The following is a 72,089-nucleotide window of genomic DNA, read 5'->3' on the forward strand; positions in this document are numbered from 1 at the left end:
CACGTAGGTTTGAAATTAATTTCTAATGTCTTATATGTTCTTGAAATTAATCAAAACCTTTTGAGTGTTGGTAAGGTGCTGGAAAAAAGATATAAGGTGATGTTTGAGGATAATCATTGCTTGATTACTGATGCACAAGGCAGATAGGTGTTTAAAGTTCAAATGGACGGTAAAAACTTTGTCTTGAATTTGATGGAAGAAGAGCAGGCTGCAGTACACAAAAAAGATAGCAATACAATGTTTTAGCATAGGAGATTGGGGCACTTTCATCATACAACCATACTTTTATGAAGAAGAACAATCTTGGGGAAGGCTTGCCTGAATTAGAAGAGGAGCATCCTACTTGTGCAACCTATCAGTTCGGGAAGCAAACAAAGCTTCCTTTTCCACAGAGCAAGGCCTGGTGGGCAACACAAAAACTACAGTTAGTACACACAGATGTGGGAGGACGTCAGAAAACATCATCATTGAATGGCAGTAAGTTTTACATTGCTTTCATTGATGATCACACAAGAATGTGCTGGATTTATTTCATGAAATTTAAATCTGAGGTTCCTGACATCTTCTGAAAGTTTAAAGCTTCGGTGGAAAATCAAAGTAGATGCAAAATGCAGGTGAATAGGTCTGATAATCTGAAAGTGCCCTCGATCCGCGGGGTGTGCGGATCCACTTTTGACCCTTGAGGTTTGGGAGTCGCCACCTAGTTATTACGGTCTAGGAACCGAACATTGACTCTAAAAGGTAAAAGAAACTAATCTACGAAAAATAAGAAATTAAGTCTGGGGATCACGTTACGGAGTTGGAAGGTGTTAGGCACCAACCCCGTCCGGCAAACACTGATTTCTACTAATTCTCAAGTAGAACTACATTGCTAAAAAGACCTAATCAATAAAAAAAATAAAAATACTTACCTTTTCCGAACGCAACGATTTTTTTTCCCTTAGATCTGATAGAATAACTTCTTGTACAGTATTTCTCGCTTCGTTCTCTCACCGGATCTAATTTCTGATCTCCAAGTTAAGGTATCTCTTTCTTAGATCTGAATTCTTCCGATTTGTTTATGGGTTTTTAGGTGTTTTTGAAGGACTTCTAGGTATTTTTAAAGCTAAAATCAAATAAGGGATGTTAGGTAAGGAGTTAGGACTTCAAAATTAGGGTTTATGGGAGGCTAGGGAGGTTTTTTGACCTACTTCTCTTAGGGTTTATCATTTGATACGAAAATAGGGTGTGAGGACCCCTATTTATAGATTTTTTTAAAGGTTGATTTAGATAGAATTAGTATTTAATAGAATTCTTTTAGTTAGGTTGTTTTTAGTTAGAATTGTTTTAGGTAGAATTGTATTTTAATTAGAATTGTTTTAGGTAGAGTTATATTTTAGTTAGAACTCTATTAAATAGAGTTATTATTTAATTGAAACTCTATTAGGATTTTGACTTTTTGTCTTATTTGATTGACTTTAAGATTTTGACTTTAGTCTTAATTGATTGACTTTAATATCTTGACTTTAGTATTACTTAATTGACTTTAATTTTGACTTTAGTCTTACTAAATTGAGTTAAAGATTTTGACTTTAGTCTTGCTTCATTGACTTTAATTTTTTGGAGAACCCCCCTTTATTATGTCTTTAATTCTTTGGACCCCCAAATGGAGGGGTCCTTAAAGAAATATCTTGCGAACCCTCAACAATTTTTCCTGAGAGCCTGATTGATCGATTTTTTTAGTTCAAAATTTTAAATTAATTTCATTAATGTTTCACTTTAATTATTTAATATTTTATTTATTAATTTTAAAATTTTTAATTATGAAAATTGTGAAATTATCGTTTTACCCCTAGAGAGGACTTTTCGTGTTTTAAGTCGATTTTTTATGTTCTAGGATGTTTTAGAATAGATTTTTCGTAAGGAATTCGATGGAAATATTGGTTTGTGTCATTTATGAAATTTTTATGTGAAATGGTCATGAATTTTATGAGGGGCATTTTCGTAATTTGTCAAATTTTATGAAAATTGGTAAAATGATTTATTTGATTTCGATTTGTTATTTTATGTGTTTGAGAGAGTTTTTCTAAGCGTAACGTAGGCTCTAGGATCTTTTTGATGTTAGGGGTATTTTGGTAATTTGATCATTTTTAGTGATTTTTATCGTAAAGTTTTTTTTTGTTTGAAAAATGATGATTTCTAAGCTTCTAGGGTAATATTTTCCTAGCGTAGCGTGGTTTCTACAGTTTTGTCAATTCGAGATACCTCATCTAGATTTCTGAAACATTTCTGGTAACAAAATAAAGCAATGGAATAAACATCCATCATTGGGAACTGTTACGATCGAGTTGACGAGTTGATTAATCAGGCGAGTACAACAATGAGGTGTCTACAGATGCCCCTCTTTGGCAGAGGGTTGAAGCAAACTAGATAGCAAATCTATTTTGGTAGATAGTGCGATATCCGAATGCCAAAGCTAGTGACAGTTCATTTTGCAGCTTGATTTAGCAATTCGTCAGGATGTTCAGATCATTGAGCGTAAAACTCTCACCGAACTAAAAAGTTATCAGGTCCTTGAGCGTGAGCTCTCACTGACAGTGTCAGATCCTTGAATTTTAGAGAATTCTCCCTGACTAAAAAGTGCAAGTGTGAGTGTATGTATTGTGTGAAACTGAGCAAAGATTGAGAAAAAAACCTAAGCATAATCTAAGCATAAACTGAGCATAATCTGAGCAAAGTGAGCATAATCTGAGCAAAATTTGAATGTCTTCCTCTACTTACCCTAGGTGAACGAGTAATAAACTAATTTTTTGAAAGTCCTACTCTACCTGCCTAGGGTGAAAGAGTAATGAACTAATTTTTTTTTAGAAGTTCTACTCTACCTACTCGGAGTAAAAGAGTAATGAACTAATTTTTTTGGGAGTCCTACTCTACCTGCCCAGGGTGAAAGAGTAATGAACTAATTTTTTTTTTTGGGAAAGTTCTACTCTACCTACTCTGAGTGAAAAAGTAATGAACTAAGCTTTTTGAGAGTCCTACTCTACCTGCCCAGGGTGAAAGAGTAATGAACTAATTTTTTTGGGAAGTTCTACTCTACCTACTCAGAGTGAAAGAGTAATGAACTAATTTTTTAGGAGTCCTACTCTACCTTCCCAGGGTGAAAGAGTAATGAACTAATTATTTTGGGAAGTTCTACTTTACCTACTCGGAGTGAAAGAGTAATGAACTAATTTTTTTAGGAGTCCTATTCTAGCTGCCCAGGGTGAAAGAGTAGTGAACTAATTTTTATTTTTGGAAGTTCTACTCTACCTACTCGGAGTGAAAGAGTAATGAACTAATTTTTTTGGGAGTCCTACTCTACCTGCCCAAGGTGAAAGAGTAATGAACTATTTTTTTTTTGGAAGTTATACTCTACCTACTCGGAGTGAAAGAGTACTGAACTAATTTTTTTCTTTTTTAGGAAGTTCTATTCTACCTGTCCAGGATGTAAGAATAATGAACTAAGCTTTGAGGGAACAAACGGGGGATTAACCTCGCATTTGATTTTTTATTTATTAAAAAGTTGGATTTTATGAAGGTCTGGTAAACATTTTAATTCTCTTTGAATCTGAGGAGTTTTCAAAATTACTATCAAGAGGGTAACCTTTAATTCAAAGTTAACCTTATCCTCTGGGGTTGAAATTGACCAGGCATCAGAACAAAAATGCCCCTAGTTTGACAAGGAACATTGCACTGGGGATAATTGAATATAATTTGAAAATAAATGCCCCTAGTGTAAAGGGGGAAACTATACTCTTTAGAATAAGGAAGTGCCCTTGTTATGAAAATTTGAAATCCTTGATTACCGTAAGCGCAATAAAGGTTTAACTTTTTATATTGAAGATTTTGAATCAGGCTCAAAGAAATTGGAACAAAATATTTCTTTCTGAAATTCATCATAGAATTTGTTCTTTCTCCCCGTCGGTTCGCTTAGGGACATGAAACTCTTCAGATCAATCATAGATGAGGTACTTGTATCCACTAAGTCTATATTTAGTTCAAACTGGATATTGAAACTTGATCATTCGGACTTCTGATATTTCGGCTCGGGCTACCTTTTCACCTTCTCAACTCAACGGAGATTTTCTTTTATTTTTTGATAGCTCTAAGTTTTGCCTAGATTGCCTATTCAGGTTTTCAATCTAGCGAGCATGCTCTACCTTTTGCCTAGATCGTCTTTTTAGGTTTTCGATCTAGCGAGCTTACAATTTTTTCTTTTTTCCTTACTTTAATTGTTGCCAAGGTCATCCTTTCAGATTTTTAACCTCGCGAGCTTGCCTTAATTTTTGCCTAACTGCCCTTTTGGGTTTTCAACCTAGTAGGCTCTTTTTTTTTTCTTCCTGTCTGAACTTCTGGAGTTGCTATCTGATCATGCTTTGCTATCTTCCTTGACTTTTCACATGGTACTTAGGAGGACTTTCATGGGTAAGCTTAGGACTGGGTATAAAAAGAAAGGAATTTTGAGGCTCAAAAACCCAAATGTCCCTTGTGTGGCATTTCCTTTTAAATTATTTTCTTTTTCCTTGAATTTTCTTCTCCAGTTTGACAATTTTTTTTGTTTTGAATTTTTTTCTTTTTAGATTTTTTCTTTGTCGGGGAATCTATTTTTTTTATTTTTATTTTGATGTGGTCGGGCCTAAAGTAATTTCTCAGGTTGCCTACGTACCCCAGAATTTTAGGATCAGACCAAAACGTAGTTCGAATTTTCCCTCCCCTAGGTATGGTGATCGGGCTGAGAAAGAAAAATGCATCATTTTTTTTTGAAAAGGCTGCAAAGGGCTGAGAAAGGAGATAATGAACTGGGTAGCAGGAAAATTGATTCGACCAAAGATGGCCACCTTAAATGTAGTACCATTTGATCCGGTCAAGGTTGGTTGACTCTGGTAATTCGATTCCATCATGATCTTGAAATCTAATAGTTTTTCCAGATAATATTTTCTTAATGATTGAATCTCTCCAATTGAGTTCAAACTTTCTATGTTCGAGGAAGAGTACTCAAATTTTTTTTTTGGTAGTCTGATGCTTAGATCCTTGACTTATAAGTGATGAACTTTGACTTTCTTGTCAAACATGCGAGTGAGTCCTCTCCATTGACAGACCTAATCTATTTCTAACAATTAACTTCCATCAAGACCTTGAGATACAGGATTTTCCCTTTTAACCAGTAAGATTGCTTCCATATCATACTAGAGTGACTCTAGTAGAAGACTGTATTGAAGTGTAATATGTCCATAATGCGAATGGTAACTTCTCTGGCCAATCCTGGTGTGATGTGTGATTGACACATTTTCACGATGATTGTCTTGAGATTTTTACTGGCTGCTTCAACTATTCCATCGATTTTAAAATTTTAGCACTGATACATTTTATAATCCCTCCTCTGACTATGTCAGTCAATTCAGGTTTGTATATGTGGTGTTCTCAGAGGATGGGTATATATTTCATGTTGAACAACACTCCAAATTTAACCGACACATCCTCATAGGACCATGTAAGCAAGTCTTTTGAATTTTCTGAATAAATTCATCATCTCTTTGTGCTCCTCTGGGGATAAGTTAGTTCCAATTTGAATTTCTTGGTAATTATTTTTGTTCCGAGGTCAATGACCTTTAGTTCCTCGAGCAAGACATTTACCTTCTCATTCAAGAAGGGGGTTCCTTATTAGAGGAATTTCTCTTTGAAGCCAGTTATTAGTTAACTCGTTAATGCGCTCAAGGTATTCAAAAATTTTCTTTATTCAATTAAATTTAGATAGGGCGACTGACACCATTGCAGACTCGACAAACTAACTTGACTATAACAAAATAAGAAATAAAAAGACAGACTTGATTATTGAATTGATAGAAAGAACTAGACTCAAGACTCATAAACAACTAAGAAAAAATTACCCACAATGGGCTTGATTACAGACTGAGAACTCGAGAAACTATTTCCAAGCGGTTGGACTGAGTCTTCTTCTTTAGATTCTTTGCATTTTTCAGACTTACTTCTTCTCTCTTGGCCAAGACTGTGTTTGGTGGTGAAAACCACATTAGGAACCGTCACTCTAGTAAGAGGGGGCTAGGAGGTTTATGATTAACTAATCGGATGAGAAGGATTGGGTCAAACGAGAGTTGAGTATTGGATACCATGTTCAAAGTCTGAGGAGATTGGTAAATGGGTAGAGGGTTGGTAGTAACATTTGGCTGTTCAGGGGCAAGGACAATAACTTTTTTGGCGTCAATGAGGTATTGAACTGTAAGATGACCAGAATTTTAGTAAAACTCACAAAATAGGTTGGGATTGTGAGAAGTGGGGAGTGGATTTGGTAAAGGTCGAGGTTGGAGAGGTGCAATGAGCTCTTTACTTAATAGTTTCTGAAAGACAATGCTCAAAGGCATACCAAGATTGGTGAATTTCCTACGTGGTCGAGGTTGACTAGGGTTAACTTGGTTACTAGGCAAGATAGTAGATTGGATGGGTGTAGTAGACGTATTGGCTACATAGGCGTGATCAACGCTAGACTTGGAATTGGTGAAATGCTTTTTGAACTTGTTGTTCGAAGGATTGGAAAGGATTCCGGAAGCGAAAGCATCTTCCAATTGGCTATCAGCTTGCAATAGAGACTCGAATGTAGGAAGGTATTGGGAGACTAGATGTCGGGCATACCCTTGTGAGAGGTTTTTTAAGATAATAGTTACTTGTTCTTTCTCTGAAAGTCTATCCCACATTTGTGCAGCCTTGGCCCTCCAACGATCGATGAAATCAGTAAATGTTTCCCCATTCTTCTGTTTAGTTGACTCCAAGTCCCTTCTTGAAGTTTCAATTTCGGTACTGTATTTGTACTGATGCCAGAAAGCCTTTGACATATTCTTCCATGTACCTACTGTAGTTCGGTCTTGAGACATCAGCCATCGTAGAGCTGATCCTGACAGAGTTCGTTGAAACAGTAATGTCATATGTTCGTCGCTAAGCCCCACAGTGCGCATGTTAGTGACATACACTTTAAGATGCGTTTTTACACAACCTACCCCACTGAACTTGTCCAATTTAGGCATCACAAATTCTAGGGATACGGTTCAGGGCTTCAATGCCTGCTGCAATTTCATCGATACCTTTTATACTCTTCATAGCTGACTCCAGTTGAGACATTCTGTTGGCTAACACTGGATTCTCATCAACATATTCTTCATCTCCATCGAGTTTAAAGACTTCATGGGCACGTCTTGCTGTATTTTCTTCTACCCATTTTCCTTTAAGATCATCAATGGGATTGCCAGTTGATTCTGAAATCTGTTCTAAGACTTCCACTTAGTCTTTTATACTGTTGATATCATTGGCAAAGACTGCCAAAATCTTACGGATTTCTGTGAGCTCGAATTCTGAAGTCATTTCTGCCTGTTGACTTGGTACCAACCTTCGTTCTAACTGACTGGACTTACGACTCCAACTAGGAGGTGGACGCTTGAGTTTGGGTGCAATGATAATCCTGAAAATCCCATCAAAGGTGGATTACTAGTTATGGATCCTAGAGTAGACTTTTAATAAATAGAGGTTTCTCTTGATAGCATGGATTAAGTTAACCCCTAGATTCAAAATCTCTAACCAATGAAATATTTCGATCAAGAAATATTACATGAATATGATTTATTGATCTTGTTAAGTATGAAATATTTAATCCATTGAATTAAACTGGCTGATGCAAGGTGATTGGGACTATGTACCCATTTGAGTTTGGGCCGGTTCGACCCAATGGATCTGAATATTCCACTTGCATCACTTCATCCAATTAGTTCAGCTGATCCATATGTTGATCCATAAGATCCATTTATCAATTGGCCTAATTGGTTTTACTTGATATTGACCAGTATGTCTCATCAATTAAGTTTATTGGGTTGGACCGATATTGCGGGTTTGATTGGAGTGGTGTGGACAAGTTCACCCACTTACCTTTTGGGTTGGATTAAATAGAGCAACCCGGGAACATGCACGATAAGTTTGAGTCGTGGCCTACAGGAGAGGTTTTTAGACTCTAACCTTACTATATGCAATGCATTTTTATCTGGCTACCCTTGCCCAAATACACCTATATACCTCTCGATACGTGGTGACTTGGTTTGATATACCATATAAGTGATAATCTAAAACCTCAACTCACTTCTCTGAAGCCAAAAACAACTAGTTTGATCTCTAGTTGAGAGGTGGCACACGATGCTGAGCAAGGGCCCACTTAAATACTTCTCGTCTAGAATAAACGTAGTCTATCCTCCTCGTACAGTAGGGTACACCGGGGCAAGATCTCGCTTAGGCACCGATTTTGATCAAGAAGTGCAATTGATATAATTAGATTATCTTTTACATACCTATAGGTACGAGTCAAGAGTTGTAGCTTTTATAAATGGTTTGGCATCCCACGAGGGGACCGACCACGTACTAGTACTACGTTGGCAATCGGGACATGTGACTATGTGGTTCACAATAGGTAAAAGGCTCAGGTCGCTCCAGCCTGGGTGCATCAATATACCTCTCAGAATCACCTGATCAAATAGTATTGATGCCCCAATTTGATATACCCTAAGGTACGTGACTGGAGTTGTAGTTTTCATGAATGACGTCGCATCTCCGAAGAGACCGAGCCACGCACTAGTGCCACGTTGGCTATATGGGACGTGCAAAACAGTAAACATGCATGTGGTGTGTGCAAAATAAGGTGAGGTGTGCCCGGGGCTTTTTCAAATAAATGGGTCCATAGGCCTAATCAAACCATTACAACATGAATATCATATGAATATTACCCACATAATTCATCACATCAAGATTAAGATCAAAGCATGCACATCAAAATATATCTATCAAGATCATGGCATATAATAATTGATCAAACAAACATTGCAATAAGCATAATTTTTGTAATGTTTAAGGTCTAATCAATGATCACTTTTGAGTAATTCAAAATAAATTGAGATTCCAATAGATGTTACATTGATGATAGAATGACAATTGTTGAGATGAGCTCACTTTCAGGAACATTAATTGTGCTAACATTAGATAAATTCGGATTTTCTGTGAATTAGGAAAATACAATCTGAACTTGCATCGATGATATCTAAGGCTCTTAATAACGAAATCGAGTGAATTCAGATTTTAAATTAATCTAATCGATGGGATCTACATTTTATTAATAAGTACCCAGACCTAATTCTGACTAGAATGTTTTGCAAAAATGTTTTAACATTGCTGTCTCAATCTTCATTCAGCAATAATTTCATATTTACATATTGAACTTGCATCGATGATATCCAAGGCTCCCGATAACGAAATTGAGTGAATTCAAATTCTAAATTAATCTACTCGATAAGATCTACGTTTTATTAAAGGTTCTCAGACTTAATTCTGACTAGAATATTCTGTAAAAACGTTTTAATATTACTATCCCAACCTTCATTCAGCAACAATTTTAGATTTACAAATTGAACTTGCATCGATGATATCTAATGCTCCTGATAATGAAATTGAGTGAATTCAAGTTCTAAATTATTCTTCTTGATGAGATATACATTTTATTAAGAGGTGCCCAGACCTAGTTCTGATTAGAATGTTCTGTAAAAACGTTTTAACATTGCTATCCCAATCTTCATTCAGCAACAATTCCAGATTTAGATATTGAACTTGCATCGATGATATCTAAGGCTACCGATAATGCAATTGAGTGAATTAAAGTTCTAAATTAATCTACTCGATAAGATCTACGTTTTATTAATAGGTGCCTAGACCTAATTCTAATTAAAATGTTCTATAAAAACATTTTAACATTGTTGTCCCAACCTTTATTCAGCAATAATTCTAGATTTACATATTGAACTTGCATCGATGATATCTTAGGCTCCCGATAACGAAATTGAGTGAATTCAAGTTCTAAATTAATCTACTCGATGGGATCTACGTTTTATTAACAGGTGCCCAGACTTAATTAGTACTAGAATATTCTGTAAAAATATTTTAACATTACTGCCCCAACCTTCATCATTCCATCATTTTCATATGTCAATTTGAATCTTTCATTATTTAGGGATCATAAAAAAGTGAGCCTTAATGGGATAAAAATACAATACCCAAAATCATCCACAATCAAGTCACAAAAATAAATAAATAAATAAAATAAATCGAACTAAATAAAATAAAACTAGGTCATCTTGTCAATGCTCCCATACTTGGGGTTTTTCAAGTCTGATCCTCAATAGTCCCCAGCAGAGTCGCCACTGAAAGCGCCCTCGATCCGTGTGGTGCGCGGATCTGCTTTTGACCCTTGAGGTTTGGGAGTCGCCACCTAGTTATTACGGTCTAGGAACCGAACATTGACTCTAAAAAGTAAAAGAAATTAATCTATGAAAAATAAGAAATTAAGTCCGGGGATCACGTTACGGAGTTGGAAGGTGTTAGGCACTAACCCCGCCCAACAAACACCGATCTCTACTAATTCTCAAGTAGAATTACATTGCTAAAAGGACCTAATCAATAAAAAAATAAAAGTACTTACCTTTTCTGAACGCAACGATTTTCTTTTCCCTCAGATCTGATAAAATAACTTCTTGTACAATATTCCTCGCTTCGTTTTCTCACAGGATCTGATTTCTGATCTCCAAGTTGAGGTATCTCTTTCTTAGATCTGAATTCTTCCGATTTGTTTATGGGTTTCTAGGTATTTTTGAAGGACTTCTAGGTGTTTTTAAGCTAAAATCGAAGAAGGGATGTTAGGTAAGGAGTTAGAGCTTCAAAATTAGGGTTTATGGGAGGCTAGGGAGACTTTTTAACCTACTTCTCTTAGGGTTTATCATTTGATACGAAAATAGGGTGTGAGGACCCCTATTTATATATTTTTTTAAAGGTTGATTTAGATAGAATTAGTGTTTAATTAGAATTCTTTTAGTTAGAGTTGTATTTAGTTAGAATTATATTTTAATTAGAATTGTTTTAGGTAGAGTTATATTTTAATTAGAACTCTATTAAATAGTGTTATTATTTAATTGAAACTCTATTAGGATTTTGACTTTTGGTCTTATTTGATTGACTTTAAGATTTTGACTTTAGTCTTAATTGATTAACTTTAATATCTTGACTTTAGTATTACTTAATTGACTTTAATTTTGACTTTAGTCTTACTAGATTGAGTTTAAGATTTTGACTTTAGTCTTGTTTCATTGACTTTAATTTTTTAGAGAATCCCCCTCTATTATATCTTTAATTCTTTGGACCCCCAAATGGAGGGGTCCTTAAAGAAATATCTTGCGAATCTTCAACAATTTTGCCTGAGAGCCTGATTGATCGATTTTTTTAGTTCAAAATTTTAAATTAATTTCATTAATGTTTCACTTTAATTATTTAATATTTTATTTATTAATTTTAAAATTTTTAATTATGAAAATTGTGAAATTACCGTTTTACCCCTAGAGAGGACTTTTTGCGTTTTAAATCGATTTTTTATGTTCTAGGATGTTTTAGAATCGATTTTTCATAAGGAATTCGATGGAAATATTGGTTTGTGTCATTAATGAAAATTTTCATGTGAAATGGTCGTGAACTTTATGAGGGGCATTTTCGTAATTTTGTCAAAATTTGTGAAAATTGGCGAAATGATTTATTTGGTTTCGATTTGTTATTTTATGTGTTTGAGAGAGTTTTCCTAAGCGTAACGTAGGCTCTAGGGTCTTTTTGATGTTTGGGGTATTTTGATAATTTGGTCATTTTTAGTGATTTTTATCGTAAAGCTTCTTTTTGTTTGAAAAATTATGATTTCTAAGCTTCTAGGGTTATATTTTCCTAGCGTAGCGTGGTTTCTACAGTTTTATCAGTTCGAGATACTTCATCTGGATTTCTGAAACATTTCTGGTAACAAAATAAAGCAATGGAATAAACATCCATCATTGGGAACCGTTGCGATCGGGTTGACGAGTTGATTAATTAGGCGAGTGCAAAAATGAGGTGTCTGCATAATCGAACTAAACACACCTCAGAAAAATTTAACAAGTTCTGTGAGAATGAAGGCATTGATCACCAACTGACAACACCTTATACCCCTCAACAGAATGGGGTAGTTGAAAGGAAAAATAGAACACTTATGGAGATGACAAGGTGTTTGCTGCATGGCAAAGGGCTACCAAAGAAACTCTGGGCTGAGGCTGTAAACACAATAATTTTTCTGTTGAACAGATTGCCAACAAAAGCTTTGCAACAAAAGACTCTATTTGAAGCACGGTATGGCTATAAACCAAGGCTGCAAAATTTAAAAACATTTGGTTCTTATATTCCTCAGGTTAAGAGAGACAAATTGGATAAGAAGGCAGAACCTGGGATCTTTGTAGGCTACAGTTCAGTTTCAAAAGCAAAGTAATTATTAGCAGGGATGTCCAATTCTTTGAGTCAGATAGCTAGAGCTGGGAGAATGATAAGAAGCTTGAGTTCCATGAGGAAAATGATGATATTGATAACTTACCTGTTAGGGGAACCAGATCACTCTCTGACATCTATCAGAGGTGCAATGTTGCTATAATAGAGCCTACAAGATATGAAGAAGCTACAACAAATAAAAAATAGATGGCTGCAATAAAGGAGGAGCTTAAGATGATTAAGAAAAACCAGACTTAGATGCTATGGACAGACCTGCACACAAAAAGGCCATAGGAGTCAAGTGGGTTTACAGGACCAAACTCAATCCTGATGATTTTGTAAACAAACACAAGGCAAGATTGGTCGTTAAAGGATATGCTAAAATGTTTGGGGTGGATTTCTCTAAGACTTTTGCCCCAATTGCTAGATTGAATACCATAAGAATGTTGGTTGCCCTTGCTACTCAGAAGAGTTGGAATATATGTTAAATGGATGTCAAATCTGCCTTCTTAAATGGATACTTGGAGAAAGAAAATTTTGTGGAGCAGCCTGAAGGTTTTGTTGTCCAAGGAGAAGAGGAAAAAGTGTATCTGTTGAAAAAGGCCCTGTATGGTTTAAAGCAGGCACCAAGGGCTTGGTACAATAGGATTGATGCACATTTGTTAGACTTAGGCTTCACAAAAAGCCTAGGAGAATTTACTCTCTATCTCAGGAAGGTTAGTGATGAAGTACTTGTGGTATCCCTATATGTTGATGATTTGCTTGTGACAGGAAGCAGTATGAAGCATATTGACACTTTCAAAATGGAAATGAAGGATGTTTTTAAGATGAATGATCTTGGGAAGATGACATTTTTCCTTGGCATGGAAGTTAAACAAAGGAAAAATGAGATCTTCATATGTCAGTATAAATATGCCAAGGAAATTCTGAAAAAATTGAACATAGAGGAATGCAAGCCAACAACAACCCCAATGAATCAAAATGAGAAGTTTTTCAAAAAAGATGGAGCTGCAAAGGTTGATGAAAGGCTTTACAGGACCTTAATAAGCTACTTGATGTACCTGACTGTAACAAGATCAGATATTATGAATGTTATAAGTCTACTCTCAAGGTACATGCACTGTATTAGTGAAATTCATTTTCAAGCAGCAAAAAGAATTGTTAGTTATATCAAGGGTACGATTGACTATGGTCTGAGGTTATGTCAAGTTAAAAATTTCACACTCTATGGTTACTTTGATAGTGATTGGGCTAGTTGTGTTGATGACATGAGAAGTACTTTAGGTTATTATTTTAGCTTTGGTTATGTTATTTTTTCATGGTGTTCTAAAAAGCAAGAGGTCATACCTTAATCCACAGTAGAAGCAAAATATGTTGTTGCTGTTGCTACTGTGAATCAGGCTCTCTGGATTAGGAAATTAATGGCAAACCTGCATATAGAGCAAAAGGAAAGCACACAGATACTTGTGGACAACCAAGATGCAATTTCAGTTGCAAATAATCCAGTGTTTCATGGAAAAATAAAACACTTCAAGCTGAAACTCTATTTCTTAAGAGAGGTACAAAGAGAAGGAGAAATACAACTAATCTATTATAAAATAGAAAATCAAAATGCTGACAACCTGACCAATGTACTTCCCAAAGCTAGATATGAGTTCTTGATGCAAAGGCTTGGAGTCTGCAGCTCTAGAGCCAAGGAGGAGTGTTGAATGATGCCCCAAGAGCTGCTAAAGTGGAGTTGAGTGGGCTGCTGATGTTTGAGTTGTTGAGGTTTAATAAAACACATGCTGAATTGAAGTTGTCAAAGTCTATTAGGCTTGACCTACTCTTCTGCTATTTTGTTGGAAGTTTATGTTATGTAACGTGCAACAGATTTAGTTGCATTTTTTTTTATGTTTTTTCTATTTTGATAAGTTGTAAAATAAGTGTTTTGATGATCAATAAAAATGTAGCTCAAGAAGTCTCAAAATTAAATTTGTTTTTGCAAGCTTTTACACTTTATTTCTGTTAAAAACCTACAAAAATGAAAAAAACGTGCATGTGACTCTTTACGCTATGAAGGTTCCCTCTTTGGGCAGGCAGGTGTATCACATTGTCGTTAATCCAAGTTTTCAAAACTTCTTTGACATCTTCCATACCACATGAGAAGTCAGACAATTCTTCATGGCTATCATATTGCCTGTTGAAGTCCAGTCCTCTAGGTCTTTCAAATTCTTTGCGTTTGTTACTTGTCATCATGGAAAAGATGTGTTGCATTCCCTTTTCTAGCAGCCTCTAGTTTCTCCAACTTAGCACTCCTATCAATTTTTTTGGAAGCTAGAGGTACTGTGACAATACTCTTGTTGTAGTTCGGTAAAAGTGGATATCTGCAAAGTTTCCAAGTTTGCCTTGTACATTAGAATCATCTCACTAATGGAGATATCAATGTTGAGGTCGATTTTGTGATAAATCGACCTCGATCACGATTTCATCATTCAATCCATAAAATAGTAAAAAGAACATGAAAAAAATAAACAAGACAGCTTTTTTACATGGTTTGACAAATATGCCTACGTCCATAGGTTCGGGGAGCTGTTTTACTATAAATTTCACGGTTACATGGCCCCATCAACTCCCCTCCGTCTTTCTCTACCTTCTTCTCCCCGTGTGAGAGTGCCCTCGATCCGCGGGGTATGCGGATCCACTTTTGATTTTCGAGGTTTGGGAGTCGCCACCTAGTTATTTCGATCTAGGAACCGAGCATTGACTCAAGATGGATAAAAACAACTAATCTACAAAAAGAAACTAAGTCCGGGGATCACGTTATGGGGTTGGAAGGTGTTAGGCACCAACCCCCTCCCCCCCCCCCCCCCGCAAAAGCCGATCCCTACTATTTTTCAAGAAGATTACATTGCTAAAAAAACCTAAAATAAATAAATAAAACAAATAAAAAAGAATAAAAATAAAATACCTATATGATCACAACAAGTCATTCCCTCAGAACTGGTAGAGTAGTTCTACGTAAGATATTCCTCGTTTCGTTTCTATCACTGGATCCACTTCATATCTCCAAGATGAAATGCCTCCTTCTTAGATTTGAGTGTTTTCTAAATTTTTTGATGGATTTCTAGGTATTTTGTGAAGAGTTCTGGGTGTTTGTAAATAAAAACTAGGGTTTGGATGATAGGTAAGGGGTTAGGACTTCAAAATCAGGATTTTGGGAATGTCAGGGAGGCTTTTTGACCTACTTTTTTAAGGTTTTCTTTGACCCGCGAAATCGGATTGTGGAGACTATATGTATAGAGTTTTTTTTTTGAAGAATTAGGGTTTGACTAAGTCTCCTTTTAGATAAGATAAATTAGGGTCTTGACTTTAGTCTTATGAGATTGACTTGGTCTTTTTAGATTAGGGATTTAATTAGGGTTTTGACTTTAGTCTTATGAGATTGACTTGATCTTTTTAGATTAGGATTTTAATTAGGGTTTGTCTTATGAGATTGAATTGATTTTTTTAGATTAAGGTTTTGACTTAAGTCTTATGAAATTGAATTGGTTTCTTTGGATTAGGGTTTTGACTTTAATCTTATGAGATTGACTTGGTTTAGATTTTTAAATTAATTTTATTAAGGTTTTACTTTACGTTAATTAATGTTTTATTTATTAATTTCAAAATTTAAAATTTTTAAAATTAAAAAATTATCGTTTTGCCCCTAGAGAGAACTATTGCGTTTCAAGTCGATTTTTGATGTTCCGAGATGTTTTGGAATCGATTTTTCATAAGGAATTCAATGGGATTATTGGTTTGTGTCATTTACGAATTTTTTGGCATGAAGTGATTGTTAATCCTTATGAGGGGCATTTTCATAATTTTGTCAAATTTGGTAAAAATTGACGAAATGGTTTATTTGATTTCATTTTGTTGTTTTATGTATTGAAATGAGTTTTCTGAAGCGTAAGGGGGCTCTAAGGATGTTTTGATGTTAGGGCTATTTTGATAATTTGATCATTTTTTAGTGATTTTTATCGTAAAACTTCTTTTTGTCTGTAAGATGATGATTTATATATTTTTTGGGTTATATTTTCCTAGCGTAGTATGATTTCTACAATTTTGTTAGTTTGAGATACCTCATCTGAATTTCTAAGACATATCTAGTAACAAATACATCATTGAAATAATCATCCATCATTGGGAATCATCGCGATCGGGTTGACGAGTTGATTAATCAGGCAAGTGAAAAAATGGGGTGTCTACACCGTGGCATCATTTGAAAAAGATTTTATTTTATTAAGAGAGAATCCCAATTTAAGAGAATTCTTCCCCTTTCTTATGTAATTATTAATTTGGATAATGAGTAATATGGTCAATTGTAACCTAATTAATGTTATAACTCTTTTTAGGGTTTTTCAATTTAAAGGCCTTGGGGCCATTGTAAAAAGTGGTGAAGGGGGGGGGGGGAGATAGTAGAGAAAGAAGGAAGAGAGGTGAGGAGGCATTGTAATCGTAAGATTTATAGTAAAACGACTACCTGAACCCGTATACGTAGGCACGTTTGCCGAATCATGTAAAAAATATGTCTTATTTATTTTCTTATGATCTTTTTACTATTTTATGGATTAAATGATGAAATCGTGATCGAGGTCGATTTATCACAAAATTGACCTCTACAATCAACAAAACGAATTTCCTTCATAGCTTCATGACAATCCATGACGGCATGCCGAAACCTTCTGACAAAAACATACAAGTCTTCACGCTCTTCTTGTCGCATCCTACTTAACCTGTTATAGTAACTTGTTCTTCTACAAAAAAGAATTTTTCGTTAAATAGTCTCACCATATACTGCCACAAGGGTACTGATCCAGTTGACAAACTGTTGTACCATGTGTAAGCGCGCCCAGTGAGTGACTTAGAAAACTCTTGAAGACACAATTTATGGTTAGTCTCATGCTAGCCCATCACTTCTAGAAATTGAGCCACATTTTCTCTAGCATTGCCTTGCTCGTTGTAAGCTACAAAGGTGGGCGTTGTGTAACCTTTGGGATAGGGTTTTTGTTCAATCTCACCAGAGTAAGGTGGGTGTAGTTCATAGAAATACTCGGTATTCTCTTTTGTTAGCCATTTAGAGAGTTATCCCACAATTACAAGCTGTTTTGGGGTGTTGGAAGTCATTACTCTCCCCAAGAGGATTTATTGTTTGAGCGTTATTTCCTTGTGGTGTGGCTTTGGGAGCCAGTAGTTCTTATTTTTTATCTAACCTTGCACAGCTTCATATCATTCCCATACTGTTGAAATTAGTAATCGTCTGGTTCGTTCCTCAGTAGAGTCGCCAAAATGTTGTAACCCAAAATAGATAGTGTAGACACCCCATTTTTGGCACTCGCCTGATTAATCAACTCGTCCACCCGATCGCAACGGTTCCCAATGATGGATGTTTATTCCAGTACTTTATTTTGTTACCAGATGTGTTTCAGAAATCTGGATGAGGTATCTCGAACTGACAAAACCTTAGAAATCACGCTACGCTAGGAAAATACGATCCCAGAAACGTAGAAATCATCATATTGCAGACCAAAAAGAAGCTTCACGATAAAAATCACTAAAAATGATCAAATTACCAAAATACCCCTAACATCAAAACAACCCTAGAACCTACGTTATGCTTAGGAAGACCCATTCAAACACAAATAAAAATCAAATAAATCACTTCGCCAATTTTCACTAAAAATGACAAAATACAAAAATACCCCTCATAAAATTCATAACCATTTTACACAAAAATTTCATAAATGACAAAAACTAACATTCTCATTGAATTCCCTACGAAAAACTGATTCCAAAACATCCTAGAACATTGAAAAACGATTTAAAACGTAAAAAATCATCTCCGAGGGTAAAACGGTAATTTTACAAATTTAATAATTAAAAATTTTGAAATTAATAAATAAATCATTAAAAAATGTAAAGTGAAACATTAAAGTCAATCAAGTAAGACCAAAGTCAAGTAAGGCTAAAGTCAAAACATTAAAGTCAACCAAGAAAGACTAAAGTCAAAGTGTTAAAGTCAATCTCATAAGACTAAAGTCAAAACCCTAAATCAAAACACTAATCAAGTCAATCTCATAAGACTAAAAGTCAAAATCCTAAATCAAAACCCTAATGTAAACTAATCAAGTCAATCTCAAAAGACTAAAAGTCAAAACCCTAAATTAAAACCTTAAAGACTAAGTCCATCTCATGAGACTAAAGTCTAAACCCTAATTGAAACCCTAAAAGAAACCCTAAACAAACCCTAATTCTCTTAAAAAACTTTATAAATAGGAGCCTCCACACCCTATTTTCGTATCAAAGAAAAAATCCTAGGAAAAGTAGGTGAAGAAGCCTCCACAACCTCTCCAAAACCCTAATTTTGGAGTCCCAACTCCTTACCTAACACCCTTACTTCCATTTCAGCCTGAAAAACACCTAGGAACCTCTAAAAAACACTCCAAAAATCCACAACAAATTCGAAGCACCCAGATCCAAGAAGGAGATACCTTACCTCGGAGATCAGAAATCAGATCCGGAGATAGAACGAAGTAAGGAGTACGGTACAAGGAGCCGTTTTCACCAGATCTGAGGGAATAGCACTTTTGTAGATTGAAGGTAAGATTCTTCGTTATTTTTTTTTTAATCTAGGTTTGTCATTAGCGATGTAGTTTTATTTGGGATAAGTAGAGACCGGGATCGGCTGGGCGGGGTTAGTGCCTAACACCTTCCAACCCCGTAACATGATCCTCGGATTTAGATTTTCTGTACTAGATTAGTTTATTATCCGTTTTAGAGTCAGTTTGGTTCCTAGACCATAATAACTAGGTGACGACTCCCAAACCTCAAGGGTCAAAAGCGGATCCGGCACCCCGTGGATCGAGGGCGCTTTCAGATAGATAAGGATCCCCTTTAATTTTTATTCAATCCCTATTTATAAGGGATTGTTGCCAATTATCTAGTGCCAGGTAGCGGCGTATTACAAAAAAAAAAAGGAGTTTAGGTCGACGCCACCTGATTGTTGACATAGTTGGCATCATCTTATTGGTTTCGTCGATTTTCTTATTAATTGCAACGACTAGTGTATACGTGTCAAATCTTCATTGAATGCTTCTTAACCACTTTCCATTACTTTCATAAGCACTAACTGATCATGTCTCAAAGCACTAATTTATCTATATTTTTCTTTGGTATTTATCTCGATTTTTGATTACACATGTTCATTGTGCAAATCAAATATCAGACCATCAAATTAGACTTCAAAATCAGAAACTAGACATTGCATTTCAATTTGGAGGATCAATCAAGTATCCGAACCAAATTTCGTGACCAAAAATTTCAATCCAACTGCGATGTGGTGGACCTCGGTTGGAGCACCCTAAAATTAAACGAATGTACTTCACACGTGATCTTATTTACAATAGCTAAAGTGACTAAGAATAGATCCTTTCAGAATCTAGGATTTCATTTTTATAAATAAAGCATTTCTCAATGTAGAATGGTCCCTTCTTTGGCCCCCTCCTTAGTCACTCTTGACTTCTTGCCTCTCTTCTTTTTTTATTTTTAGTTTAGATTTTTAGTTTAAATTTATGTAATTCTTATAAATGAGAGGGAGAAGAAATTGTAATTATCTTTGTCTAATGAAGCAAGGCTTGTTCTTCTCCATCTATCTTTCTCTATCACTTACAATGACTTTAGGTTAATCTCCACTCCATTGGAGAGTGAAAAAATCTAGATCAAGATTACTTTGTTATATTTGATTTCTTTACCTCTTAATTTCATTTAATGTTCATGAGTTAACTTCCAGGCTTATCTACTCCTATGGATTAAAACTAGTCCACTCCTATGGATTAAGGCTAAAGATGAACTCTTACACCTTTTTTGTTTAACCTAGATGTTTTATACTTCGATAAAATTAAGATGTAGCATACTTAATCTAGATATTTACTAGTAAAAGATTCATATATTTGAGAGTGAAGGAATTCTACTTTTATTTTATTTAAATATGATTTTATCTTGTTAAATCTTCCAATCTAAGGAATTAACACCAAACCCTTATGATTGAGTTATAAAAAGGTTAGGAGGTAGATTTTGATTTAGTAATTTGCTTTAAGTGGATCCCTTTCCAATGATATTTTCTTCCATAATTTTAACTTTATTTTACCTTCTATTAGATTAATTTCCATCAAGTTTAATTTTCTTTTGGTTACTTCAAAAACACAAAAATAGATTTACTTGTTGACTTAGATTAATTTTGTAATCTTAACTTGATTCTATTCCTTTTTCCTTTATCTTGACCCCGATCTCTTAGGGCCTGGTCATTTGGGCTTCGAAGCCAGTTTTTTTAGCTTTTTTGGCTTTGAAGCCTAAAAAGCCAGTTCATACATGTTTTTTTTGGCTTTTTTTAACTTCAATAGATTTTTAAAAAAGCCAAAAAATGGCTCTTTTTAAGAATGTCTCCGTGCCGACTTCTTCGTTGGGCTCTTGCGCAAAGCTCATTACTGAAAAATGGTTGAAGTACAATGATCAAAATTCCCCTCACCTTTAATTAAATTTCCAAGCAAGTTATAACCTAAAATCGAAAGAGAATCGAAACCATTCTCTCTCAGTTTCGTCTCCTTCAACTCGATCGACTGTCACCTTTCTCACCTCTCTCAGCTTCGTCTCCTTCAACCCGATCGACTGTCAACCCTTCTCCCCTATCTCATCTGTCCCTCATGTTACAAGAATCAAGAAATATTTTACGTTTCTCATCTTCTCCAGCAAGTTCACCCAAACAATCGACTCTCTCATCTTTCCTTGTCGTTGAGATCCCTTCCCTCTCTCTATCTTATCTTTTCCTCACAACTAACCAAATGAAATGCCCTAATGGTAGACGAAAAATCTCGTCTCATTATAGACTGCCATTAACGACCTCTTCTGTAACGACAAATCTCGTCCTTTGCTTTTCGCCATTAACGACCAAGTAAGGTATCGATTTTTAATTTGTTTATTTTTATTACTGATTTTGCTGTAAATCAACTTGATGAGTTCTTTTCATTTCGGATTGTTAAATTACCAATTCTTCCTAATTCAATGCTCAAGTAAGTTTAATAATGTGATTAGCATCCCTTTTGCAAACATCAGTGCTCGAAATCCATTATCATTGTCAAAGTCTTGTGTTCATTGAACCATTTCGTTCTTTGTTATATTAGATATTCTACACTTCCTTCGTCAATCAAAAATTGAATCTTTATTTAAACTTTACAAATCCAAAAATAAATAACAAACAATACCCATACTAAAAGAGATAGGAAGTCTTATAGTTTAGGTGGTGTATGCCAAATCCTCATAATCCCTTCTTTACTTATCCACTTTAATTTGAAGTTTATCCACCCCAACCTCCAACTTCTCTAGACTTGGTTCTTTCTTTTCCACAATTGGGGTGGGATTTCCAATATTGAGTCACGGATGTTGCAAGCATTTTTCTGCCGTTGACCGCTTTTCTAGAGCAAAATCGAGAAGGGGGCACATAAATTCGGCAAACTCATGAGAGTTTTCAAATTTGTATTTTTTGACCAGAAGCCGATCTAGTGACTAGAATTTCAGCATTCAGATCCTCTTTAGGTCACCATGTCTATCAAAGAGATCTTTTGATCGAGATCCCCCAATGGCCATTTGTTATCAAAAGCACGGAGAACAGTGTTCAATAAGATTGTAACTTGTAAGATAGTTGGGGGGAAGAGAGTTTTCTCACCTTTCATGGTATCTTTCCCAAAAGTTCCATCATTAGAGCAAGGTGATCCTGAAATCCAACATATCATCTGACTCATGAGAAAGTGGAAAAATTACAAATATTTGGATAGTTTGTGTCAGGAAATTATTTCCAAATAACCTATGCCAAATTTTAAAATTTGTGATTGAGTTTATTTTGTAAGTTGGATTTTGATGACATTGGTTGATATTTTATTTGATTGTTAAATTATGAGTTGATTTTGATTTAGGATTGATTGAATGATTAGATGAATAGTATGTTAGGTGTTTATAAAATTACCAAACTTAAGTAAATTATTGTTGATGGTGTTTAAAGTGTTTTAAAAATTGTAGAATTTAGTAGAATTTTATATTGGATTCTTTTGAAGATTGTTAATGGTACTCTAAAGATTTGGGTGTTATTGAATTTTATATTGGATTTTTTTGAAGAATTTTATATTGGATACTATTGGCACCCTAACTTTTACTTTTCTCTTCTCTTAATCCAAAAAGACTGTTAGTAAATCTCTCATGTATTTTGTTTCATTAAAGTGTTCCTTTTAACCACAAATAAGATTTTATGTAGTATGTGTCTGCACACGCAACTGTTGTTAGGTATTATTTTGGGGAACGATGTGCTTAACATGTTATTTGATATTTTTAACATTTACTTACAGTGATATTTGTTTACGATAATTGTTTGTTTGCTTATGATTCTTATTGTTATTACTCATATTTTATTACATTTTTCATTATTTGTTCTTATCCATTACTTTTCATTTTTTTTAAATGAATAATCAAATTGTCAGATGCCGAGACAAAAAGTAACAGAACCAAAGAAACAGAGTCAAACATTGATTCCGCAAGATGGAGACTTTATCTTCATAAGATTTTGGTTGATATCTGTGTCGAATTAGTTAAGAAGGGAAAATGACCCAGTACTTCATTGAATGTATCAGGGTATTCATCTATAATGAAGCAATTTCAAACAACGACAAGGCTTAGTTACACTAAGAAGCAACATAAGAATCATTGGGATAAAACAAAAGGTATTTGGGCTAGATGGATTAAATTAAAAGCATGTACTGGAGTGGATTACGATGTTGTTAACAATAAGGTATTGGTGAACGATGAATGGTGGAACTCTTGGTTGGAGGTAATTTTCGATTAGATTACCAAATAGGAATATCACGTTTACCAATTCAAATTTATAAAATAAATTTATTTATTTTGTAGAAAAATAAAACTGATGCACAATGTCATTATGACAGATTAGAACATATTGAAGTGTTGGATATACTATTTGGAGGGACTTATGTTATTGGAAAATATGTTGCAAGCTCTTATAATCCTGGTGTGCGTCCATCCACTGAGTTATCTAGAGTAGTTGAGCACGAGCTTTAGGATGATGATGATGGTGATACATTGTTTCAAGAAACGCAACCACCAGAGTCCCAACCACCTGTTGATATTAGTCATGATGTTGATGGTGATGGTATCCCTCCATTTATTACACCATCGCGTATGAAATCTAAAAGTAACCTAGATTTCCAACATTCCAAACGACAGAAAATGACGAATGCAATTATGTTGGGACAATAAATTGAGCGTTTGATTGAAGTAGTTTCATTGATGACAAATGTGAGTAGTGTAACACCCCCACTACCACCTATACAACCTGGTAGCATTAGGGAGTGTATTGATTTGTTAGATGCAACAACAGAAATCATTCCTAATAGTGATCGTTATCGATTACTAAAATTATTCAGTATGAAGAAAGAGTACAGGCAAATTTGGTGCATGCTAAAAATAAATGAACTCCATGTTGGGTGGTTGGATGGCAAAATGAAGGATGCTCGAGTTCATCATTCTAAATAGTGTGTGATTTTAATTTATTTTTGTGTGTGGTTTAATATGTTTTTTGTATTGTCATCTTTCATTGATGGTTATGATTATATGCCACCCCTATGGTGGTATGACAATGCATGTCTATTTCTTTAATGTTTTCCTTGGATTGTGTAATATGTTCATTATATGGTGGATGCTATTGACAATGTTCATTATGTAATAAATGTTAAACATGTCTATTTTATTATCTATATTATTTGAATATTATAGTTTTAAATAAATAATTTGTACTTATGTACGTAGACGAACTTATGGATTCTAATGATGATATTTTCACCCATGATGGTATGTCAACCGACGATGATATGTTCAATAATGATGAAGTTTATAACGTGAATGCCGTAGATGATGATTTGTCGTTAGATATTTTGGTAATAGGTGCCATTGTTGCAATACATCAATACATTGACACCTTTATTTAAATCACATAAGAATTCTTGTTATACTGGAGTAGATTATGTGCGTGACATCATTAATAGACTTGGTAACACATGTTATGATTTATTTAGAATGGAATGACATGTTTTCCTAAATTTGTGTGACATATTAGAAGGGAGGGTCTGATAAAAGACAAAAAGATGATCTCAATCCAAGAACAAGTTATAATGTTTATCTATACCGTGGGTCACAATGAAAGGCATAGGATACTGATGGCTACTTTTAAGCATTCATTAGATACTATTAACAAATATTTTTATGTAGTTCATAAAGACTTAATTGAAATTTCAAAATTTTTTATCGTTCCTCCTAATCTCTACAAAGTCTCTATGCATATACGAACCAATGAAAGATATTTACCATATTTCAAGGTATTTTCTCAATGATTTCTTTCATTTATCATTATTTATAATAACGTCAAATATAATTATTTATATTTGAATTATGTAAATATAAGGACTGTGTTGGGGCAATCAATGAAACTCACATCAATGCACATATCTCGTTCATGCATCAAAATAGATTTCGAAAACAAAAAGACATAACACAACATGTTATGGCCACTGGTACTTTTGATATGACATTTACATATGTCGTAGCTGGATAGGAAGGATCAGCTAATGATTCTCGCGTGTTTTTCGATACTATTATGAAGTCATCATTACAATTTTCACATCCTCCTCCAGGCTAATTTTTTTAAAGTAAAGATAAAATACAACATTGAAAATGTCATTATTAATAGGTTGTCTTTTTTTTTCAAGGAAAATATTATTTGGTCGACTCTGGATATCCGTTGATGGAAGACTACCTCACACCTTACCGGGGTACAACATATCATTTACAAGATTTTAAAAGAAAGTCAAGGCTAAGAACAAATAAAGAATTATGTAACTATATGCATTCTTCACTTAGGAATGTCATTGAGCGATGCTTTAGAGTTTTAAAAGTCAAATGGATAATTTTGAAGCAAATGTCACGTTATAAATTTCAAACACAACGAGATATTACATTGGCTTGTATGATACTCCATAACTTCATAAGGAAACATGCAATTGCAAATGAAGAATTCTTACGTTTCGATGAAGAACAAATTGTAAAAGATGAAGGGGGTGCATCTGAACATAGCAATAATAATGAGCCTGTAGATCGTCGATCTCGTGTTACCATGGAGAGGACAATGAGTGGAATAAGTAATGCATTATATGATGCTTATGATAGAGCTTAAGAACTTTAATCTATTTTGGATTTGTTATTAATGAAAATTATAATTCTCTTTTTGTATGACATTGCAACACTTTTGATTTTTGTATAATATGTATTTGTTTGAATATTAATGTGTATGGGATGTTATGTGGATATCGGATTGTATATAAGATATTATGTGAATGTCGGATTATATATGGGATGTTATGTGGATATAAAATTGTGTATTATGCAGGTATTTTTTTTATTAATAAAATTTCATATGTCCATTTTTAAGAGGAGATGCTGTCGAAATTTCGATAAAATCATAAAATTTATACATTTATTTAAATTGAAAATAATTATTTTAATAATTTTTTAATTTAAATTTATTATATATTTATTGTATTCTGATCATTTTTTGTGTATTCTAAGTGCATTATCAACATTAAAGATATTCTGATCATTTTACCAGAATCCAGCAATAAAAAGTTGTAAAACAAATAGACTTTTCTGACTTCTGTGCTTCTGTAACGAGCAAGCTTCTGCCGAATATGATTTTTTAGGCTCTGGGCTTCTACTTCTTCCAGAAGCCAACTTCTGAAGTTTGAGCTGGCTTCTATAAATAACAGACCCTTATTTGCCCCACAAGTTAAGGAAATTTATTTTTATATTAATTTTTATGGGAAGAACAACGATAGTCCCATCACTCTTTGTTTTATCTTTAACAACTAAAATCCCATTTCTAACAAGCATAAGCCTTATCGCTAAGCCCATTGTGATGATATTAAGATCGTACACGTATCTGCCATCTCATGATATAACGCTCTCCTTCATTCTTCGAAGATCAATCATCTATATGATGTCCTATTCTCTAAAAGTCAACTTTTTGACTTTCTTCTCTAACAAGACACCATGTGATGTTTCCAATAGTCGACTAATTGACTCTTCACGGCATCTAATCACCATTGACTTAGTCCACCGTTATATTTTGCTATTCAACACATCAAGAGAAACTTCGAGTATTTGAAAAAGAAAATGTTGGAATGAGAATGGCACAAACGGAAACACAACGGTGACAAAAATGATGTGGTGGTGCACACATAACCATAGATGCTTTTTACTCATATCTCGCGGAAAAGCATCTACGATAATGTGTACGACACCAAGAGTTTTTGTCACTCTTGTGTCTCCCTTTTATCACCCCAGCACTACTCATTTGAAAATGCTAGCAAAATGGTACAGGTCATGGCACTATGATAGTGAATGAGACTTTGTACAACGGCGAAGTTTTGAAAAACTCTTTTTACTAATTATTTTGTACTCATTAAGGCGCCTTTCATTACTTATACTGTTTTTATACGAAGATCCGTGAACCGTTATTTGGAGGCGTTATTTTTGTTTATGGAAGCATTGTGGGTAATACAAATAGCTTTATGTTATTGAAAATGCTGGACTGACTAGGTTGGACACTGCATGCGACACTATGCTGATGTTGCAATGCATAGAGAACTGTTGGTTTTCTCACTTGTATCTCGAGGAAAGAAAGAAATCTATGATTATCTGTTCACTGCCACATCAGTATAATGTTAACGCAGAACAAGGTCAGTACTCTTATGTTGTATATATGGGTCAGGTTATTTTGACAAAATCCTAGACTACATTCTACTTAAAATTATCTTATATGGCTAAAAAGTTTCAGGTTGATTTCTTTCCGAGGATGATCTCTATAATCATAGATCAACCTCACCAAAAAATCAGCAAATTTTAAAACGTCAAACCCTCTGAAAAGTGATTACAAATTAACGGTAAAAAATTGACGGTTCACGATTCTTCAATTTATAAACTAGGGTTAGAAATTTCAAAATTGACTAATTTTTTGAGGATGATTTTCTCATCATAGAAATCGTCCTCCTAAAAAATCAGCCCATTCCGAAACTTTTAACCCATATTAAGACAAAATACTTTGTCTATAATGTTTTCTCTACTATTTGTCTCTGTTTTGGCTTTTTTTTTTTTTTTTTTTTTTTAATTTTCAACTCCATGTAACATCGTCTCTGCTATTCGTCGTCGTCAGTGTTTTATCATCATCACTTTGTTTGTGAACAGTGCCTCCCACCAGCCTGTAAACCACTTAACCTTGTCTCTGTGTTTCATTTGCCAGTATCAGTTTGTTCTTTCAGCAAAAAAATTCAGCAATTACAGTCGGTAAAAATATATTTAAAAAAAAAAAAAAAAAAAAAGGCAATTGTCACACCAGCAAAGTCTGTTATAGCAGGTTAAACATCAGTGTAGTAAGGGTATTTTGGATATTTAATTAAAATATCTGCTGATGTGGCAACCTGTGAGGGAAAAATGCCTCTTCCGAAGAGTTGGTTGGGGCCTGAAATCAACAAGTCAAAGGGCCCAAACACTAAAAAATCCCACCCTCTTTCTCTATGTGGCCTACTTCAGCTCGAGCAGTACCTTAAGAACTCAGTGTAGCTTACTCTTAACATGACAAAGGGATATATTGTAGAACATTACAATGAAATAGATAATGGCCTATGGAAAGGTCTACCTGTAGATCAGTTTTCATGAAAATAAGAGTTGATTTGATACCTTAGCCACCAGTGGAAAATTTGAGTCACACCTCGCCTCAAACGAAGCTTTTTCTTGGATACGGAAGCAAGAGATTAGCCGGTCAAAAGAGATGACGAAGTTGGGTTCAACGGGATTTGAACCTAGATCGTAGGATCAACACTCAACATAGAACTTCCCTATTTCAATTGAACAGTTTGTCTGTCAAAAAAAGAACCAACGTCAGTCATCTTTGTTAATATTAGAATTCTAAAAGTAATACTAAACTATATAAAATACTATAATTGTGTTATCATACACTATTTATACACGCAAGTTGCCCAACTATGCTAAATGATCGGATCATGCAAATCAACAATTTATCATCTGGAATAAAAGAATAACGTAGATTAATAAGAAACCATTTTTTTTTTTCCAATAGCTAATTTAGATCTGAAACTCAGATTGACAGGATAGCAGGAAAAACAAATGGAGAAGGGGAATCCTTCATCAAGCGATCTATCTTGATTGTAAGAGCCCCGTGACATAGGCGGAGAATTTGAGAACCATATTGATGTTAAATGATATATTCAGTCTACAACAAGAGAAACCCTCTGCCAGAAGAATAGTCCGGATTGAGGTGTACAGTGTAGGCTACAAGGCACCATCCATCAATATTTGGTAATTTTTAGTACATACACACAAAAGTCAGTGAATTTTTTCAAAACCCCTTTTCAACATCAAGATTCATCTTCTGCAACCTCCAAATCTTAAGAACAAGATTGGGCTTTTTTTTAGTAAGAAACCCAACAAAAATTAAAAAATTGTTTGTGTATTATCCAATAGTTTTGCAGATTTATTCAAACCACATGAACATGTACTTAGAAAACAAATAATATTAATGGAATTAAATTACTTTCACTATTGGCAATGTTGCCATAAATGTGACCAAACACTCAATAACCTATACCGACCAAACTATCAGGAATCCCTTTGATTGTCCAGAATTCCATATTCCTCCAATTGGATGATCCTTATAGTATAAAACATGTGCAGCTTTTAGCCTCATTAATTTTGGACTTGCCTATAACTAAGCCAAAATAGGATTTTGATTGCCAAAAGAGTTAGCAACAACAAGGGTACTTATGTGAGGGTGATCAACATGAGGGAGAACTCGTATAACAGAATTCTGGTTGGGAAAAATTCGTCGAGGTGTAAGGCATTTGCTGATGGGCACAAGGAGTTAGAACCCAAGTTATATCCAAGAAAGGAAGAAGTTAGCGAAGTGTAGTGTAAGTCCAAAGTCTGAGGACCAATAGCAGAACACAAACCAAGGTCTTGCCTCACATGAGACATGCAAAAGTTTGGGATCTGGAACTATCGGAATAATCGAGACTTAAATATCCAAAACCATTGAAGACGAACACTTTCCAGACGGGAGCAGGGACCATCTCGAACCCCGGTCGCAATTGCATCTCGAGACTCCAGAGGACCATCATCTGTCGAAACTTCTTGAATGTGTGGGGTGTGACATCACATCAAGGAGTGAACCAACCAGCAGTATCGATTCATTTTTGCCTATTCATGAGCCAGCAAGGAAGTGTAAAAAGATAGGAGTGACCTCAGCGTTCAGATCCAAGTTGTGAAATATCGGTTAATGCTTAATCTTCCTCTTTCGCACCCATCTATCAGCTAAGAAGTCAGTAAATCACAGGATCCACACTCTCAATCAACAGACCCCTGGGTATCATCACTCCCATCTCTTACTTTTCCAACCCGAAGCACAGTTCATTTGTTTCATTTTCTTATTGATAATATATCATGTCGATCTTTTAACTTGTTTTTTCCTAGAGCTGTGTTTTCCTTAAGTCACATGATTTGTTACAATTTGTGTCTTCTAGGTTCTCTAAATGGCACAATTATTCCTCTATGGGGAGTTAGCCTCAAGGTAAGATGCGATTTGCGGTTTGCGGGAAAGGGGTTATTACTGGTAAGAGCTTTGTGGAACACCAACTCCGTCAATCCATCGCAAGGCCGAATGATACTGCCAATCACAAACTAGTGGAGATGGGCAATGGGTCGCAACAGCTAGTTCCTTGATCTGCCAAGGAGCTTTAAAGTAACAAACACATCAAATTTTTGGGTAAACGAGTGAGGAAAAAACAAGTTATGGAAGTGGCAGTTCATTGGTAGTTGGACCATATCCTTCATATTGGAGTCAAGCTAGGACTAGTTTTTCCAAGAACCATAACAAGGCAAAAGTCAGGTCAGGGGGTGATGGTGAGAAACTAGGAATTAGGGGTAGTCTAGGAAAGCAATCTAAATGGGCCACCAACATCATCCCAAATGAGGAATGCCTTGCTATTGCAAGAAAAATCCTGGGACTTAACTAGATTCATCATCAGCATCAAAAGAATGATTCAAGATCGGCCGGAAGAATGGTTGTAAGGAGCCGAGAGGATCACAAATATAGGAATAGTACATATGTTCAACTACTGCGGAACTTAATAAAGCTCCATTAAAAATGAGGGGTATAGGTAGGAGAGGGAGGGAAGTAGGTTCTCAAGATGATGATTGTTAGAATCCTTCCATGGAACGTATGCAGGTTGGGAAAAGAGCGTATGTGAAGTCAATTATTCGATCTCAATCACCTCATTTCATTGTAAGAAACTAAGTTGAGTGACAATTATATCTGAGCTTTTTGGGTATCAGAGGTAGGGTTGGTATATCGTGCATCAATTGGCTCACGGGTGGAATTTTGGTTGTGTGACTTCAGTGTCATCTATGTTGTCACGCCCAGAAATCCCAACACAAATCCCTATGATTCATCAGTCAAAATCTCGAGGTGTGAGGTAACCAATCACACAACCTGTTAGAACATTCACAAGTAATAATACTTATGAAAAAGAAAATATACACAGCAGAATAAACATTTGACTAACATCTATACGAGAGTCTAGAGTAAGCTGAAGAAATCGACAAACATTGATACAAGTCATGATCCTCAATCTCATCATACATCAGGTTACAAAAATTTCTAAACTAACATGTTTCTTATTTACAAGTAAAAATCGTTAGGATCTTCTACTAATCCTCAAAGACACGGTAGCGGCAAGACATCAATTTGATCCTCCTCGAGGACCTCCTCAAAAGACTCCTCAAAGAACAGCTCTTCAAAAGTTGAATAATTTGAAAGGGAAAGGATAGGGTGAGTAACAGGGGAATGTTACTCAGCAGGATGAACGTCGTTGTAACAACGAGTCATACATGCACGAGTAATCATTTGAACAGTTAAATAATGCAAGTTTTTCATAATGTAACATACGATAAATGTCTAAGTATACTCAATAAACAGTTAAATAATTTCAACCTATCATTTCTATCATTTAAAGTAACCTATGCATCTTTCAAATAAAAATATCAATCAAATATCACAAAATAAGGAAAAGATACATAATAAGAACACGGTGGTGTAGTCGATAAAAGAGCAAAGAAACACGTCGATATAACCATCTTGGCTATGGTAATTTGTTATTTCAAACTTCCAATCCGACGTGGAATCCCATCGTTATAATCTGATTTTGTGGCCGGTTTAGCATACCACAGTTGGATGACCATTTATCTGGTTCAGACTGGCCGTTGACCAAGAACCCAATACTAAGTTCAACTAACGGTGAGGTCGACCGTTTGACGACTACAGACTAACAGTGATCACTAATTAGCCCAAAAGACCCTTCGTGTTGAAGCCTATCAAGAGGCAATGTATGTGAACCCCGCCTAGCTCTACACTATACAGAGGCCGCCTTTACATACGTTCCCTAGAAAATAAGTAAGAGAAATTCTCGAATCTCATAAGCAGTAATATGCTGTAAGGTATCTCATACTACCGAAAAGCATATGACATCTAGCACTATCCTAGATTGACTCGTCGCTTCCAGATACATAACAATACTTCACTTTTTATGGGTTTGCTACGAACCTTTTCTGGTAAACAAACTAGTTTATTTTTGTATACTATATACTAATTTCTTTGTATCGAAAATACAAACAACGTCTGGTAGTGCCCTCCAGTGATAGTTATCTGTCATTCCCATCCATCAACCATCTCATCCTTTTATCTATCTTTCACGTTTTACGTGGCATGGCCACTACGTAGAACTGGAGGTATTGTCACATCAATCAATCGAGAACATACGTTCTCTCTATCCATCTATCAATTAAATCGATCAATCTATCATCTAATTTCCTACATATCTATCAAAGTAATTTCATCTTTAAAGTAATTCGAAATCCATAGAGCATCAACCAATTCTATTCGATGGTTTTGGTTGAATTGAAAGACTCGGAAACAAAAATAAAACCATAAGACGTAAAAGCTGGAAATCTATGAAAATTTGGCTAAGTGTTGAAAAAATGATTTTTCAAAGTTGAAATTAAAAATGGGTTTTTTTTTTTTTTTTTTACAATCATTCCCAACGTTTCAAAATGGGAGGGGTTAAAGTAATACTTAACTGTTTTTAATGAAATAAATATAGGAAATGAGTAACATACTATATGGAAGCAACACAAAAAAATTAAACCAAACTCAACATTCAAATACTTTTTGAATTATTGATTTTTCATCGAAGCTCGATCAAAATCGATCAAAACCTTATATTACTCATAAAATACATCAAATAAATCAAATGTACTAACATAAATAAAAAATAGCCATGCAAACCTGATCCAATACGTTCAAATATGTATAAATGTGATAAAATAATTGATCTATTGAAGATCGCTTGGATTTTCTATGAAATTATTGCATAACTAGAAGGTAGAATGGAAGGCAACCTACTTTGAGCTATATTCGACGGTTGAACGGAATTTAAGATTGCCTCCGACCAATCTTCAAAATTTTCCTCTGGCGAAAATCGAATTTATTTGTGTCCACGTGTAGTCCTTGACGACATACACAACTTTCCTTCTTACGGCAAAGCTTGAATCGTTCTAATTCGATGTAGATCTAAGTTGCAAATTTTGAGGAAAAAAAAAGAGTTTTGTTTGGAGAGGAGAATAAGAAGAAATCAGATTTTTCTAATAGAATTCAAATATTTGTAACTTAAGTGGGATGTAAGTGTCATTTCGGGAGTTATTTTTCTCGAATGCCGATTTATATAATCTTATATTCTATTTCGAGTTATTTTTCGATACGAATCTAATGGTATGATCGGATTTCTCAAATTATTTTTCTAAAGTATCATTTACCTACTTAATAAATATCTAATGCGAAACTCGATGATTTTATAATTTTTCCGTCCGAACTCAAATTCAAGCGTGCTTACAGGGTAAAGTATATTTTTCGATCATTTTGAATCCAATGGTAAAATCAAATTTCGTTAAAGATGGACAAAACAAAATCTGAGTATTCTACCTTAAGTCGCTCTGTTAGAATTTCTCCAAATTTCACTATTTTATTTTCTCGAGATACTAATTAGAATTCGGGGTATTACATATGTAATGACTTATCAAATGTATTTTCCCAGTCAATTCTATGCATAGATATTGAGGGCAAAATAATTCGATGTTTTATGAAATTTATGGTCCTGCATTAGAAGGGGATTAATTACAATTTTGGATAGAGCTTGACGATGTTGGAGCTTTATGGGACAAACCATGGTGTATAGGTGGTGATTTTAATGTTACTTGGTTTGCCAGTGAGAGGAAAGGTCGATCAAGTCTAACAAGGCAAATGATAGTTGATGCAGGATGGAGAGGGAAGAAGAGGAAAATAAGCGGGGTTGGGGCTTGGGCTAAGGATTTGGGCTAGGATAGGGTAAACGCAAAAGGTAAAATGAAAAGTTTTACAACTACCATATTTTTCAATAGGGTAGAGGAAAGGGTTACGGAAAGGGGGAAGGGATTAAAGGAATAAGAAAATGATTAGTGATTGAGGTTCGTAGGTTTCCAAAATTCAAGAACTTAAGAAAACTAAAAGAAAAGAAAATTAAGAAAAGAAAAGAAAAGTAAGATTAAAAGAAAAGGAGATGGAATAAAAGAATAGAACATTAGAATCACACCGAGAATGGTGAACTCACTTCAAGAAATTCCATGAAAGAAACTCATTCTTTATGAGAGCTACTATTGCCTTACCAACTTTTACTAATGCCACACCAATTCCTATGTAAATCACCAAAGAACTGCACATAGTTGGTGTGGCATTAGTAAAAGTTGGTGTGGCAATAGTAACTCTCTTCCTTATGCATCAAATTCTTAGTGAAAAAAATATTAATATAATCTTATATATAAAGAAAATAAATATACAAATCTTGATAATAAATAAAACACTTAATATTTTGTATCCTTCTTTCAATGAAATAAATAATTATCTAATATTTATAAATTATTTTGTATTGAACAAATCCACACTAGAAAGAGAAACAGGCTAGAACAAACGAAGTTGAATGACTTGGTGTTCATGCAATACAACCAGGAATTGCACGAGCAATTCACGTTGAGGAAAGAGAATCTCAGTTTCTATGACCCCATCTCTATTGATGATCTTAGCAGATCATCCGTGGATCACAGATGCACAAGACGACCCTGTGTTCAAAAGGCCTAAGTTGAGCAAGCGGCTTTTGCACTAACACTTGGAGAAAGCTCAAGCCAAAGAAGAAGAGGCATTGGTCGACACTTGAGGCAACTAGAAAACAAAGATGAAGTAGTAATACAAGGTTAAGACGATGAAGAATTGGTTAAATCCGAAGACGAAGAGACTGAGGAGGATGACGTATATGTAGAGGAGGGAAATCATTTTGATGACGACGGGAATGGAAGCGATGACGATGATCCTAGTGGAGATGACTATTTGCCTATTAGACTTATTGTTTTTTGATAATTGACTATTTTTAGTCTTTTACTTACATGTGTTTGATGTATGAACTATGATTTATGAAGGAAAATATGAAATTTGTGCATTGCTTAATTATTAAGTATTTTTTGGATTTTTTTTAGAATTTTAGCATTTTTTTTTTTCAATTTTTCCTGCATTTTTTACAAAAAAAAAAAGTGTTTTTCCAGCATATACCACCGTGTATGTGATATGCGAACAGTCTATGCTGGTCGCACAGGGTTGCATATGCCATCTAACAATATTGAATAATATAAGTTTTTTCATAGAATGGACAGTTTTCACCAAAGGACCAATCAAATATGTATACGAAAATGACGTGGTTTTAGAAGACTGAGAGAAAATAAGGGAAGAAGTGGTAAACTTTTATGAAAGTTTATATTTGGATTCTTGTGTATATCATCCAACTCTGAACAATCTTTACTTTGACGAGATCTTTGACGACCAAAGGATATGGTTAGAAAGACCGACCAAGGAGAACAAGGTATACCAATCTATCATGAGTATGGAAAGAGACAAAGCTCCAAGCCCAAAAAAATTTACCTTGGAATTTTTTTAAGGTGTGTTGTGATACCATTACGAAGATAAGGCAGTTATGATGTTGGAAAAAATGGGCCCAAGATCACGCATTGTGGGTTTGTTGATGACATTGGATTCTTAGAGGCCTCCATTGAGCATATCAATTTCTTCAAATAGGAGTTGTGTTGTTTTGAATGAGTATCGAGCTTACGAATTAACTTAAACAAATATGAATTAATGGGCCACTCGCATAGATAACTTGGCAAGAATTTTGTGATGAAAAGTGGAATCCCTACCCTCAACATATCTAGCTCTTCTCCTTGGGGCTAATTTTTTTTAGATACCTTGGGTGACAGGCCCTTTGGTGCTCCATATAGAAGTCAAGCTATTTAAAACCATCATTAAGAGGATGGGTTGCAAGCTAAGTATACCTTTCTAAAAGGGAAAATTACATTGATAAAAAGCTCTCTTACTAGTATCATGATTTGCTTTCTATCTTTATTCACAATCCCTGGATTCATGATAAAGAGATTAGATAAGTTAGTTAGAAATTTTTTTGGCATGACAATTTTGGTATTTGTAAAATTCATTTGGTGGAGTGGAAAACAATCTATCGCTTCAAAGTACAAGGGAACTTGGGTTTTCATAATTTGGAAGAACTGAATGAAGCACTATTGGGAAAATGGCTATGCAGGTTCAAAGTGGAATGTTGTTTGTGTAATACGGCTATTAGTGCTAAATTATGGATAAGAAAATGGAGGGTCAACGAGGGGCTCCAAGGTTGTTTGGATGTAATGTTTGGAAAGGATATGCAACAATCTTCTAGAGTTAGGAAAATAATATCTGTTAGGGTAGAGATGGGGATAATTCATTTTTGGGAGGACATATGATGCAACTCGACCCTTGTAGGATCATTTCTTATCTTGTACACTACATTTTTTTCGAGACAAATTCGGCTAGAAAGTTTCATTAGGCAAAACACTTCAAAAGGAGATTTAATGATTGGGAGTTTCCTCCCCTCGTCACTAAGATTCTATCTCATAATATGTAATCCCCAATGTGGAAGATTGGTTAATTTATAAAATCTTTTAAGGAAGAAGTATTCTCAATCAAATCTTTTTATAATTCTCTAGTTAAAAGTACATTCACCTAAGGTATTGCCCGTGGATAACAATCTTTAAGAACTATTTTTGTTGAGAATCAGACAAGATAGAATCGACAACCTTTTGTCTAGTAAAAGGGAGGTGAAGTTAGTTGGTAAAGAAGGGTGTGAGTAGCAGTACAGAGTCAAAGCTTGAACAGAGCTTCAACCCTTTCAATCGAGGACTCATGTCCCATCAATGGAGACATGCCATTTTAAATAGAGGGGCCCTCTCTCTCTCTCTCTCTGCTAGTTCGTATAGAGGATGCCAGCTAGGGTGTTAGATGGTAGGTACACCTGGTCAGCGTCCAAGACTGACCTTCCCTTCTGTTGTCAGAAGAGGTCAACCTATGACAGCAGCAATCCCATAAAGATCCACATAAAGAGGAGTCAGCGTGACTGACATTGTTGTTGCACACTTGCATCTGCAGAGCCTAAAGCACTCATCACATTAGATGTTATTTACACAAGAGAGGCCCACCAAACCCTAACTTCGAAGGTTCCCCCCCACTTTTGTTGTTAAAATGTCAGCTCTGTCAAAAGAATTGAAACCACCTGATGTCTTTGGCACCATGGCGTCTGTTGTAACTTGTAGAGGCATTTGACGGCCAACTATGTTAGGCGTCATCTCACGGGCTTAGACGTCTAAGATTGCATGTGTTTGCAGCAAGTATCATGGCGAATGACGTTTAGCGGGCAACACAACACCTATCGAGGAATGATCCATTGGCGTCCACGTCTCTTAGGATAACCTCGAGATCCACGTTCGGATTAGCCTATTTACAAATTATTAATTCAACAAAATTTCCCAATCTGCTATTTGGATAAATAAATAAAAAAAACCATAAAAAAGTAACTTCTTCATGTGCTCGACATTTGCTAATAAAATCTTAATAATTGATAATTTTTGCTTTCTCAAGATGATTTCTACAATTCGTGATTTAGAATTGGCAAACTTGGGATTTCCAAGATAGAGCAAAAACCCTATTGCATTTATTAATTTTTGTTGTGTTTTAGGGCCTTTCGAGAAAAAGAAATGGTCGAATGTTCAAGGGGAAGGAGTATTCTGTCTAAGATATTATCATGAGTATTTTTATCTCATCTTTTTGAGGAGCAAGTTGTTCGAGGATTTTAAGGGAGTTCTCTTCGAAGATTTTGTGTTCCGATGGGATGCAATATTGAGTTGTAATTTATGTTTTTTAAATTTCATTTGTAATCTTAATGGCCAACTTAACCATCCAACCTATTTCAATAAAATTATTGTACCTTCCAAAAATAGAAAAAAAAAAAAAAACTTACAAAACTAGATCCCAAGTGTAATTGTAATGCAACTAAAATTCCAGATTTTTTCATGCAAAGACTAATGGTAGATATCGTAAATTTCTACTAACGAACATAAATTTTTAATTAGATATCCGATTAAAGAGTTGTGAGATACATTGAATTTTTATTTTTATTTTTATTAGTAACATCATTTATTGAGAAAGTGGTCGAGAAGACCTACTACAGATATAAAACAACTAAGGAAAGGCAATGGAACAAACCCACTCCCACCGAGCAACAAAGTCCTTGAAGAAGACACCCCTAAACTCGACAAACACCTTACATCAAAAAAAGATACAAAAAAGACCAACAAAGAAACCTTAGAAGCATCCAAACCCTTGTCTTCAAAGCATTTTCTGTTTCGCTCCTTCCAAATCTCCCAGCAGATAACAAACGGAATAAACCTCCAAAGCACTCTCTTGGCATCAGAAAAATTCATTAAGATATAGAACTATTTTACGACTTCGGGGGAGATTTTGATGTTTGTTCTGGGTATTTTAGTTATTATTAGGAAACTATTTATGTTATTTAAAATAAGTGGCAAGAATTTTCTTAGTAGGTCTTAAAAAAAGTTTCTGAGCCTTGTTTTCCGTTAAATAGTCGGTTACAAGAACATGTAAGGAGACTTTTGATTGATGATAATATTTTTGTAGTTTATCTTGGAAATATTTTTTTTATTTTGTATCAAAACCAATCTCATTTTTTCGTGCATCATTTGATATCAAAGCAAGTTCCTTCCTAGGGAGCATGTGCTGATTAACAAATCGAAGCAACTATGATCAACAAAAAGATATGTTTCCGAATAATGATGCAAGTGACAACTGGAATGTTGTATAAGGAGATCCCATATATGATGTCTATGACGCTGTTTATCAAGTCATCACACTATCAAACAACATATCATCTATCATCGCATTCATGTAACCATCCTCATGCCATCCATTATTATACCATCATCTACCAATCAAACATAACCATGGCGATCTATACAGAAGTTACCCGATGAAAACACCCAACCTTTAGAAAGTTTTGGTCGAACTATTTTCAAGAGAAGATGACTAAGACAATCAAAAATCTGGATCCCATAAAAAGATCACAGATCAATAGTCATATGAAATCGCAACAAATAGATACCGAAAAAGAGGTCTACATTCTCAAATCTCTTCTGATATAATTATCATTAATTTCTAATGGACGTAATTTTCCCAACTCAGATACCAAATTGACAAGTCGTCAAATGTGTTGGAATGCTTATTCAGAGATCTAACAAAATACTATTTGCATGCCAATCAGCCTCATACCATCCAAAGTTGCATCAGCTGGCGTCAATGTCAAGTAGGGTTGACAAGGGCTACTCAGGTAAGGTTTTAGGATGAGTCAAGGCTGTGCCAGGCAATGTGAACAAATTCAAAGTCAAGTCAGACCTGAACCAGGCCAAATTAGACTAAGTACGAAACGATCCTGATTCACATGGGACCTTTAACTTTCCATCAGTCAATCCTGAATCTGATCAGGCGAGATCTAACACAAGACAGCCAAATCATTAACTAAAACGACATACAATTGTTGTAGAAATGATATACGCAGGAATTCCCATCCTCTCAAAAAAAACTTCTCTTTTTTTTCTTTTTTGTACTTATGACAGGATAAATGGTAAACTTGGTCTTACTTGCAAATTTTAAGATTTATCAAGAAAATTGCTAGAAGATTACCTCTATCAAAGCTTCTTTACAATTTCTTCATTTATACGTTCGTAGTACGTCATTCTCTGAATTGAGGTCATGGCCTCTTCGAACTTCTGGTTCTTGAACATATTTCCAAATGATTTAGACCAAATTTTCAGTTTTTCTATTATCTGGATTAGAATCAAAGAAAAGATGATAAGTACATCAATCTAGTTGCACATATTCTATATCTGTGACAAGATGGGACAAACAGAATGGTGGTGTTTACCCCTTCTGTATGTGTGCCACGTTCATGGCACAAGTTGACACGGCATTCTTCAGTCTTGCTATCTAAACTTAACCATTCCTCTCATGGAAAGCGTGTAGTATGGAAAAAGAAATCAAGTTATACCTGACTCTGGATTTGCTTTAACGCCTGAGAGTTAGCAGCCTCTTCCACAGCTTCCCTAATTTCCATTATCTGTATAAAAAAAAATGAAAATTTTAGAAATATTGCTAAATTCAGAAATAGAACAACTTTCTGGCAAAAATACTCTCTTATTGACAAGTAGGTGTCATAGATGAAAATGGAATCGAGGAAATATGTCTTAATTGATTATATATTGTGCTTAAGTCAAGCTCTTCTTGAACTTCCAATCCTCACGCCTGGGCCTTTTACAGTTTTACTTGCTCAAAACTTGTAGTAGTGACTCAACTTATGTCTTTTCAGACATAATTACTGGGTGAAGGTGGGTTCTGAACTCAGGTCGTGGTTTCAACAATCACAAATGTTATCCAACTGAGCAAGCTCTACTCAAATCCTTTTTTGAAGTTTGAACTTCATAAAAGTAAGGGTATCATTGAAATTTTGTGCACAATATCAGAAGACCTATGGAATAACCTTTACTAACAGTATGAGCACTACAGGCCAACGAGTAAGTATGAGCTTTCTTTCCCATAATTGAATAGGATGCACCATGGGATTTGAAATAACCTAAAGAAATGAACCCAAACCTGACAAGAAATGGACAATGAATAAGAAAATGATTGATAGACTCCCCACTTGACTTGCAGCATAGCACACAAAAGTTGACAGTAGTAACTCCCCTTTCTATAAGATTATCCAATGTTAGAATTTACTCCTATGCAGTCGACCAGAAGAAAAATGAAATCTTAGATGGGATCTTTGGTCACCATATAATAGAAACGGGAAAGAAGGTCTGACAATTACAACAATGAAATTGTAAAAGAATTTAACCGAAAACAATGTCCCTACGATCTTCCCAAACTCGAATGTCCTCCATTGAGGGTTTATGTAAGTTTGGGAAATACATTCGGTAAGATTGGTGACCTCTTAAACATCCCACTCGTGTGTTTTAGGCTGTGGTTGCTCTATGTAACTCATTGAACTTCCATCAAACAGAATGAATCTATTTGGCTTGAGCTCTCAAACCTTCCATTTGAACTTTGGAAACCCCTCTCACTGCGTTAAGTTGGATATCATTTGGGAGGTCTCTTAGAGATAGACCCTGGCACTCACAACTTCTCTGATCTAAGTGTGTTCAAAATAAAAGTTGATGAAGGCGTTTCTTCACTCACAAGGTGGATCAAATTAAAAGGTGGGGCATCTGTGTTCATCGTTGTTGTCTCTTTTGAATGTAAGATAGCACTTTCATATTCAATGCTTATTAAATTGAATGGTAGCGTGTATAGCTATATTACATGTGTAACTAATGATTAAGTGAGAATGAATATAAAGAGGTTTTTCAGCCATCATGAACCAGATTTTCATATTTGTCTCATGGTCGCTTTTCATGCCATTCTTCTTTTTTGTATAATTAATATGATTTACATAAATGTGATTTGAAGGTACGTTAAAAATAAAATTTTTTGCAATTTTATTGGAATTGTTTTTTTAAGCAACCAACCTATGATTTCTACTTAAAACTCTATGTATGAATAGATTTACTTGTTGAGCCTTCCCCAAAGCTCAACGCCCTATATATTCCCTTGAAGATTAAGTTGAGACTGGAATACATAATCGGTGTTTGTTTTTGGCAAGACAGGAGCTCTTTTGTTGAGCTTTCTCTTTCTTTTGCTTTCTTTGTTTGGGGGCTAGCTCAGCCTCCTTTATCTTTTTTCCCTTTCTTAATGAGAATTTTACACTTATCAGAAAAAAAAAGGTAATATATGTACAAGTTTTAGAATTTTGTAATTAGATAGTCAATTCTAATCAAAGTTATGAAAAAGAAACTGGATGCAAATATAGTTTTGGTTACTTTGAAGTTGTAATTGTGTATTGTGAATATTACGGAAATGAAAGCAGGTGGTGTTTACAAGTTTGAAAAAAAAAATTAAGTACAAAAATACAAAGGAAACTCCATCGAATTTTCTAATAATGAATACATAAGTTAAGGAGTTACCAAAGGTCACTCCTCATGATCTGGAAATTTAAGTAAATTGGAATTCTAGATATTGGGGGATGAAAATTGAATTGACGATTTATCTTGTTTTGGAGAAAACTACAACTTATTGACTTCATCACATTTTCTCTCAGTAATTATCTAGATAATTTTAAAACCAAAATGGTATTCTATTTTGTAGAAGAAAAAGGAAACAGAGAATGATTATGCAAAGAATCTATTTTTTTTTTATACCTTGGGATGCAAATAATCTTACTAAACATGTTGTCCTCTATAAATAATCCTTAGAAGGCACCATTTTTTAACTTCCTGTTAGCATTTCTGGATTAATGGTTTTTGGTTGAATCAATTATAAATACTATCAATTCTAATCAGAATGGTTACCAATGGCCCTTACTATTGTGTGAAAATAACTACAAAGAACTCAAGAATAATATTTTCAGGGTTTACCAGATAGAATGTTAACATTTTCACTTGAACCATAAGTCACAAATGAAACATAGACTTGAAATTAACTAATAACTATTTGTTGTCATACCATGTCTATTCCTTAAAAAAAAATCCTTCCAAATAAATTTATATACATTTTTTTATAATGGAATTCTCACTGTCACATAAGCAAGGATTTATGCTACCAAATCATTTTATATAGGTAATACAGCTGGCAGACACATTTTGGACTTTCCCACACAGTTGCGTTTCCTCTCATGGCAGTACAAGCATTTTGTTTAAAATTTATTTCTATAACAAGACAGCTTAAGTTAAATGTTTAAAATGTTGATCACAAAAAGTTATATCGTTAAATATTAAGACAGAAAAGCTGTCTTGGTATAGAAATAAATTTAAAGAAAGATAGGCCAAATCAGACTCTTCTAGAATATACCTCGGCTAGCAATTCTGGTTCTGACAGTGTTTTCTCTTCATCCACGTGTATGCCTTCAAGCAGCAACTGTCAAGGAGGAAGGTAATATTTTTTTTAATTTTTGTATAAGATAAAGTATATAAGAATAGGAAGAGACTAAGCAAACAGCTCAGAGGAATAGAGGGAGAATAGATAAGGGCAATTATAAGCCGAAACCCACTAAGGCATTGTCATTGCATACCCAATCAAAAGAATCATTGGACTTCCCCAACGGCCAAAAAGTTGGATCAGTCACCTCCAACCAAGAAAGGATGTTGAATTCTTCATGGATTAAGGCCATGTTGAGCAATTTAGTTATTTAAAATATCCTCAGTTACTTGATAGGTTTTGTTTTGCAATAATGTATATATATATATAGATATATATATATATAGATATAGATATATATATATATTTTTTTCTCAAACAAACCACTCATGTACACATTAAAAACAGTGACTAATGATACAGGTTCACCACTGTCACTGATACTACTTTAAACCTTATCAACCCTTAGAAAATTGCTGCAATCAAGTACTTATCTTTTCTAGTTATACTATAAGCAGAGAGAATGGTACAAGTAATCCAGGATTTTTAAATTTTTCTCTAAATACCAATCCAAAAAAACTGATCTCATTCAAGTGATTAATTCAAATGAAAATAGCACTAGATAACTCTGAATTTAAGTAGTACAACAATATCCCGAGAGTGAAAATTTTCAAACCTTCAAGTAAAATAAAACTGTGATGATAACCAGTGGTTTAATACTAATAAAAATGCCGAGCATTTGTACACAGCAAAATGTAACCAATCCTTGAACATGACAATGAAAAACATCTGAGATCCAAAAATAAACCCTCACATCCCCCCTCCCCCCATGGTTTTAAATCTTTTCCAAGATTGAGACGACTTGTCTGATATGTCTAGGTATTGTCCACCAACGGGATGGATAGACAAGTCAAACGTAACGAAAGAGATTTAAAACCACAGTTCATTTTTCTCATTGTTGAACGAAACAACTCAAATGTATCAGAAAACTTGTCCGAGATGACTCGGTCTCGTTCATGAACAAGACATCAAAATGAGTTCCCTCCCCAAAATATATATATATATTAAAATTAAAAATAATAATAATAAATCCTTACAAGGTATATTGCCCTTGACAATGGCTTCCTAAGCGTGTGATAGGCATCAATCACCCGAGCAGACTGTTCAGCCGCATATTCCCTTTCTTTCTTAAGAAGACACCAAAATCAACATAAATCACAAATTGAACTATTCAAATTCCCCTAATTCAAATTATATATAAAACAATCATGATAAAAAAAAAATTATATATAATACAAACCTCAGATTTTGTATGAACTAAATCAGGATGCAATTTCTTTTGCCAATCTTTGTACTTTCTTTCAAGACTATGATCCTCTATTTCATACCCTTTCTCTCTGCCAATATTCAAAAAGGAAGTTAACCATTTAAAAAGGATATATATTGTATAATCATAATTGGAACAATTAGGAATGCTATTTCCAAGCCAAAAAAGTTTTCTTTTTCTTGAACTCAGATTTCAGTATTGAATCCAATGAATTACAATATAACAGTAACATGTACCATATTTACAGGTTTGTTTTGTTCATAAAGAAAGATTTTTTATCTGTCAAATTCAACAACACTTTTATGAACACTTACAGCTCAAAGATCTGGAAGTAATTGATGGAAAGATCGAGAGGTTGAATACTTCTACAAGACGAGCAAGTGAGAAATAGTTTTGATTCAGCAACAGTGCCACAGTTCCAACATGTACTGATGCTCGTATCTAACGATCTAGAGCAGAAATTTTTGCTCAAAAACTCGTATTTCGTTGGAAAACTATCGTAGCAGCTGCTGGAAACCCTAAATTCTCCAGATTGAAAAGAAGAACAAGAGAAAACCCTCCAAGATTCAATTTTGGAGTTGAAATTAGCTCGAAAACGAAAACTTCGAGGAAATTTTCTGCTTAAAATTGCGATTGAAATTTTGTTCAACATTTCTGAGGTTCGATGATGAGTTTCAATTAATTCGTTGACATTTCGACATCTGGAATAGTTGTAAGGCCTCGTTTGATACAGCTGCCAAAATCTGCTGTCAAATTCTGTTGTAAGAAACTACTGTCAGAAACAACTGTAAAAAGCTGGAACACTGAAAAACTTGTTTGATAGAGTTTTATAAAAGTGTTGTATTATTTACGAGAATCTGGTAATTATTGTTTGATACAGCTTCTGAATTCTGCTGTATTAGGGTAAAATAATCAGAATACCCTTAATGTTGATAATGCACCCAGAATGCATCAAAAATGATTAGAATACCCTTATAAATATATAATTACATTAAATATATATAAATATAATAAATTTATATTAAAAATTTATAAAAATAATTATTTTGATTTTAAAAAATTATAAAAAAATTTATAATTCTATAGAAATTTTGGCAACATCGCCTCTTAAAAATGGACAAATAAAATTTTTCTGATAAATAAAATACCTACATAATACACAATCCAACAACCACATTACATCGTATATACATAACACATTCACATAACATCTCATTTATATTTTAACATCATTTAAACATAATAACCATAGCTAATATAATAAGTAAAATTGAAATAAATAAAAACATGAAAAAAATACATCCAGAGCAATGTTTTCTATTAGTGAAAGTATTTTCATATTTGATTTTAATATCTCAATGCACGATCTTTTAAGTCTTCCTCACACTCTTTTAAGACATCTCACTAGAATATTTCTTCTAATTGGAGCTATAATTGACCTTCGTTAAACAATGTCAAAACCATCTCATCAACTTTTTCTTAGTTTATCACCTCTGGGAGCTAATGATACATTTTATTGAGTGTGTTCATTTCTAATTTTCTCTTTCCTAGTCTTTCCATTCATCCTTGGCTCAACAACCCTCAATTTAGATGCTTCTTGACCGCCCAAAATTCATCTCCATAAAAGCATAATTGGTCTTACTAAGACTTCTTGGCACTGTCTTGGTACTCGTCAATCACATAGCACTCCAAAAGCACACAGTCCTTTTAACCATCCAGCTTTGATCCTATGAGAAACATCTTCCTCAATCTCTCCATCCTATATATAATAGACCCAAAGTTGATACTTGATACGATACAAACAAGAAATATAACATTAAGCCAAATTAATTACTAAAAAATATATATAAATTGAGTAAGAAGCCAAAACAGAATGAGAACATACATGTGGTTCTAAACTTCTTAACTTCCCTAAATTGCCAAAACTACCTATCAAACAAAAAAATAAAAAAGTAAAACGATTGTCAAAACTAGGTAAGAAACTTTGATTTCTTTCAATGGTCATAGAAAGATTTGGCGCCGCTCACTAAATTCTGTGGTTAATGAGATTTGTGAATCGGTGGTTCCTGTTTGGAGAAGAATCAACAGAATAGCTAATAGCATAAAAACAGATCCAAGTTCAGTATATAGGAAAAACTGATATGCTGCCTTGATCTTTCTTTGTCTCGAACCCCATACCCTTATAATAAGAGTCAAGGCTGGCCCCAAAGCTCCATTGACCAGGAAGAGAGACAAGGAAGCATGATAGAGGATCTGTAAGCAACATTTGAACAAATCCCCTAGCACAATCCATTACATTCTAATTGAACCACCATTTCAAGAGTCATAAAATAATTTGGGAACAAATTAGTCGAAGAAATTATATTAAAAAAAACCGAAAATTCAAACACAATTTCAAAATAAAACGGAAAAATTGAGTTCTCAACTACTAAATCTTACTTCATTTGACTACAAAACCAGATAATTCAACTCGTCTGATCCAAAATTCTCATCACAACAGTCTTGTTCAACCATTCAAACCCCTGTCTTGAAGAAAACATAGCACCCCCACCCAAAAAAATAAAATAAAATTAAATTAAAAAAGAGAGTATAGTTTCAATTTTTAACAGAATCATAAAAAAGTCACCAAACCATTCCTTCCACTAAATCAGCCAAAATCTTCCATTTTTCACAAATACAAAACTCATTTTCTTCAACAATCTTCAAGGAAATAAAAAAAAAAAACTCCAAAACAATTGGTAACTTAAGGTAATTTGCGTGAAAACTATTGGTAGGAACCAAACATGTTGGATTTGATAACACTCATCATATAGTTTATCTTCAAATCTTTAAAAAATATAAGAATATGGAACCTAGAAACACGAAACTCGTAGCAAAACAAGTTAATTATAGATTTGAGACGTACCTCACTTTCTAGTTTGAGGGCCCAAAAAGTGTCATAGTCTACACTGACTCCACCAATCCCGCATGTTATTCACCTAAAGCAGAGTTTCAATTTTCTCATGAACCCATTTTATAGCAAAGGGATTCTACAAAGAAGTTATGGTTTTCTCAATTTCGTTTATGCAGAATATTCATCTAAAATTCCACAACCTACTTGCAGCAAATTCAAAGGAGGCGTGAAGAGAAAAAATATATAACATAAAATCGTTTTTTTTAATGATTTAGAGACACAATTAGCTCAATCATTGGAAAATTTCCTAATCTATATGATAAAATATTGCAGAATATTAAAATTCCACGAACAAACAGATAAAAAATATCCCAATTCTGGGGCACTAACTACAAACTTCTCTAGCAAACTCAAATCTTTTGAGAAACAAACATGTAAAAATAATCAAACTCAACAAAACTACAACAAAATCTCAACAGGAAGATACCCAGAGCACCAAGAACAATCATTTGGGGCGCAGAATTGAACTTATTTTTCTCAAATCCAACAAGTACAGCTAAACCCCCCCAAACAAAGAAAAAATTGAACAAAATTCATAATTTTGATCAGATTTGGTTTGATAAATCTGAAACAACACCAAAAATACCTTGAGAGTTCCGTTGAGGGTTTCAAAGACCAGAAATTGCAGTCGCCCGAGGGAGAAAACACTGTCCGAGGGAGAGAGATCTGCTCTCGAGGGTTCTGTAGGTTCCAAACGAGGAGGGTTCTGTCGTTCTGTCGAGATCCAAACGAGGAGGAAGGTTTGTCGTACTGTCGAGTTCAGAACGAGAGAGGGTGAACCGATGAACAGGTTCTGTTTTTGTTTTATGGATTAAGAATAAATAAATACAGTTTACTCTTCAGGTAATACTGGAACCGCACAAAATATTTTGACGGTAAAATGACTCCACGAGAAGGAAATCGGGAAGTAACGATTTCTGTACTTCTAAAGTGTTATTTTTGACTCTTTTAAATGTCTTTGATTATGTGAGAGTCAAAAATACTTTAAAAAGTCAATCCACCTAGACCCTCAGATTTCATTAAAACAATAATTTGAATCACTTAATTCAATTAAAATAAACAAAATGCAGACAAATAATATCACACAGTTCCAAATCTCGTGAATTTCCACTCAAAATGATGCCATCAAAGATCACAAAGTAGAGAAAATGCTCCAAATCAGTTGCACATAGAGAAATTTACTTTCAAATATCGAGGAACATAATTGCACATAGAGAAATTTACTCTCTCTTGAACTAAGGAAATAGAGAGAATGAATTCGTTACTCCTCTCTCTCTCTTGTTCTCTTGAACTTGAAGTCTATGCCAAAGTCGTAAAAGAAGAAACCAATCTATCGTGAGTCTTTCCAACTCCTAAGTCCTTGAGAAGAAAACGTGTTGTCCATTCAATTTACAATTTTGCCACACACAAACTCTCTGTCAACAGAGAAGAGAAGAAGAGAAGTTGTGTGATTGAGAGAGTTGTGTGACAGAAAGAGAGAGGGAAAGAGAGCTTTGTGGGTTCTGTCGTTGGCATCGATTGGAGATGCTTGTCATCGTCGATGGAAATCTAGAGGTGTCTGTAGGGTTTAGGTTGAACAAAGAAGAGAGACATCGATTGGGTTTTACAACCAGACTTACGTTGGAATTACATTATTAGATGAAGGGTATTTACGTCATTTTACAACGGTGCTTTTAAACGTGGTTGTGAGAAGCTCATTTCATCTGCTTTTCAAAACTGCGTTTAAAGAAGAAAAAAAACTTCAAAAAGCAAATTTTTGAAGTGCTCGCAAAACGCGCACGTAATTACGTTTTAACACCAAAAAACAGTAAGAAGTCACTTTTTGAAGCGGTATCAAACACCTACTTATCCAACAAAGGTGGAGGGTTTGGGAGCTCAGCTTCCCAAAGTTCAGTGATCGTGTAAAAGACCTTGTTAAGAATAGAGAACTACTCTTCGATGCACTATCGCCCCTTGAAGAGAGTGTTGTTAAAGGCGGGGAAGGTGCAATTCACTTATGGGCAAAGCTTCCAGAAAAATATCTCGATGATTTTGAGGTTGTTCATTGGCTTGCACAGAAACATAGAGTAGTCATAATACAGGGGAGTGCGAGTGGTGGGACGGACTATGTTCAAATCTCCTTTGGAGGGTTGAAAGAGTGTAATGAACCCGTTGTTTCGTTGCCAATAAATGGAGATATTAAAAAGGAAATGAGAATTTTATTTAAAAATGATGAATTTTAGCAAGGATCAATTCGAGATAGTCGATCTCTTATTCCTTAAGGAATTCAAAATGACAAACTTTCTCCTTTGCAACTCTTAGAGTTGCTTATTTATTAGCTATCTTCTATAATTTAAAATCCTAATATTTAGGAACTAACCTATCTTTGAAACAAAATTCAGATTCAACAAGCTAACAGATCTTATCAAATTTGTTGTTGTGTTAACTAAAGCTCATGTGCCACGTGTTGTAACAACAGTCTAGCTATCAAGCAGTGCATGACGCTCTCCCTCGTTTGAAATCTCCCTTGTCGACAAGGGTGGAAGTCAGGAAAATATTGCTGAAGTGACTGCCACATCTCCCAAATTGCATCGTCTGGTGGTGCAAATTTCCATTGGACCAACACTTCAGTAATCGCTTTGTTATGACGACGAACCAACTAATAATCGATGATGGATTGTGGTGTAATTTTAGGTGTACCATCCATAGTGAAAGAAGGAAGTTGATCGGCAATGATAGCCTTCAAACCAACCTTACGTTTGAGGCAAGATATATGGAAAACTCAGTGTACACGTGCACCTTCTAGAAGTTCTAATTTATAAGCCAAACTCCCAATTTTTTCTATGATCTTATAAGGGCTAAAAATTCAGAAGGATAATTTGAGAGAGCTACGAATTATTATTGAAGATTTTTTTATAGAACTGGAGACGAAGGCACACAAAATCATCGACATTGAACTCTCGTTCGGTGCGCTTCTTATCAGCAAAGGATTTCATTCGATGATGTGCCCATTGTAAATTTTCTTTTAAGATCTTCAATGTCCAATCACGATCAACATGATGTACCAAGGACTCACCCAAATAAGAAGAAATTGTTAGAGGACATTGTCCGTATACTAACTCATAAGGCGTGGCCCTAGTAATTTCATGGAAAGTGGTATTATACCATTATTCACCCAGGGTAACCAACGGATCCACTGTGATAGTTGAGTCCCAGTAAAACACCTCAAATAAATTTATATGCACATATTGACAATCTCCGTTTTTGTTTGAGGATGAAATGATGCACTCATTTTGAGATGGGTCCCTTGTAATTGCCATAGTTATTGCCAAAATGTGCTAGTGAATACCGAATCACGATCACTAATTATATAATTCGACATGCCATGTGAAAGCGCCCTCGATCCGCAGGGTGCGCGGATCCGCTTTTGACCCTTGCGGTTTGAGAGTTGCCACCTAGTTATTACGGTCTAGGAACCGGATACTGACTCTAAACGGATAAAAGAACTAATCTACTAAAGAAAAACTGAATCCGGGGATCACATTACGGGGTTGGAAGGTGTTAGGCACCAACCCCGCCCGGCCAATGCCGGTCTCTGCTTATCCCAAATAAGAATACATTGCTAATAATAAAACCTAGATAAAAAAAATAATAGAAATTTTACTTTCGATACGCAAAGATCTTGTTTCCTCAAATCCGACAAAAATTGCTCCTTGTACCGTACTCCTTGTTTCATTCTGTCTCCGGATCTGATTTCTGATCTCCGAGGTAAGATATCTTTTTTTTGGATCTGGATTCTTCGAATTTTTTTTATGGATTTTGAGGTATTTTTGAAGGACTTGTACGTGTTTTTCAAGCTAAAATTGAAGTATGGGTGTTAGGTAAGGAGTTGGGACTCCAAAACTAGGGTTTATGAGAGGTTAGAGAGGCTTTTTGACCTACTTCTCTTAGGATTTATGATTTGATATGAAAATAGGGTGTAAGGACCCCTATTTATAGATTTTTTTAAGGGTTAATTTAGATAGAATTAACGTTTAATTAGAATTCTTTTAGTTAGAGTTGTATTTTAGTTAGAATTGTTTTAGGTAGAGTTGTATTTTAATTAGAATTGTTTTAAGTAGAGTTATATTTTAATTAGAACTCTATTAAATAGAGTTATTATTTAATTGGAATTCTAATAGGATTTTGACTTTTTGTCTTATTTGATTGACTTTAAGATTTTGACTTTAGTCTTAATTGATTGACTTTAATATCTTGACTTTAGTTTTACTTAATTGACTTTAATTTTGACTTTAGTCTTATTTGATTGACTTTAATATCTTAACTTTAGTCTTGCTTGATTGGCTTTAATTTTTTGGAGAAGCCCCCTCTATTATATCTTTAATTCTTTGAACCCCCAAATGGAGGGGTCCTTAAAGAAATATCTTGCGAACCCTCAACAATTTTGCCTGAGAGCCTGATTGATCGATTTTTTTTAGTTCAAAATTTTAAATTAATTTCATTAATGTTTCACTTTAATTATTTTATTTTTTATTTATTAATTTCGAAAATTTTAATTATAAAAATTATAAAATTATCGTTTTACCCTCGGAGAGGACTTTTCGCATTTTAAGTCGATTTTTTATGTTCTAGGATGTTTTAGAATCGATTTTTCGTAAGGAATTCAATGGTAATGTTGGTTTGTGTCATTTATGAAATTTTTTTGTGTGAAATGGTTGTGAACTTTATGAGGGGCATTTTTGTAATTTTATCAAATTTTATGAAAATTGGTAAAATAATTTATTTGATTTCGATTTGTTATTTTATGTGTTCAAAAGGGTTTTCCTAAGCATAATGTAGGTTCTAGGGTAGTTTTGATGTTAGGGGTATTTTGATAATTTGATTAATTTTTAGTGATTTTTATCGTGAAACTTCTTTTTGTCTAAAAGATGATGATTTCTAAGTTTCTGGGGTTATATTTTCCTAGCGTAGCGTGATTTCTACAGTTTTGTCGATTCGAGATACCACATCCAGATTTCTGAAATATATCTGGTAACAAAATAAAGCAATGGAAATAACATCCATCATTGGGAATCATTACGATCGGGTTGACGAGTTGATTAATCAGGCGGATACAAAATGGGGTGTCTACAGATACCCCTATTTGGCAGAGGGTTGAAGCAAACTAGATAGCAAATCTATTTTGGTAGATAGTGCGATATCCGAATCCCAAAGCTAGTGACAGTTCATTTTGCAGCATGATTTAGCAATTTGTCGAGGTGTTCGGATCCTTGAGGGTAAAGCTCTTTCCGAATTAAAAGGTTGTTAGGTCATCAAGTGAGAACTCTCACTAACAGTGTCAAATCCTTGAATTTTAAAAAATTCTCCTTGACTAATGTAACAACTGTGCAAGTGTGTGGACTTAAAATCTGAGCACAAAGTGAATATAAATTAGACATAAATTGAGCATAAACTGAGCATAATTAAGCATAATCTGAGCATAATTTGAACATAAACTGAGCATAGTTCCAAGAAAATCCTCGGTGATAACTGAGCATAATTCTGAGAAAACCCTCGACGGCATCTAAGCATAATTCCGAGAAAACCCTCGGCGACATCTGAGCATAGTTCCAAGAAAACCCTCGATGGTAACTGAGTATAATTCTGAGAAAACCCTCGACGGCATCTGAGCATAATTTCGAGAAAACCTTCGACGGCATCTGAACATAGTTTCGAGAAAAACCCTCGGCGACATCTGAACATAATTCCGAGAAAACCCTCAGCGGTAACTTAGCATAATTCTGAGAAAGCCCTCGGTGGAATCTGAGCATAGTTCCGAGAAAACCCTCGGCGGCATCTAAGCATAGTTCTGAGAAAACCCTCGGCAGCATCTGAGCATAATTTCTAGAAAATCCTCAGCGGCATCTAAGCATAATTCCGAGAAAACCCTCAACGGCATCTGAGCATAATTCAGAGAAAGTCCTCGGTGGCATCTGAGCATAATTCCGAGAAAACCCTCGGTGGTAACTGAGCATAATTCCGAGAAAGTCCTTGGTGGGATCTAAGGATAGTTCCGAGAAAGCCCTCGACGATATCTGAGTATAGTTCCGAGAAAAACCTCAGCGATAATTGAGCATAATTCCAAGAAAGCCCTCGGTGGCATCTGAGCATAGTTCCGAGAAAACCCTCGACGGTATCTGAGCATAATTCCGAAAAAACCCTCGACGGTAACTTAGCATAATTCCGAGAAAGCTGTCGACAGCATCTGAGCATAGTTCCGAGAAAGCCCTCGGCGGCATCTGACTAAGTAAAACTGAGAATAAAGGAATAAATTTGGGAAAGAAATGATTGAAAATGAATTTGGAAAAGAGTGATCGAATCTGAGAATGAATAGATCTGGGAAAGGATGAATGTCCTATCTCCTATTGTAGGTGAGAGGGTTATGAGTTAATCTCTAGGCAAAACCAAATGTGAGATCCAAAATGCTTTTGTTTAAACTTCAAGGTTTTATCCAAAAGTTTTATGAATTTAAAATCTGAGTTTTTATTTCTTTTTGAACCTCAAGGATTTTCTAAAAAAACTGTTATCAAAAGGGTAACCTTAAGTTTGGGGTTCTCATTATCTTTTAGGATTAACATTGCTCAAAAACAAAATGCCCCTAGTTTGACAATGAACATAGCACATCATGCAAAAATTAAAAAAAAATGCCCCTAGTATAAGGGGGAAAAGTTACATTAAAGAAGAAAGAAAATGCCCCTTGTATGAAGGTTTGAAATATTTGATTATCACAAGCGCAATAAAGACTCAACTTTTAATTTTGGTTAATTTTATTGAAGATTTTGAGTCAGGCTCAAGAGAACAAAATTATTTCCTTTCGAGACTCATCATATAATTCACCCTTATCTCCCTTGGTTCATTTGGGAAAGTAAAAAATTTTAGATTGATCGTAGACAAGATACTTGTGGTTTCCGAGTCTGTACCTGATTTAAGCTAAGTATTGAACTTAATTATCTGGACTTCTGATGTTTCAACTCGGACCGCTCTCAGCTTGGGATTTTCTTCTGTTTTTCTTTATTATCCTAAGTTTTTCCTAGATCGTCTTTTTCATGTTTTCAATCTAGCAAGCTTTTTTTTTTCTTTACTCTGATTGTTGTCAAGATCGTCCTTTCAGATTTTCAACCTTGCGAGCTTGCCTTAATTTTTGCCTAAATCGTCCTTTTCGGGTTTTCAACCTAGCAGGCTTTTTTTTCTTTTTCTTGTCTAAACTTCTGGAATTGTTGTCTGATCATGTTTTGCTATCTTCCTTGACTTTTTCACACAGTACTTAAGAGGACTTTTATGGGTAGGCTTAGGACTGGGTATAAAAAGAAAGGAATTTTGAGGCTCAAAAACCCGAATGCCCCTTATGTGGCATTTATTTTTTTTTACCTTAAACTTTCTTCCCCATTTTGAAGATATTTTTTCTTTCTTTTGAATTTTTTTTCTTGATTTTTTTATTGTGTGGGGAAATAGATTTTTTTTATTTTGATGTGGTCAGGCCTGAAGTAACTTCTCAGGTTGCCTACGTACTCCAGAATTTTGGGATCAGACCAAAATGTAGTTCGAATCTTCCCTCCCCTAGGTTAGGTGATCGGACTGAGAAAAAAAAAACATAATTTTCCTTTTTGAAAAGATTGCAAAGAGGTTGAGAAAGGATATGTTGAAATAGGTAACTGGGTAATATGAGGATTGATTCAGCCAAAGATGGCCTCCTTAAATGTAGTACTGTTTGATTTAGTTAAGGTTGGTTGGTTCTGATAATTCAATTCCATCATGATCTTGAAGCCTGACAGCTTTTCCTGATAGTATTTCCTTGACGATGAACGGACCTCCCCAATTTGGTTTGAACTTCCCTCTGGGGTCAAAAATAGGTGCCCAATTCTCTTTGAGTACTAAATCCCCGACTTGTAAGTGACGGGCCTTGATCTTTTTGTCAAATGCACGGGCGACTCTTATTTGATAAGCTTGCACGTGATACAAAGCTCTTAGTCTTTTTTCTTCGATCAAATTCAATTCTTCATACCTTTGGCAAACCCAATCCGCTTCTGACAACTGACTTTCTAGTAAGACCCTGAGAGAAGGAATTTTCATTTCAACTGGTAAGACTACTTCTATGCCATACACTAAGGAATAGTGAGTAGCTTCAGTGGAGGATCGAATTGATGTTCGATATGCCCATAATGCAAATGACAGTTTTTCTGACCAATTTCGATGTGATTGACACATTTTCCTAATGATAGTCTTAAGATTCTTATTAGCTGCTTCAACTATTCTAACTGCTCCATTAGTCTGAGGGTAGTAAGGAGATGATTTGTGGTGTGAGATTTTGAACTTTAAACACAATTTAATAACCTCAACTTTGAAGTGTGACCCGTTATCAGAGATCAACTCCGAAGGTACCCCGTATCGACTGATGATTTTTGTTTGAATAAATTTTGCAACTCGAAATGCAGTGAGGACAGCATAGAGGCAGTTTCGACCTATTTGGTAAAATATTCGATAGCAACTAGAGTGTATTCATGTTCGTTTGATGCCTTAGGCGATATTTTACCAATAATGTCAATTCCCCAAACTGAGAATGGCCATGGTAAAGTTAGACCAACTAATTGAGATGGTGGCACATGTATAAGGTTCGCATGTATTTGACATTTGTGACAGGTTTTGACCATGTGATGACAATCTGTTTCCATCGTGGGCCAGTAGTATCCTTGTCTCATAATTTTCTTAGCTAACATTTTTCCACTCATGTGAGGGCCACATTCTTCTAAATGTAGTTCAACCATTATCTGTTCAACTTGATCTTCATCAACACACGACAAATGAATCCCATCATAAGACCTTTTGTATAAACTTCCTGCACATAGAATGAATTGAGATGTTAATCTTAGTAGGGTTTGTCATTCTTTTCTCTATGTTTCTTCCAGGAATTCTTATTTTTCCAACATTCTCTTTATATCTGTGTACCATGGCTTTCCATCAGGTAGTCGAATAGCAATGTTGATCTGATTGCAGTATGCGGGTTTGTCTTTGACTTCGACAATGATCGGTTTCAATTCTATACCGGGAGGTAAATGGATCATTGAAGATAAAGTTGCTAAGGTGTCAGCAAATTTGTTATCCTTCCTTGACAAGTGTTGGAACAGGATAACTTTAAACTTACTGACTAAGTTTAACAAAAACTCATGATAAGGTTTCAATTTTTCATCCCTAGTCTTCCATTCTTCCAATGACTAATGTATGACCAAGGCTGAATCCCCAAAAACTTCAATTTCTGTAATGCCCAGGTTCAAAGCAGTTTTGAGCCCCGCGATGTACGCCTCATATTAAGTCATGTTATTAGTGTTCGAAAAGATTAATTTAATAGAAATAGGAATGTGGCATCCTTCCGGAGAAAACAAGACTGCCCCTATTCCATACCCATTTTGATTGGCGGTTCCATCAAAGTACAACTGCCATGTTTGGTTCTACGGTTCTTATTTAACGTGCAAGATGTTCTCATCTGGGAATTGATCGACAGGCCTTATTCTTTCTACTATAGGGTGATCTGTCAAGTATTCTACTACAATTCTCCCATTGATAGATTTCTGTGTAACATGTGTGATGTTAAACTCTGATAGCAACAATAACCATCTCGCAGTTCTCCCTGTCAATGTCGGCTTTTCGAAAAGATACTTGAGAGGATCCATCCGAGATAACAGGATAATTGAATGAGATAGCATATAATGCCAGAGTCTCTAAGTAGCCCATACCAGTGCTAAGCAAGTTTTTGCAAGAGCCGAATATTTTCGTTCATACTCTTAACATCTTTTTGCTGATGTAGTATATAGCCATTTCTTTGCGAGTATCTTTGTCATATTGTGCAAGCATGCATCCCATAGCTTCTTTTGTGACTGACAAATAAAGAAGAAGTGGTTCACCCGATGTAGGTGGAACCAAAATAGGTGGGTTTAAGAGATACTTCTTGACTTGGTCGAAAGCCTTTTGACATTGCTCATTCCAAACTGTTGGTTCATTCTTCTTGAGAAGCTTGAAAATAGGTTCACAGACGTTGGTGAGTTGAGCGATGAATCTGCTAACATACTGGATTCTGCCTAGAAAACCTCGAATCTACTTTTCAGTCTCAGGTGACGGCATCTCTTGGATAGCTTTAATCTTTACATGGTCTACTTCGATCCTTCTCTGACTGACCACAAATCCCAATAGTTTTTTAAAAGTTACTTCAAATACGCATTTCTGCGAGTTGAGGCGGAGTTGGTACTTTTGAATCCTTGTGAGAAACTTTTCTAACGCAGTAACGTGCCCCAATCGTTCCTTAGATTTGACTATCATACCATCTACGTAGACTTCGACTTCCTTGTGTATCATGTCATGTAGTAAAGTCGTGGCTGCTCTTTGATAGGTAGCTCCAACGTTCTTCAACCCAAAAGGCATAACCTTATAGCAAAAGGTTCCCCATTGTGTGATGAACGATGTTTTTTACATATCTCGAGGATCCATTTTTATCTGATTGTACCCTGAAAATCCATCCATGAAGGACAATAAAGTGTGCCCTGTTGTACTATCTACTAGGACATCTATATGTAGTAAAGGAAAACTGTCTTTTGGGCTTGTTTTGTTTAGGTCTCTAAAGTCTACACATATCCTGACTTTTCCATCTTTTTTCGGTACCAGGACGACATTGGCAATCCACTCAGGGTATTCTACTACTTTCAAAAATCCAACGTTAATCTTCTTCGTAACTTCTTTAATTTTCAAAGTCCATTCTGGCTTCATACGTCGAAGTTTCTGTTTGATTGGTCAAGCATCAGGATATAACGGAATCTGATGTTGAACGATGTCCGTACTTACTCCCGGCATATCCTCGTAAAACCATGCGAACACGTCTTTTAAAATTTTTGAGAAAATTCATTATCCCTTTGTGTTCCTCTAGGGATAAGATGGTTTCTATTTGAATCTCTTTAGGAATTAATTTCTGTTCCGAGGTTAATGACCTTTGTTTTCTCGATTAAACGTTGAGTCTGAATCTTATCTTTTTGCTCAGGAAAAAAATCTATCCTTGAAGTCAGATTAGTAGTTAATTCGTTAATGCGCTCGAGGTATTCAGAAATTTACTTTATCCAATCAAATTCAGATGGAGGCGATAAATACTTCTATGACTCGACAAACTAACTTGACCCAACAGAAAAAAGAGTCGACTCGAAAAGAAGACATGACCTTGTTGAAAAAAAAGGGCTCGAGCTAACCCAAATGACTCATGAAAACTCAAGACTACCCACAACAGGCTTGATTAGGACTGAGGAGTGAGACATTGCTTACAACCGGCATGACTGAAGCACTGTGATCTTTAAAGAACAACTGGGCGATGTTGAGAAATTTTGAGGTCATTTTTGACTATTGATATTGACGTTTACTCTAATTGACTAGATTTACAACCCTAGCTAGAAGATGGACGATTGAGCTTAGATACAATGATAACCTACCCCATCAAATGTGGATTATTAATTCCAGTGTTACTCCCTTGATAATATTTTAAATGAACCCTGAGATTTTATTGAATTATGTACACCAATCCATTAAACAATCTATCCATGAAAGGAAAATAATTTTATTGCACTCTTGAATAATAATTTTCACAAACATATTTCAATCATTTTTTCTTTGAAAAATATTTTTCTTCCTTTTCTTTTTTTTTTGAAAAATATTTTTTTTTAGAAAAGTTTTTTGGGAAAGCATATCCCTTTGGAAAATCTTATTCTTCTGGAAACATTTTACTTTTGGAAACCATTTCTCTTCTAGAAAACATTTTTCTTCTTTTAAAATAGGTTAAAAATCCAAATTAGAAAAAAGTTTGAATTTCATTTTGATTCAAATGGCTCGGCCCATAATGATCGTTGGATCGAGATGGATTGGGTCAAGTTTAAAATGGATTTTTTATTGGGTTGGTGTACCCAGTGATATTGTAATTTCAAATCAGGTTAAAAAAATATATATATCCATGAGGACAAACCCGTACATTCTTGATCTCATCATTCATATATATTTATCTCATCTTCACATGAGTTCTGATCTCATCATTCACATACATTTATCATTCACAAGGTCTCATTCAAAAAATAACCCAGGAACACCCTCGATAAGTTTGGGTCGTGTCCTATGGGGGAGGTTTCTAGATTCTAAGCTTACTATATGCAATGCATTTTTATCTGGTCACCCTTGCCCAAGCACACATATATACCTCTCGATACGTGGTGACTTGGTTTGATATACCGTATAGGTGATAATCTAAAACCTCAACTCACTTCTCTGAAGCCAAAAACAGCCAGTTTGATCCCCAGTTGAGAGGTGGCACACAATGTTGAGCAAGGGCCCACTTAAATACCTCTCGTCTAGAATAGACATAGTCTATCCCCCTCGTACAGTAGGGTACAGCGGGGCAAGATCTCGCTTAGGCACCGATTTTGACCAAGAATGTAATTGATATATTTGGATTATCTTTTATATACCTACGGGTATGAGTCAAGAGTTGTAGCTTTCATAAATGGTTTGGCATCTCACGAGGGGATCGACCACGTATGAGTACTACGTTGGCAATCGGGACGTGATTATGTGGCTCACAATAGGTCCAAGGCTCAGGTCACTCCAGCCTGGGTTCATCAATATACCTTTCAGAGTTACCTGATCAGACGGTACTAATGTCCCAGTTTGATATATCCTAAGGTATGTGACTGGAGTTATGATTTTCATGAATGACATCGCATCTCTGAAGAGATTGGGCCATGCACTAGTGCCACGTTGGCTATATGGGACGTGTAAGTATACAAAACAGTAAATGTGCATGTGGTGTGTGCAAAACAGGGTGGGGTGTGCCCGGGACCTTTTTTGAACAGGTTAAGTCATGGGTCCAATTAAACCATACAAAAGAGGATATTAAATCATACAAGTGCAGGCATACATTGATCAAAAACATATTCATATAATTCAATTTAAGATTTAAACATGCACATCTCCTGCATACATCAATTATGGTAGATCAATCAATGAGTATAACATATAATAATCAATTAGATTCAATCATTGCAATAGACACAATTTTTGTAATTTTATGATCCAATCAGGGGTTGTTTTGGGTGATCCTAAATAAATCGAAATTCCAATAGATATTACATTGATGATAGAATGATAATTGTTGAGATGAGGAACGATGAATCCTCTTTATTTTTTTAAATTATAAAAAAAATTAAAAACACATCCTAAAAGAAAATCAAAGAGAAAGATCCTAGTGCCAAATGAGCTCACTCTCAAGAACATTAACTGTGTTAATAGTAGATAAATTCAGATTTTCTATGAATTAGAAAAAAAAATAATCTGAACTTGCATCGATGATATCTAAGGCTCCGATAACGAAATCGAATGAATTCAGATTCTAAATTAAACTACTCGATGGGATCTACATTTTATTAAAGGTGCCCAGACCTAATTCTAACTAGAATGTTCTGTAAAAACGTGTTAACATTGCTGTCTCAACCTTCATTAACAACAATTCTAGATTTACATATTGAACTTGTATCTATGATATCTAAGGCTCTCGATAATGAAATTGAGTGAACTCAGGTTCTAAATTAATTTACTCGATGAGACCTATATTTTATTAATAGGTTTCCAAACTTAATTCTTATTAGAATGTTCTATAAAAATATTTTAACATTACTGTCACAATCTTCATTCAACAACAATTCCAGATTTACAGATTGAACTTTCATCTATGATATCTAAGGCTGTCGATAACGAAATTGAGTGAATTTAGATTTTAAATTAATTTATTCGATGGGATCTACGTTTTATTAAAGGTGCTCAAACCTAATTTTGACTAAAATGATCTGTAAAAACATTTTAACATGATGTCCCAACTTTCATTTAGTAACAATTCATATTTACATATTGAACTTGCATTGATGATATCCAAGGCTTCCAATAACGAATTGAGTGAACTCAGGTTTTAAATTGATCTACTCGATGGGATCTATGTTTTATTAATAGGTTCCTAGACTTAATTCTTATTAGAATGTTCTGTAAAAATGTTTTAACATTACTGTCTCAATCTTCATTCAGCAACAATTTCAGATTTACAGATTGAACTTACATTGATGATATCTAAGGCTCCCGATAACGAAATTGAGTGAATTCAAATTTTAAATTAATCTACTCGATGGGATCTACGTTTTATTAATAGGTGTTCAGACCTAATTCAGACTAAAATGTTCTGTAAAAAAGTTTTAACATTGCTATCCCAACCTTCACTCAGCAACAATTTCAGATTTACATATTGAACTTTCATTGATGATATCCAAGGCTTTCAATAACGAAATCGAGTGAATTCAGGTTCTAAATTAATCTACTCGATGAGATCTACATTTTATTAATAGGTATCCAGACTTAATTCTCACTAAAATATTCGGTAAAAATATTTTAATACTGTTGTCCCAACCTTCATCATTCCATCATTTTCATATGTCAATTTGAATTTCTCATTATTTAGGTGTCATCAAAAAGTGACCCTTAATTGGACAAAAATACAATAATCAAAATCATCCACAATCAAGCTATAAAAATAAATAAATAAATTAATAAATTAATAAATAAAATAAATCAAACTAAATAAAAAATTAGGTTATCTTGGCAATGCTCCCATACTTGGGGTTTTTCAAGTCTAATCCTCAATGATCCCCAGTGAAGTCGCCACTGAAAGCACTCTCGATCTGCGGGGTGCGCGGATCCACTTTTGACCCTTGAGATTTGAGAGTCGCCACCTACTTATTCCTGTCTAGGAATCGGATACTGACTCTAAACGGATAAAAGAACTAATCTACTAAAGACAAACTGAATCTGGGGATCACTTTACGGAGTTGGAAGGTGTTAAGCACCAACCCCGCCCGGTCAATGCCGATCTCTACTTATCTCAAATAGGACTACATTGCTAATAATAAAATCTAGATAAAAAAATAACAGAAATTTTACCTTCGATACGCAAAGATCTTGTTCCTTCAAATCCGATAAAAACTGCTCCTTGTACCGTACTCCTTGCTTTGTTCTGTCTTCGGATCTGATTTATGATTTCTGAGGCAAGATATCTCTTTTTTGAATCTGGATTCTTCGATTTATTATGAATTTTGAGATGTTTTTGAAGGACTTCTACGTGTATTTCAAGCTAAAATTGAAGTATGGGTGTTAGGTAAGGAGTTGGGACTCCAAAACTAGGGTTTATGGGAGGTTAGGGAGACTTTTTGACCTACTTCTCTTAGGATTTATGATTTGATACGAAAATAGGGTGTGAGGACCCCTATTTATAAATTTTTTTAAGGGTTGAGTTAGATAGAATTAAAGTTTAATTAGAATTATTTTAGTTAGAGTTGTATTTTAATTAGAATTATTTTAGGTAGAGTTGTATTTTAATTAGAATTATTTTAGGTAGAGTTATATTTTAGTTAGAACTCTATTAAATAGAGTTATTATTTAATTGGAACTCTATTAGGGTTTTGACTTTTGATCTTATTTGATTGACTTTAAGATTTTGACTTTAGTCTTAATTGATTGACTTTAATATCTTGACTTTAGTTTTACTTAATTGACTTTAATTTTGACTTTAATCTTATTTGATTGACTTTAATATCTTGACTTTAGTCTTTCTTAATTGACTTTAATTTTTTGGAGAAGCCCCCTCTATTATATCTTTAATTCTTTGAACCCCCAAATGGAGGGGTCTTTAAAGAAATATCTTGTGAACCCTCAATAATTTTGCCTGAGAGCCTGATTGATCGATTTTTTTTAGTTCAAAATTTTAAATTAATTTCATTAATGTTTCACTTTAATTATTTAATATTTTATTTATTAATTTCAAAAATTTTAATTATAAAAATTGTGAAATTATCGTTTGGCCCTCGGAGAGGACTTTTCGCGTTTTAAGTTAGTTTTTTATGTTTTAGGATATTTTAGAATTGATTTTTTGTAAGGAATTCAATGGTAATGTTGGTTTGTGTCATTTATGAAATTTTGTTTTGTGAAATGGTTATGAACTTTATGAGGGGTATTTTCGTAATTTTGTCAAATTCTATGAAAATTGGCGAAATGATTTATTTTGTTTTGATTTGTTATTTTATGTGTTCGAAAGGGTTTTCCTAACCGTAATGTAGGCTCTAGGGTAGTTTTGATATTAGGGGTATTTTGGTAATTTGATTAATTTTTAGTGATTTTTATCGTGAAGCTTCTTTTTGTCTGAAAGATGATGATTTCTAAGTTTTTGGGGTTATATTTTCCTAGCGTAGCGTGGTTTCTACAGTTTTGTCAGTTCGAGATACCTCATCCAGATTTCTGAAATATATCTAGTAACAAAATAAAACAATGGAAATAACATCCATCATTGGGAATCATTGCGATCGGGTTAACGAGTTGATTAATTAGGCGGATATAAAATGGGGTGTCTACACCATGCAACTTGAAAATATTATTAATGTATGCTTGAACTATGAAATGAGCGTACTTCGTTAGGCAATCTACTACCACAAATATAACTGACTTCCCTTGTGATGAAGGTAGTCCATCTTTGAAATCCATAGATACCTCAGTCCAAATGTGATCCAAAATGTTTAACAGCTGCAATAGGCCAGGTGGATGGACTTGTTTGCCTTTAATTTTTTGGCAAGTATCGCATTCATACACAGTTTGCAATGAATTTCTTCATCCCCTTCCAATAAAAATTTCAAGAAACCTGTTTGTAAGTTTTTTTGAAACCCGAATGGCCCTTATAAGCAAGTCATGGTACTGCAGCATAACTTGTTCATGGAGATTTGTTGGTGGTCTTGACCTATTCGCCACTTGTGACGCAATATGCCATCTGAGAATGAATAATAAGGAATGACTTCCTTCTAATTTGATGCACAAGATTTTTGAGGGAAGGTTCAGTGGAATATAAGCGATTGACCTTATCGATCCTAACTTATGTAACTTGGGAAATAGCCGATATGTTGATTGTGTGGTCCATGCGAGAAAGAACATCGGCTGCCAAGTTTTCTATTCCTTTCTTATACATAATTTCAAAGTCATATCCGAACAACTTAGATAACCATTTCTGCTGAAGTATATTAATGACACGTTGCTCAAACATATATTTAAGGCTTTTGTGGTCTATTCGAACAACAAAATGTCTCCCCAACAGATATGGTTGCATTTGTTAACTACGTGAACTATGGCCAGCATTTTTTTTTTCGTACATAGACATTCCCAAATTTCTTCCAAAAAGTACCTTACTAGTAAAGGCAATTGGGCGGCCTTCTTGCATAAAAACTCCTCCAATTATAGTGTTGGATGCATCACATTCAACAACAAACAACTTAGAAATTAGGCAACTAAGCATAGGGGCTATCACCATGGCATTTTTTAAGGCTTGGGAAGCAAGAGGATTGATTCCATTGAAATGAGCCTTTTTTCAATAATGTAGTGAGTGGAGCATGTATATGGCTATAGTTACGAATAAATTTTCTATAGTAGTTCATGAGATCCAAAAAACCACTTAAAGCTTTAATGGTCTTTGGTTTCAGCCAATTCAACATACATTCGATCTTATGTGGATCGGCTTGGATGCCTTCTTGAGTAATAATGTGTCCGAGGTACTATACCTTCGTAGTCCCAAATGTGCACTTAGACATTTTGATATACAATTGATGATCTCGCAAGGTTTGTAACACATGATGAACATGAACTAGATGAGAATCCCAATCCTTGCTATAAATTAATATATCATCGAAGAATACGAGGAGAAATCGACATAGTTGATTTTGAAATATATGGTTCATGAGGCTTTGGAAGGTAGAAGGGGCATTGGTAAGGCCGACTGGCATTACGAGTACCTTAGGAAGTCCATTGGAGTATGTTATTTGAGTAGCTCGATTACTAGAAATTAGCAAAGTGCATGCATGCATTCAGGGAGCAAGGTTACTTCCCTTTCCGGTCATTTATTGGAAAATCTTTTTCAAGGACCATTACTTCGAACCTAAATTGGTAAATCTAAGAAATTGCCTCATTATCATACGAACTAGACACATTGGCAAGCTTTGCCTTCAGTTGAATAGTTTTGATACTTTTTTCCGAAAAAGTGTATGATTAAGGAACTCGACTGTTATTAGTAAATTTGGGCATTATACTTCTTGTTATTCTTAAATAAGTTAAAATGCACATAAAAAAGTTATTTGGCCCACTTTTGGCAAAAATTGGCATACGGGCACGTTGGCACGTCGTTCGATTTCGACTTTCAAGTTGTGTGTATTTAAAAAAATATTTTGTGCAAAACTATTGGAAGGGCTCATATAGGCATATTTGAGGAGATTTGGCCTTGTAGACACCCCAATTTGAACGGGCCTTCACTCGAAAGGACTCAAAAATATAGATTTTCAATAAAAATTGCCAACGGGACTCAAAGACCCAAATCAATCGAAAGATGACATTTTGATTGAATCGAGGCCCTTGAGACCTTCTAATGGTTTAGTGCGCCCATCAAAGAGATTTAACCTACCCTATACATTCCCAACCTTCATCGCTCCACTCCCAAACCCAAAAATATCTGATTTTCAATAAAACTTGCCAACGGGCCTAAAAAGCCTGACTTGCCAACTCGTGGTATTTTTAGATTAAACCAATATTTTCAAAAACTTAAAAAATAAATAAAATAAAAAATGAAACTTGGGACACCTATCATTTCCTCTACCCTCACCGCTCCATCGCCGAAACTAAAAATACTCTAAGCCCATTTATGGCCCACTAACCTTCATCTCTCTAAAATCAATCCTTCATCTTACCTCTTAACCTAAACCTAACTCCACATAACCTAAACTCCAAAATATCTCCAACACACCCAACCCTACCTTAAAACAAATCCTACCCCATCTCAAAATACTTACAACCTTCCTAAAACCCAATCTCAATGCCCCTAAGCCCAAACCCAAGTCCAATGCCCCTAAGCCCAAACCTATATCCAATTCACATTTAACCTATAATCCTAACCCACAAATCACTACCCACATCAACCAATCAATATATTGATAATCAAATATGACACATGTTATCACCCCATCTCACCTCCCTCATCCAACTACCTACCCCCATTAAACCTCATCTACCCACACATCAGCCATCATCTTTTCTCTAAAAAATCACATCAATCCACACCCTTCCTTAACTTATCCTCATTACTCCCTATAAACCTCCATTTTCTCAAATCAAATACATCAACCCACACCCTCCCCTAACCTACCTTCATAATTTCCTAACTCTATTATCTTAAATCAAACATATCAACCCACACTTCCCCCTAACCTATCATCATTATACCTCCCCCTAATCTACCATCATCATTTCCTATAAACCCATCTCTACAACCTAAACCTACACCCATCCTCTCAAATCAAACACTCATTCTCTATCATCAATTAAATCTAAACCCTTAATCTCTACACATCTTGTCATATGTCACCATCTCCCTCACCCTCTTATACCCTCCATTCTCTTAAATCAAACACCACTCAATCAATCAACCACCCTTTTAAACACCCATCATCTCACCTCACCAAACACTTCACCCAAATAGTTTGGGTAAAATTCAAATCATTTGGATCAAAATACAACCCATTTACCCTCATTACATAATTACCCATCTCCCAACTCCTAATTTCATACCTCCCACCTTTAAAATATATGTCATTCTATACTCTCCCCCACTTTATCCCGTTATATCCCTAAAATAATCCCTCAACATTTATAAATACTCTCCTCATCTTCCCAAAAAAAGTCCCCCAACTCTCACTACTAACAATTATCACCAATTCTCACAAAGTTTACGAATCATCTCTTATTAACTTCACACCAACTCTCACTAAAAAAAGAAAATTCCTACTCTCTCTAATCACCTCTTCTCATTCTCATGCTCTCATATTCTATTAAGTATTTAAGAAGACTCAAAGAAGAAGAAGGAAGGAAAGAAAAGAAAAGAACATATTGAAGCATTAAGGTGGGTTCAAAGTACACCCCCCCTTTCTTCTTCTCTACCCTCTCTTCCTTCCTCTTCTATTATCCCCTTTCCTCTTCATTTTGTTTTAGATGGACTTAGGATGAATGGCTCCCAAGGTAAGGGTTTATAAGGATCATTTTCATCAATAGAATGATCCTATAATCGAGCCGAAAGTAAATTCCTACTTAGGGAACAAATGCATGATACATGACACTTCATTGTTCATTTTTTAAATCAAAATGACTGAGTTGAGTTGAGGTTACCGTCACTTGGCGGGGAGAAAAGGGTGCTTAACACCTTCCCTTTTCTCCAACCGAGCCGCTTACTCCGAATCTCAAGATTTGATCCGTACCTTATCCATCGAGAGTCACTAAATGTCAAAACGGCAATTTTTCAAAAAATGCACATCGGGTGACCATTCACACCCACTTACAATATGAATGGTGGCGACTCTAATCCTTAGTAGATGTGACCGTCGTAATGACGAAACCACGTATTTACAGGCCTCATTCGATCAAATTTTTACCAAAATATTTTTTGGCAATAATAGAATTCACATTCTAGCACTGCCACTTCTAGATTAGTCAAAGCCAGGTAGTGGTGCCATCGTAAGAACATGAAAATCTAGGTATTAAGTTTCTCTATTTCATTCTGTCACTTTTTCTCATATTTTCTTGCTCCTTTTTTGTTTTCTCATTCTCCTCTACTTCCACATTTCTCAAAGTTGAATGTATTTCCTTACAAATCCTTAGTACCATGATGATTCTTGACGTTTTTTTCTCTCTAGTTGCCCTTTTTTGTTGTTATTGTCTGTGGGATCAATGACAAAACAAATAAATCAGCCACGCCCTCCTCTCATTCAATGTTTGATTCGACAAAAATAAGCCTCTACCTATTAACCCTCATCCTCATCTTCCTCACGTGAGGATGATGATCTTCCTACCCTTTGAGTAATCATCGGATATCTTCCCCCAATTTGGATGATGAATAAGATTAAGAGCATAGGATGTCATTGAGCATCTCCAATCTCTCAAAAACTAACCTCTGGTGTACAAGCACAAAATTGAGTTAGCCGTTATACACTCGTTCAGGATTTTGAACATGCTCCACCAAATGGGTTGGGAAGCCTTGTTGGACTTCGACGGTGATGTGTATCCCTCACATGTCTGACAATTCTACGCCAACATCACAGACAGTCAAGAGTACCCACCATCACTTGACATTGTGGCATTTGGTGTAGATGACCCAGTTTCCACTCATATCATTGCAGTCACAATTGCCTCTCTTTTGGGGATTACCTGTACTAATATGGGGTACCCTCCTTCAATTACTAATCTTGAAGCCCGTTAGAATGACGACATGGATACCCAATGCGGATGTAAGAACGTTCAATAGTATAGACACCCCATTTTTGCACTTGCCTGATTAATCAACTCGTCAACCTGATCGCAATGATTCCCAATGATGGATGTGTATTCCATTGCTTTATTTTGTTACCAGATGTGTTTTAGAAATCTGGATGAGGTATCTCGAATTGACAAAACCTTAGAAATCACGGTACACTAGGAAAATACGATCCCATAAACATAGAAATCATCATCTTGCAGACCAAAAAGAAGCTTCACGATAAAAATCACTAAAAAATTACCAAATTACCAAAATACCCGTAACCTCAAAACAACCTTAGAGCTTACATTTCACTTAGAAAAACCCTTTTGAACACATAAAATAACAAATCGAAACCAAATAAATTATTTCGCCAATTTTCACAAAATTCGACAAAATTATGAAAATGCCCCTCATAAAGTTCACAATCATTTCACACAAAATTTTTTATAAATAACACAAACCAATATTTCTATTGAATTTCTTACGAAAAATTGATTCTAAAACATCATAGAACATTAAAAACTGACTTAAAATGTGAAAAGTCCTCTCCGGGGGCAAAACGATAATTTCATAATTTTCATAATTAAAATTTTTGAAATTAATAAATAAAATATGAAATAATTAAAGTGAAATATTAATGAAATTAATTTAAAATTTTGAATTAAAAAAATCGATCAATCGGACTTTCAAGTAAAATTGTTGAGGATTCGTGAGATATTTCTTTAAGGACCCCTCCATTTGGGGGTCCAAAGAATTAAAGATCTTATAGAGGGGGGTTCTCAAAAAAATTAAAGTCAACCAAGCAAGACTGAAGTCAAGGTATTAAAGTCAATCGAGCAAGATTGAAGTCAAAATTAAAGACAATTAAGCAAGACTGAAGTCAAGATATTAAAAGTGAATCAATTAAGACTAAAGTCAAAATATTAAAAGTCAATCAAATAAGACCAAAAGTCAAAATCATAATAGAGTTATAATTAAATAATAACTCTATCTAATAGAGTTTTAACTAAAAAATAATTCTACCTAAAAAAATTCTAATTAAAATACAATTCTACCTAAAACAAGTTTAACTAAAACACAACTCTAATTAAAAGAACTCTAATTAAATACTAACTCTATCCAAATCAATCCTTAAAAAAATTCTATGAATAGAGGTGCTCACACCCTATTTTCGTATCAAATGATAAACCCTAAGAGAAGTAGGTCTAAAAGTACCCCTAGCCTCCCATAAACCCTAGTTTTGGAGTCCCAACTCCTTACCTAACATCTCTCCTTCAATTTTAGCCTAAGAAACACCTAAAAGCCTTTCAAAAATATTCCAAAATCCACAACAAACTTGAAGAGTTCAGATCTAAGAAAGTAGAGATACATTACCTCGGAGATTAGAAATCAAATCCGGAGATAGAACGAAACAAGGAGTATGGTACAAGGAACAATTTTTGTCGGATCTGAGGGAACAAAATCTTTGCTATCGGAAATGTATAACTTTTTTTTTATTATTTATTATTATTTAGGTTTTCAGCAATGTAATTTATTTGGGAAGTTAGTAGAGATCGGTTTTGGCCGGGCGGGGTTGGTGCCTAACACCTTCCAATCCCGTAACATGATCCCCGAATTCAATTTTTTCTGTTCTAGATTAGTCCTTTATCTATTTAGAGTCATTGATCGGTTCCTAGACCGTAATAACTAGGTGGCAACTCCCAACCTCAAGGGTCAAAAATGGATCCGCGCACCCCGCGGATCGAGGGCGCTTTCAGTGGCGACTCCACTGGGGATATTTGAAGATCAGACTTGAAAAGCCCCAAGTATGGGAAGCATTGCCAGTAGGACCTAATTTTTTAATTATTTTATTTTATTTGTTTATTTTATTATTTTATTTTATTTTTATTTATTTTTTATCATTATTTTTGGATCAATTATTGAGCACTGGTTTGGATGTTTAATATGTTGTTTTGGCATTTTTATTATGGATCATCAAGGGTCATTCGGAATGACCTTAAAATCATGCAGGATTTCTAGAAGGTAATGGTCTAAAATAGGGGAGTTGATTCATTTTTATTTGGATTATTTTTTTGTATTATCCTTTATTAGTACCCTTTGGTACAATTTTGGATATTTCAGATTTGGCATACAATTTTCTTTTTGGTTCAATCTAGGGTCATTTTGGGGATGACCCTAAATAATGAAATATTCAAATTGACATAAATTGAGGATGGAATGATGGTGATTGGGATGAGAGTTATGATTATTTAAAAAAAATAAATAAATAAATTTGGATGAATTTTTTTTGATGCGTTACTAAGCATATGCGGCGAGTTGTGAAAACAAAATTATTTGTGAGTAATGCACTAAGAAATGAAAAAATTGCCTTTTTTAATGTTGTTCGTGATGAAGAGAGGATTTCAAGAAAAAAAATATTAAAAAAAAAAAAATTTAACATGGTGTGCCATTAGCAGAAAACAACTTTTGCTGTTTTTATCTCCTTCTCCATGTTTAAAAAACGAAAAACCAGCAAACAACAGAGAATGTTTTTCTCTCTCTCTCTCTCTCTCTCTCTTCATCTTGCTTGCAAGGAATCCAACAAAGAATCACATGTATCTGGTTGGGAATTATCGAAGAGAGACCGACCCATTTTGAAATTTTGGAGAGGGGAATAATGGGTTTGTTCGTAATAATTAGAGTGATGTTGCTGCTGGTTTTCTAGGCAGAACAAAAAAAAAACCCTCTTTTCATTCTCTGATTTCTTTCACACAGAAGAGACATCAAAGAAAAGAGTTTTTTATAAATAAAAAAAAATTTCTCTGCGTATTCGATTTGGATCTATAGTTCAAAATCTTGGAACAACAGAGTAGAAAGCTATGAGCCTGATGGGTGGATCGTTTGAAAAGATGACTTTGATCAACGATTAGATTTCAATTGATATAGAATTAAATCGATCGGATTGGATGACTACAGATTGATTTGAGTTGGGCGATGGTTTCTTCCTTACTATCTCCCTTCTATCTTTTCAATTTGCCTTGAATCTTCAGAATCCCTTCCAATCGAAACTCTGAACCAATAATCTTGATTTCAGACTCAGTTTTCGCTCAAATGTTAGGGAAATTCTTGAACTCAAACCCGATTTGGGTCTAATAGCAAACCCAATCGAATCGGTCGTAATATAGCTCTCATTCTCAACCACATCAACAGTCGAGCTAGATAGGACGTTGTTAAATTCATTTTCTTATAATGGCAGTGGAGTGGAAAAGCCGATGAGAGT

At 34.8% G+C, this 72,089-nt stretch overlaps 1 protein-coding gene across 11 annotated transcripts; it reads right to left on the reverse strand.

The window, feature by feature from the left end:
• Positions 1 to 27,823: 27,823 nt before the first annotated feature.
• LOC147384460 (DNAJ heat shock N-terminal domain-containing protein) lies at positions 27,824 to 48,418 on the reverse strand. 11 transcript variants are annotated; one of them, XM_086425159.1, is made up of 10 exons: positions 47,978 to 48,313; positions 47,344 to 47,416; positions 46,324 to 46,367; positions 44,753 to 45,194; positions 44,412 to 44,508; positions 44,209 to 44,298; positions 43,046 to 43,111; positions 40,152 to 40,220; positions 39,788 to 39,930; positions 27,831 to 28,425 (listed from the first exon to the last, which is right to left on the reverse strand). In XM_086425159.1, exons 4-9 carry the CDS (start codon positions 45,088 to 45,090, stop codon positions 39,793 to 39,795), a joined length of 798 nt encoding a protein of 265 aa, XP_086281285.1. In that variant the 5' UTR covers positions 45,091 to 45,194; positions 46,324 to 46,367; positions 47,344 to 47,416; positions 47,978 to 48,313; the 3' UTR covers positions 27,831 to 28,425; positions 39,788 to 39,792. The 11 variants fall into 11 exon arrangements, 10 of the variants coding, with proteins under 10 accessions (XP_086281292.1, XP_086281293.1, XP_086281291.1 ...); XM_086425165.1 differs by lacking the exon at positions 46,324 to 46,367 and having other exon boundaries at positions 27,830 to 28,425; positions 44,753 to 45,181; positions 47,349 to 47,416; positions 47,978 to 48,314; XM_086425163.1 differs by lacking the exon at positions 46,324 to 46,367 and having other exon boundaries at positions 27,830 to 28,425; positions 44,753 to 45,181; positions 47,978 to 48,314.
• Between the last annotated feature and the right edge of the window lie 23,671 nt (positions 48,419 to 72,089).

This window comes from Akebia trifoliata, chromosome 15 (genome assembly GCF_017979445.1).
Source record: "Akebia trifoliata isolate Shusen 1 chromosome 15, ASM1797944v1, whole genome shotgun sequence".
Lineage (NCBI taxonomy): Eukaryota > Viridiplantae > Streptophyta > Magnoliopsida > Ranunculales > Lardizabalaceae > Akebia > Akebia trifoliata.

Excerpts from the sequence above, each read along its gene's own strand:
- LOC147384460 (XM_086425165.1), bottom strand. The coding sequence starts at position 45,090 with ATGTTGAACAAAATTTCAATCGCAATTTTAAGCAGAAAATTTCCTCGA. Across the intron at positions 44,509-44,752 it reads TACTTCCAGATCTTTGAGCT|AGAGAAAGGGTATGAAATAG; the intron begins GTAAGTGTTCAT and ends GAATATTGGCAG. Across the intron at positions 39,931-40,151 it reads TAAAGCAAATCCAGAGTCAG|ATAATAGAAAAACTGAAAAT; the intron begins GTATAACTTGAT and ends ATTCTAATCCAG.